The sequence below is a fragment of the Haliotis rubra genome, unplaced genomic scaffold (genome assembly GCF_003918875.1).
Source record: "Haliotis rubra isolate DU_JTF1 unplaced genomic scaffold, ASM391887v1 Scf797, whole genome shotgun sequence".
In the NCBI taxonomy this organism is placed as follows: domain Eukaryota; kingdom Metazoa; phylum Mollusca; class Gastropoda; order Lepetellida; family Haliotidae; genus Haliotis; species Haliotis rubra.
Genome location: NW_025767520.1, coordinates 249,897 through 317,243, shown reverse-complemented (window position 1 = coordinate 317,243; position 67,347 = coordinate 249,897). Strand labels below are relative to the sequence as shown.

Sequence of the window (67,347 nt, the reverse complement as noted above, 5' to 3'; positions counted from 1 at the left end):
GAGAATGTATCTGAGGGGTGATGGTGAGAATGTATCTGAGGGTGATGGTGAGAATGTATCTGAGGGTGATGGTGAGAATGTATCTGAGGGTGATGATGAGAATGTATCTGAGAGTGATGGTGAGAATGTATCTGAGGGTGATGATGAGAATGTATCTGAGGGTGATGGTGAGAATGTATCTGAGGGTGATGATGAGAATGTATCTGAGGGTGATGATGAGAATGTATCTGAGGGTGATGGTGAGAATGTATCTGAGGGTGATGGTGAGAATGTATCTGAGGGTGATGATGAGAATGTATCTGAGGGTGATGGTGAGAATGTATCTGAGGGTGATGATGAGAATGTATCTGAGGGTGATGGTGAGAATGTATCTGAGGGTGATGCTGAGAATGTATCTGAGGGTGATGGTGAGAATGTATCTGAGGGTGATGATGAGAATGTATCTGAGGGTGATGGTGAGAATGTATCTGAGGGTGATGGTGAGAATGTATCTGAGGGTGATGGTGAGAATGTATCTGAGGATGATGATGAGAATGTATCTGAGGGTGATGGTGAGAATGTATCTGAGGGTGATGATGAGAATGTATCTGAGGGTGATGATGAGAATGTATCTGAGGGTGATGGTGAGAATGTATCTGAGGGTGATGGTGAGAATGTATCTGAGGATGATGATGAGAATGTATCTGAGGGTGATGGTGAGAATGTATCTGAGGGTGATGATGAGAATGTATCTGAGGGTGATGGTGAGAATGTATCTGAGGGTGATGATGAGAATGTATCTCAGGGTGATGGAAGCCTTCTCTCCAAGGAAGATGAGAAAGCTTCGTTTAGGTCCATTGTAAAAACAAAACCCGTTGTTAACTTTTGATCATGTGCTAACTGTATCTCTATCTGAGGTTGGGGGTGGAGATGAGTGTAAGGGCTGAGCTAAGGGTGAATTCGGAGCTATGTGTGAGGGCGGAGCTGAGGTTGAGGTTGGAGATGAGTGTAAGGGCGGAGCTAAGGGTGAAAGTGGAAGTGAGTGTAAGGATGGAGCTGTGTATGAGGATGGAGCTATGTGTGAACGTGGAGATGAGTGTAAGGGCGGAGCTAAGAGGAAAAGTGGAAGTGAGTGTAAGGATGGCGCTCTGGATGAGGGTGGAGCTATGTGTGAACGTGGAGATGAGTGTAAGGGCGGAGCTAAGGGTGACGGTGGAGCTATATGTAAATGTACGGAGCTGCAGTTAAGGACGGAGGTGAGTCTAAGGGTGGAACCGAGGGTGAGTATGGAACTGAGTGTGAGGGGGGAGCTAAGTTTGACGGTAGAGGTGAAGTTAAGGGTAGAGGTGAGTGTGAGGGGGGAGCTTAGTGTGAGGGTAGAGGAGAAGTTAAGGGTGGAGCTGAGTGTAAGGGTGGAGCTAAGTGTGAGGGTAGAGGTGAAGTTAAGGGTAGAGGTGAGTGTGAGGGGGGAGCTGAGGATGAGGGTGGAGCTGAGTGTAAGGGTGGAGCTAACTTAAGGATGAGGGTAGAGTTGAAGTTAAGGGTAGAGGTGACGTTAAGGGTAGAGGTGATGAGTGTGAGGGGGTAACTAAGTGTGAGGGAAAAGGAGAAGTTAAGGGTAGAGGTGAGTGTGAGGGGGGAGCTGAGGATGAGGGTGGAGCCTAGTGTAAGGGTGGAGCTAAGGGTGAGGGTAGAGGTGAAGTTTAGGGTAGAGGTGAGTGTGAGGGGGGAGCTGAGGATGAGGGTGGAGCTGAGTGTAAGGGTGGAGCTAAGTTTAAGGGAAGAGTTGAAGTTAAGGGTAGAGGTGAGTGTGAGGGGGAGCTGAGGATGAGGGTGGAGCTGAGTGTAAGGGTGGAGCTAAGTGTGAGGGTAGAGTTGAAGTTAAGGGTAGAGGTGAGTGTGAGGGGGGAGCTGAGGATGAGGGTGGAGCTGAGTGTAAGGGTGGAGCTAAGTTTGAGGGTAGAGTTGAAGTTAAGGGTAGAGGTGAGTGTGAGGGTGAGTGAGGGCATTCCACCTAGCAATTTAACCTTTTATCTGACAACATTTAACTGTGTCCTTTATTGTCACCGCAATTTCAACATTCTGAACATTGCACAGGTCTCACCGCCACCAGCGCCCTCGAATCCAGATGCATAAAGGACTCTGACTGTCCAGTACCTAGGATGTTTGTGTGCTTCACCAAGACCTGTAAGTGTGCACCAGGCTACAGCTACAATCCTGCCACTGACAGCTGTGTAAGACGTAAGGCTCTTTAGTAAGACTCTTTTAATATGACTTTTGTTGGTGTGGTTCTAACACAATTACGTACACTTTGTTCTGATGATCTTGTTGGTAGTGGTCATGAACTTGCTGTTAGTACAAGTATATAATACTCATGAAGTTGTTGGCAGTACTCATGACCGTGGTGACAGTGCTCATGACCATGGTGACAGTGCTCGTGACCATGGTGTCAGTGCTCATGAACATGGTGTCAGTGCTCATGACCATGAAGGCATTGCTCAATACCATGGTGACAGTGCTCATGACCATGGTGTCAGTGCTCATGACCGTGTAGGCAGTGCTCATGACCATGGTGACAGTGATCATGACCATGGTGACAGTGCTCATGACCGTGTAGGCAGTGCTCATGACCATGGTGACAGTGATCATGACCATGGTGGCAGTGCTCATGACCAGGGTGACAGTGCGCATGACCATGTTGGCAGTGATCATGACCATGGTGGCAGTGCTCATGACCATGGTGACAGTGCGCATGACCATGTTGGCAGTGCTCATGACCATGGTGACAGAGCTCATGACCATGGTGGCATTGCTCATGACCATGTAGGCAGTGCTCATGACCATGGTGACAGAGCTCATGACCATGGTGGCAGTGCTCATGACCATGGTGACAGTGCTCATGACCATGGTGGCATTGCTCATGACCATAGTGACAGTGCGCATGACCATGTTGGCAGTGCTCATGACCATGTTGGCAGTGCTCATGACCATGTTGGCAGTGCTCATGAACATGGTGACAGTGCGCATGATCATGGTGGCATTGCTCATGACCATGGTGACAGTGCGCATGACCATGTTGGCAGTGCTCATGACCATGTTGGCAGTGCTCATGACCATGGTGACAGTGCTCATGACCATGTTGGCAGTGCTCATGAACATGGTGGCAGTGCTCATGAACCTTTGTATAGTACACAGACAGTATGATATAACACGTGTTAAACATTCCAGCAAAATCCATTTCACACAAAGGAAGTATAGATGTTCCTGGAAATTGTACAGCTGCTTTTCATAGTTTGTAATGATCTTTAATATTGATGCTGAGACCATGTACTTCGTAGGATGCAAAGTGTATGGCAACGGACTGACGACATACCAAGGACTGGGTATCATGGAACACAATGATAGAATAACGTATGGTAGAACTGAAAAGTACTGCTCTGACATGTGCACCAGAGAGGGAAGCTTTACATGTGTGTCCTATGAATACTCACACAGAGTCGGCCGGTGCCAGATTTCAAAATCCGGATACCTAGACGTGGAAGACACCAAGAGAGAGACGGGGCTACAAGACTGGATCTTTGTGGTGAGAAACTGTGCATAACACTATAGCCGTGAAAGCTGGAACGACGTTCCTATACAAAACATAGGAACACACTCATTTCCACCACCTGCTAATACCTGCACCATGTTAAAAAAGCAGCACAATGGAGTTGCTGTAACCATTCATCTGAGATCAACGCCGCGCCATCTAAATCCCACACGGGCACCCACACACACCCTCAGCCGCACCCGCACCCTCACCCGCATCCCTCATTTGCAACCGCATCCGCACCTCAACCTTACCCTCACCCCTACCCTCACCCTCACCCGTACCCTCACCCTCACCCGCACCCTCATGCGCACCCTTACCCTTACCCGCACACTCACCCGCATCCGACAATGCAACAGCCTGAAAACCGTAATTTTAAAACGCTTGGATTCATTTCCAATGGTGCTTCAACATCTGTTATGGCTACATTTTAATATCTCGATATTTACTCGTTGCAAATCTTCACAAACATAAAACAGGATACATGCCTGATGTTGAAATGCAGAATGAAGAACTTTCCATTCAGTCTGATTATTGTTTTCTGTGGAGGGTCTTGATTCAAGTTAACGGAAGGCGAGGCAATATATCATGTCCTGAACGCACGACTTTCTTGTTGGAGATGGTGAAAGTAACACATGTGTGCCAAGGGTACTGTCTGTAGCCCCCGTGAATTGTAATCAACATCATCAAATATTGTGGAAATGCTCGACTGCTGGACATAAAGTATCTTTGTGGTGTGGTCCCAAAATAAAAAATTAAAATTAAAATTAAATATGGTAGTCCTCATGTCAGGACTCGAAGAGTTGTAAATATGTACCAGTTGTCACTGTATTAAAAATGACAATCGTGTTATCAATCCGCACATATTGTACACTACTAAAACCTTCCTTATCATAAGAGGCTTGTAAAATATCAAAGTTGCTGCTATTAAATTTATTTCCTCACACCTGTGTTTCTGAAAGACAAAAGTCTGTGACGTGGTTTCGTTTAGCTTTAGTTTAGTTGTACACAAGTGTTAAAAAGAGGAATGCACAAACTCAGGTCTGGAAATATAATCCACGTCAGGTGTACACGACGGACAGAATACATTAATAACGTTACATATACTGCTCACACTTTGCTAAGGATCACTAAAATTCACAACTTTACTTAAACGTTTATTTATAATTTGAAATTGTATCCATTTTAAACTGGATACATAATAATATGATCACCCCTCTGTAGGCAAACAGTCACTTTAAACTAACCTTATGCACTTGATACATGTGTAACCATATAAATGTGAATTGTAAAACTTAATAGTTTATAAATCTGAACACATGAATAAGATTATATACTTGTTTGTTATTGCGAATTGTAAATCTTAATAGTTTATACATCAGGACACATAAATAAGATTATATACTTGTTTGTTATTGCGAATTGTAAATCTTAATAGTTTATATATCAGGACACATAAATAAGATTACATACATGTTTGTTATTGCGAATTGTAAATCTTAATAGTTTATACATCAGGACACATAAATAAGATTACATACATGTTTGTTATTGCGAATTGTAAATCTTAATAGTTTATACATCAGAACACATAAATAAGATTATATACTTGTTTGTTATTGCCAATTATAAAACTTTATAGTTTCTAAATCAGAACACATGAACACGATTATATACCTGTTTGTTATTGTGAATTGTACATCTTAAGAAGATTATAAATCAATACACGCGAATAAGATTACATACATGTTTGTTATGTGAATTGTAACTCTTAATGATTTACATATAAGAACACACGAACAAGATCGCATACATGTTTGATTTTGTGAATTGTATCTCGTAATATTTTATAAATCAGAACACATGTATTTATATTTGTTATATAATAAATGTTTGTTATTGTGAATCATCTGTTCCGCCTGTTGTTTTCTCTCTGCTGACGTTTGTTACAATCTCCATTCCTCACATGTGTTTACATGTCAGGTGTATTTGACCATTTGTAGTACTGATAATTTTCCGTACAGATTTGATGCCGTTCTCCCTGCCATGCCAATAAAAAGAGGAACAGCCAGGTGTACGTGAAGCACGTGCACAAGTGCCGACAAAGTTATTGATTCATTTACCTGTGCTCTGCCGGCTCCATCCTTTCTCGCACACCTGGCTGTTCCTCTCTTTGCACTCCTCCCTCGTAACAAATAGTGAACTGTGTCAAAATTTTAATGACAGTTTGTAAAACAACTTTTTTATTTTTAGGACATAAATTCTGCGAAAACCTCACAGAGTTGGTCTGATGTTTTGATTATGATCAGTGTTTCATTTAGTACTATATGTATATTAGTTTTCGAGTTGGATTGCAATTCATCGCTCCAATTTTGAGCCAAACGGACTGTAGATATTACCGATGTATGACTGAGGACTGCAGACAATCATGGACTGCCGAGATACACCAGTGATTGATATCATGAGCACATTAAAGCAACATGTTAATAATTCGAGAGTCTATGTGTGAGATTCGTATACATACACATACATACATACATACATACATACATACTAACATTTGTATAGCGCCGATATCCAGCTCACCTCAGCTGCTCAAAGGCGCTTTGTTTTCCCCTCGTTCACTGGATGTCAATCTCAACGGCACATCGCATTGTCAATCTCAACTCCCTTGGGAGCATACAACTCTTGCAGCCACTAGGCGCACCGAGTTAACGGGGCATTCCCATCCTTACGAGGTACCCATTCACAGCTGGGTGGACTGGGACACATAGTCACAGTACTTTGTCCAAGTTTACTGCACGTTGCTGTACCCGCAACTGGGTGTTTGCACGTATTCATGTGGCCACCATCTGGTCATATACCAACGGATTCGTGGGTTCTTTTAAGTGCACAGGGTTGTGTACTGTACACTAGGGGTTGTGACAACACTGAAAGAGTCTGCACACAAAGTTGACTCCAAGGTTTGTCACAGGTGGGCTCGATCCCGTCACTTCACGCTCGCTGGATCACTAGCCTGGCGCTTTAGCCAGTTCGCCCACCGCGCCCCCGTATGAAAAGCAAGTAATTATAGGAACTGTGAACAGGCTAAACATACGTTAACATGACGTGGTAAACAGTGTTCATATTTCCTACATAAAACAGGAAGATTGTAGGAGGTCACAAACTTTATTCAGAAATCAGCATTGTTTATTGGTTAAAACGCCAGTGCGAGCAGTGGGACCTCAACAATATCAGACAACAAGGATGTCTTCTCAGTAAGTCAGTACAATGTTCTTTCCCTTTGTAGTGTCATAGTCCATGGTCTTTAATCTTCATGTAAATCATCATATTTAGGGCATATGAAGGATCGCCATCTTATAGACGGACGCCGAATAGAATCCCCCGCATATCTTGCTTAGGTCTCCATTACATGGTTCGTTGCAGTGACTTTCGTTCTTGCTCACACTCGTGATGGCATCAGCACACCTGCACAGCCTTCTTGGTATAAGCTGAAAGAAAACAGATTTATTATATTCTGTTTCTTTATGGAAAACGTTTTCAATAATTGGATGTATTTGTCTGCACCTATACCTTTGGAGAATGCAAGAAACAAACTAGAAACGTAATTTTGTTCACATTTAGATACAAATCTTTTTACACTTCAACACAGCAACAGGCATTTGAGTCTTTTCTTTGTTACTGTCCGATATGTTCTGGTCTTGCATATAGGCCTGATGCACTAAAGGCACTAAAGATACCTATTCGGACTAGGGCTGCGCAATATAACCGGTTTACCGGTATTTACCGGTTCAGACATGAACACGATACGTATTGCGATACGCTGATCGAAAACCGGTATATTGACATGCATTCGGAAAACTTCGTAACACTCGGAAATCCTCGGATATTTCCGTTTTTTAAATTGTTCCTTTCCTTATTTCATTTGTGCCAATCATTATTTACATTTTTATTTTGTCATGATTAAAAGTTTTTATTAACGCCTAATCAAGCATTGTGATTGTGTTGCGTTTTTGCTTTATAAATCAAGCATTAACTCGATTATACGTATTTTTTGTTAAAGAAAACTTCTTGCAATATATTGCAATACATATCGCAATACATGCTTTCGCATCGCAATTTATCGCAATATGAAAATTCCTTGCAATAACCACCCCTAATTCGGACCCAGTGTTTTCAGGGACAGTGTGGTGAGGATCATGTCAAATAAGTTCCTGCGATGACACCATGTGCAATATGACAGCCATTCACCCATTAATACAAGGTGTGTCTGTAATTTCATCCATCTTTCTTCCCACTCTAATTTGTGACATCTGTATCTTCCCACTGATATTCAATAACTTAGCTCGCCAATTTCCGTTCGGTTAGGTTTTTCTCGTAAATGTAGGACAACGACATAAGGTTACATTTGTGGCAGGACTGTCAACATTGCCAAGGATCATGGGGCTTTGGAAAAATACTTGATGACATAAATAACAAGACGTGTTACAACAGTGGTTGCATACAGGTGGTGACATTACAGGTTGCATACATGTGGTGAGTCAAAGTTAAAACTATGGGTACAGTAGCATGTGTGCATACTTATGTTGCCAATAGAAGTGCTGCTCCAAGTTCATGTTAGGTGCTTGGTTTAACCAAGCGATTTGGAACCATACAGGTTCTATACCTATTCTATGGGAATTATATCAGGGACACGTGCTGGCCACTCCATACGATCAATTGTTTGTGTTTGCAAATACTGTTCCGGAACCATGTGGACCAGCCTTGTCATCCATAAGGATGAAGTCATTCCCGATAGCTCCTGCGTAAGGTTTGAGACGGACGTCCAGGATCTCATCTCTGTAACGAATCCCGGTCATGGTGTCATTTGCAAGACCATAGGGATCGATCTTACCGTCCCAGCTGATTCCAACCATGTACCCATTTCCATATCTGTCATGGTCAGCAATGTTAACATGAGCTAAATAAAATCTCCTCCACACCCTTAGACGTCTATCAGTAAAGTCCAGACAACTTCGGATAATCCCCGTCCCTTAACAAATGTTGAACAGTATAGCTTGGTGAATATACATTGTTAACTGTATTTGGGAATAATCGCTGTTGCTGCTTTGAAATTCCAACAATACTCTTTCTTACTGTTGCAGTTTGTGATAGCTGTGGTTAATGGTACGTATGTGGTTGAGTATCATGACAATAGGCGTGTTAAACTCGCACCTTCTTGACGATGTGCATAGTTCCAGAGGTGTAACCGAGTCTGTAGCATTCTTGCTGGCAAACTTCAGGTGTCAGTCCAGTCAAGTATCTTTTGCGCGTCTCTTTCAGCGCCTTGCCCTTGTAACAGCCAACGAATACGAAGTGAACTGTGAGAACAGAATGATAATGATGGTCACTAGAAGGCATACATATATTCTATGAAACGATAAGCTTACAAAATCAATGCACGTTTAATGTTATAATAACAAAATCTGAAAGGCGTGTGTTCACAACTTAACATGATGGAAACGTGACAAGACAAAATGAGTTAACAGCAACGGTGGAATATTTCGGTGTTATTTCGCCACATACAAAACAAGCCTGTCACATGATGTTGAAAAATAGTCTCATGTTGTTAAACCAGCTATGTTTGAATCGTAGATCTCATGGACACCAGCTATGTTTGAATTGTAGATAGGACAATTGTTAATGTTGCATCAAAGCCGGAGCTCAACACATTTTGATGACACTTCTTGTACCTTAAAGCGAGCTATATTAGACATCCACGCCACACGATCTGGCATGGGCTGCGCAGTATACGCTTGGGCATTTATTATTCAAGGTGAGGGGACTTCATGTGCATCATCAATGATCATGCCAGTCCTCTTATGGCGTCTAGCAACAAGCAGATGTACCAGAAGTCCGCCTTACCTTGTTTGGATGTCAGTCTTGTTGTGGTGCCTAGCAACAAGCAGATATACCGGAAGTCAGCATTACCTTGTGTGGATGACAGTCTTGTTGTGGTGCCTTGCTACAGACAGATGTACCGGAAGTCCGCCTTACCTTGTTTGGATGTCAGTCTTGTTGTGGTGCATTGCCACAGACAGATGTACCGGAAGTCCACCTTACCTTGTTTGGATGTCAGTCTTGTTGTGGTGCATTGCCACAGGCAGATGTACCGGAAGTCCGCCTTACCTTGTTTGGATGTCAGTCTTGTTGTGGTGCCTTGCCACAGGCAGATGTACCGGAAGTCCGCCTTACCTTGTTTGGATGTCAGTCTTGTTGTGGTGCCCTTCCTACAAGCAGATGTACCGGAAGTCCGCCTTACCTTGTTTGGATGTCAGTCTTGTTGTGGTGCATTGCCACAGGCAGATGTATCGGAAGTCCGCCTTACCTTGTTTAGATGTCAGTCTTGTTGTGGTGCCTTCCTACAAGCAGATGTACCGGATGTCCGCCTTATGAAACATTTTTACGACCTCATGAAACAGGGGCAGTCTGAGATTTCTTAGTTAACGTCATGCTGCCTACACCTAGTCATAAAATATAGAAATACGATGTTATTAAAGTTCATTTGTAAATACCAATTTCTTATGAAACAAGGAATTGGAATTTAGTGTAACCATAGTTGTCTGTAGTGTCTCTTTTCACTTTCACACGAGAAAATTCATGTCGGCTGAAAAGTAAGTCATTGTCTGAATTGGTTCATGAGACTCATGTTTCGGTTTGACCACTGCCACATATGCTGCAAGTTCTACAAGTCTTCATTTGGCCTCAGACTGCATGTTAAAGGGATCCTTCACAACAACAACCGTTTCTATTGCCAAGTCTGTGGAAAAGGGTATCAAAAACTGTGGGATTTCAACAGTTAATGCTCTAAAATCCTTGCAACTACATGGACAATTACTTCAACGTAAACATTCAAAGCAATGGACAGTTTCAAAACAACTCCATGTACAATGTACAGTTTGATTTTTCGACGATAACTAAAAAATTACCAATGCATTAAAGCCTAAACTGTGAATGAAACCTAAAATCACTATATCTAAGAACTGACAGAAAAAAACAGGTGTGTCTGTTAATGAGGATGTCATATTTCGTATTGAAACGATCATTTTCTTTCGACTCTCAAACGGGTGCCCTCGCCTAACGCGCAATTGTAACAAATATAGAGGCATTCGTGACAAACCTCGGTTTTTCCGGGACAAACCGAATAGCGACTCGTGCCCCTCTGGAAGGATTTCATATTGGCGTATGAACATCAGAACTACTTTAAACAAGAACGATAACTCTATCCCTGTTTGATTCCAATGTTTCTAAAAATAACCGAAGCACATGTACATTGTATTGCTAGGTTGTTTGTTGTTGGGTTTTTTTTTTGTTTTTTGTTTTCTTTGTTTTGTTTAGTTTTTTTTGTTTTTTTGGGGGGTCCACTTATTTATTTTAAAGAATTAAACCTCTTTGATACAACTAAAACAAGGAGAAAAACATATTTGTTAAAGACATATTCTAATGTAATTATTACCAGCTGTTCACCTTGTATTTCCAATTATGTTAATTAATAGGGTTCTTAATAGGGTTTAATCATCACAAATGGCAATTGTTTTATTGAATATACAAATAAAATAAACAAAATTCAGCTACATTAAATCCCAAAGCAGATACTCAAAAATGACTTTAATATATTTCTCAAACTGAACATTCGTGTAACCTTGCTGTCACACCTCTGGTGGAATTTTAAATAAATTCGATGAAAAAAATATGAATGACCAAAAAACAGTCAGACTAAAATATCCCCAGAGATATGAAATATAAGCCCAATGTTAAAGATTAAGGTTGATTGGTTACATACAAAAACGATATTATTGTTTTGAAACTGGTAGCGATTATAATTACATTTCCTAAAAATGGTCGAAGCACACTAACAATCTCCATCACATGCCCGCAAGATCGTCAGAAATACACTCAGTTGGACCTATGAGAGCCGTTATGTCAACAAACGCACGTGCGTGTATTTTAATCTTTCACCGTCACTGGCATGCTTCTTATTAAAAGCTTCATAATAGGCAGCAAAATCCTTTTAGCTACGTTCTTTGTACTTTCAATATGTCAATATATATTTTTCATGATTTTTTAAACAAGGACATAATGCCATAAACGATTTAAGTACTCGGGATTATTTTTATCAAAGCACCGCGCTCATTTACGCGCGTTCTGATTGGTTTGTCGTATTTTCGCACATAACAAGTATCGAGTGGGGGACGAGTCTTCTTGGAGGTTACGGAAAGGGGCGAGTGGTGACGAATGATATAGAGGGTGTCAAACAATTTTATAGATCCTTCTGCCAAATGGCAAAACCGGATATACTTGCAAAATAATGAAAATGCGAGGAAAAGCCCACTTTTACTCTTGCGTCACGTGTCCTACTTTCACTCTCCAGCGAGGAAATGGAGTTGCTTTTGGGGCAACTCCATATTTCGTGTGGACAGCGCTTCCACCCTGTCAATCTGAACAAATGCAACCAAAGCTAAGACTGTTCTCTAACCTCGCTTATTGAAACCTCTGGCGCCGGGAAGAGAAACATTGGAGGGAGATAGGGGTGTCCTGTAGATGTAGCACTGACCGCCATGGTGCATCACAGCAAGACAGGCTTCATCCCTCCCACAGAAGCTGGCACATACCAGCTTACTCCTCGACTGGTAGATGACAGCTGGGGTCCCGTCAGGTCTAACGTTGTCCAGATGGGTCAGTCTTGTAAACAGACGTCCGGAAACAACAGCATCATGTGTGAAAACCTCTTGCAAGAAGAGGGGCAGAAGTACCAGAAGATTCATTCCTTCTCCTCAGCTTAAGACAAACAATTGTAACTGACTACACTGTACTTCCCAGCGCTGCAACATATAGTTGTATAGTACACCACCTTCACAGATGAAGTATTATGTAATGATAATCGGCCAGGATCATGCAATACGTAGGCAGTGCAGAATCCAATTGTACGACAGAGGCTCCATGTTGACACGAACAAGACGGTTGCTAAGGATGTAAACACTATCCATCAGTCAAAAACATGAGCAGTGTTCACCAAAGGGACTATCAAGTGATGTCCCCCATTAGCACAAACACGTTTAGCTTATTCGTGGTTCGAAGCCCATGAGGGCATCATTTTTATGTGTTTCACGTAGCCACCTCATTCTGAACATGGGTCGATCTGTAGTGGAAAAATATAAAATAAATATTTAAAAAAGCTTAATAAAGACACAATATCTGAATAGTGCTCTTGATTCTCATTTGTTGTACTTGTTATTACAATTTCTCGCGTTCTCGTGACTTCAAACTTATGGCAGCGACTGAGAGGAAGGTAAACATTTTTTTTAAAGATAAACTCACCCTATATCTTAGATAGCACCTATTAATCTATGAATAAAATATTAAATAGTGAAACCTTTGCAGATCAATCGATATCAAGAGAGAGAGAGATTATTACACTAAGGTGGCCACCGGCCGATTACACAAGTAGTACAGCATATATGCACCATGTATAGAGGGTGCCATGCATATTATTCTTTACAATTGCAACCGATTATTTCTTTTTTCATGGCAAGAAATGCATACTTTGCTTAACAATTAATAACATCTGGTTTTTTTTATGATAATAACTGATAAAATGTATGTTGGGTTTACAATATAATATTCAGGTAACAATTTTCTCAAATCTGACAAATGCAACGATAACAAATTCGTTCATCTTAGCAATATGAAGTTTTCTATCTACCTCTATCATTAATCTGTGATTTGAACACCTAAATTTATATTCAGGGCTATTCCATATGAAGTAACAAATATTCTTCCCAACATTATTCTTTCTTCAGAGATTGATAACAACGTATTCATGCGAGTAACATTCTCATTGTGCCACACATAACTAAAACCATATTTATCTAACAATTGTTCTGCATTATGGGCTCAACATTGTCTACCAACTTCTGCTAATTTATATTGATAACGGTATGTGTGGTATCATTCTGTTTGGTGTACAAAAAGACTAACGTGACGGGTATTCTCCTTCTACCACCACCACAAACGTGATAAAAGAACAAACATCAGTGTAAGTCCCCTGTGACACTTGCCGAGGCGTTTATTAAAACTGTACGCGGTACATCACATCACAGTGATGATTTACGCCTCACCGTCTTGTTCCACGCAAACAACCCTTCAAGCAGTTTGACTTTCATGCAAGGCAGTTTCTATGTTTGCACCCTAGAAGAAAATAGTATGCATATTATCACTGTAGACATCAGATGCTACTGTAACATCTTCTCCACCTACAAGGTAGGTATGACCACAATGCAGCAGTGTTTCTCATTATCATCTCTTCTTGCAGACCTTGATTAAGTGTCACAAATCAATATGTTAAGTACTGGTGTCGCAGCCGAGAATGAACTTACCGCGCTATGACGTCACATTTATAGACATATCTGACAACGCCCTCTAGACCACGCATTACCTCCCCTTTTATCTGGTTTGTCCCTAAAGAGAAATCAATTTCTATCTAATTCACCCAGCTCAAACGATATAAATTTCATTTATCAGAGTATGTGTTTACAATATTGCGGGTAATCGAAAACGCAAAATAAGCGACTTATAGCGGAGAAACTCCACCATCGATCAACACGAGATAATGTTACTCCGACACTCAATGGAATTATTTGAGACTGGGCAGATTGTAAGAACAAAACTGTTATCAATCACATTAATGTATCAACGTATTTTGAGTAGTTGTATAGTTTAGGGTTAGTGAGTGAGTGAGTGAGTTGGCTTTTATAACGCTTTTAGCGATTTTCCAGCAATATCACGGCTGGGGACACGACAAAAATGGGCTTCAGACATTGTACCCATGCTGGGAATCGAACCTGGGCCTTGAGCGTGACGGGCGATGGTTGTAACCACTGGGCTACCCCATCGCCCCAATTTCGGTACAGGTGTATGTTCGTATAGAGTGACCATCTGGGCAGGAGAGTGACTATGAGCCCAGGAGAGTGACTATGTGTGCAGGAGTGTGACTATGTGTGCAGGAGAGTAACTGTGTGTACAGGAGGTTGACTATGTGTGCAGGAGCGTGACTATGTGTGCAGGAGTGTGACTATGTGTGTAGGAGTGTGACTATGTGTGAAGGAAAGTAACTGTGTGTACAGGAGTGTGACTATGTGTGAAGGAAAGTAACTGCGTGTGCAGGAGTGTGACTATGTGTGCAGGAAAGTAACTGTGTGTACAGGAGGGTGACTATGTGTGCAGGAGTGTGACAATGTGTACAGGAGGGTGACTATGTGTACAGGAGTGTGACTTTGTGTGTAGGAGGGTTACTATGTGTGCAGGAGTGTGACAATGTGTACAGGTGTGTGACTATGTGTACAGGAGGGTGACAACGTGCAGCGTGACTTTCTGCGGTTATATACAAAACAAAATGTTGGTTATAAGACAAACAGTCCAATTTAGAAAGTGATAAAATTAAGCATATGTTATATACTGAGTCAAAGAAGAAACTTCACAAAATGTAATTTGAAAAAAAATGAACAATTTTTCTCTGATGATACATCTATGTATCCGACATGTGATCCCTATCTGTCTACTCTAGAAAAACGCTAGCAAAACCCACTCAAACCCATCCATTCGTCGTGCAAATGACGTTAGTGCCAAATCAGGGTTTGCACGTGTAGTCGATCACGTGATCTTCGCATCGAAGTTTTCTTCATATGCACGTGCTTGCATTGGCCTCAAGAACTGAAAAAAACACTTTTAAACCACAGTTCTAACGGTACTTGAAATGCCACGATTGTCAAATGTGCAACGCGAACGTGCCGTTGGCATGTTGCAAGCGGGAAGATCAGTTATTGACGTGGCAAGAGCAATGGGATGCAGCCGTCGAACTGTGTATGACTTGCGAGGTAGTCTACAACAAACTGGCACCACTTCTGATCTCCCAAGGTCGGGCCTGTACAACCCCAATATGTAAAATCAAGACAATATGTAAAAACTAACGCAATATGTAATAGCTTAACGCAAAACGTAAAAACTAACGCAATAGGTAAAAAATTAACGCCAATTGTAAAAAATGTCTTTAACGCAATACGTAAACACCTAACGCAAAATGTTAAACCATTTTTTAACGCAATTTGTAAAAGATTAACGGAATATGTAAAACCAAGCTTTTTTTGTTGTTTTTATGTCTTGGCGACTGAAACTTTTTAGAAACTTCACTTTATTGTCTTTCAAAATAAGATATTGCAATATTTCTGTCAAAATTAACCTCATTTCTAATTTAACTGAAATCTGATCTATATGGTCATTAAACATCAAGGTAAAGCCGATAATTGTATGATATAGAGATACTTTATATCATATTCTATATTCGACAGTATCAAAAGAAATCATTGTATTCTTCATAGATATTTTTTATATCAATGGTCAGATGGCCTTTTGTTATCCCACAACTCGCATTTAGCGTTAAGTTGGGGATTAAAAAATGCCTTCCATCCGTCAGTCTGTCCGTTCAAAGAACTGGTTTGGGCGATATCTCAAGAAGTGGTTAATCAATGTTTAATGATATTTTGCACTGTAACAAAAGTTCCACTTGAAATTCTGCATACATCAGTTTTTTGTATTCTTTTTCTTTTTCTTTTAATTCTTTTTGTTGAGAGACCAGTTTGTTCAGGCTTGTCTTTTTTAGTGGGGAATTAATAGCAAATTATTTTCCTATTTTGGAGACCGCCTCCGTGGTGTAGTGGTTAGAGCGTCTGCCCGGAGAGCGGAAGGTCGCGGGTTCGATCACCGACCGCGTCATACCAAAAGACGTTTAAATATGGTACTTGTTGGTGCCTGCCTGGCGCTCGGCATTAATGGGTACAACAAAGACTGGTCGGCTCGGAGTCAGTATACTGTGTCTGAGTGGGGTATCCATGCTTCACTGCTGCATGGTATCTCAGTGGGCTAGCACTATAAAACAAGCTTAAGTCTGGGCTAGTACAAGCAGCCGCACATACACATACACACGCATGCACGTCGTCATATGAGCGAAATATTCTCAAGCACGACGTTAAACCCAATTTCACCTCACCTCACCTTTTTTGGAATTTATGTATCAGTTATTTTTGCACCACAACTGAAGCGTACGCTTACTAAATTTAGATGTAACGCTCTAACGCTCTAAATTCTGTATGCTACTTCGAACAGAAAATATTGACTTGTTGTTTAAGGTAGCCCTTGTGTTGTACCACATACCTATGTTGAGAGAAAAAATGTAAATTGTGAATGGGTGTTTATGGATTTATTGATGTTCCTATAACTCCCGTATTTACATGTTGCGCATAAATGCCCTGTTATTATTTTACACTTATTATTTTACACAATCGAGTTATACCAGAGACATTTGAGATTGGATCCCGATGTTGATCGCTCAAATTTAATGAAATAAAGTTATTGTATTTGATGCAATTTAAGTAATATGTAATATTGAAGTAAACGGGTAACATGACTTGTTCAATCCATCAAACATGCCAATGCCAAGATCAATGATACCTGAATAGAATAGCAAAATCACATACCACGCCTAAGAAATTATAATCGTAATTCACCATTTAATCACGTAGGTTGCCATTCGCTGTGTATTCTGTGACATTCATGTGATTATTTGACGTAGTACCAAACATTAGTATAAATGGAACCAGTTATTCTATTGCTTACTAAATGGAGAAATCTCTGTGTAATTAACGTCTTCAATATCTGAAAAATTGCTGAAGGGGTGTTTAACAATATTAACCCCCTCATTCACGGGACATATGGTGATCACCTGGTTCTCACAGTTGTATGAGGAATCTCATGACAGAGGTCAGAATCTTTGATGTAAACGGAACAGTGACACAAGTTTACCAAAAGAGATTCTACCCGGAGAGAGTCCAGTTATATATCTTGGCTACTTTCATGAAAATGAAGGGAAACACTACATGACCCTAAATCCACCTGATCAAATTAAGAGTGTAACAGGTAGAATGGGCAAAGAGAGAGAGTGTGATTTAATAAATGTACACATTGGTTTACACCCGCAAATGAAGCAATGACATCTAGGTACTATTCTAGTATTCCCTTTAACCGCCACTCGTTGTTTCATGTACATAGTCAAATCATAACTTTTGGCACTCTCTCCTAGATCAGCTGCTAGGTCCGAAGTCCAGTGGTTAGAGCTACCATCTCGAAGCCCAGTACCAGTTGCAATTAATTCCAACCCCCATACACAATGAATTAAAATTGGAAACATTACTACAACAGGCATGTTATTTCAAACCAAATTAAGAAGGATCAATAAGTGGTTTTCTTTAAAACCCAAATTCGGTAATCACAGATTATCAACAACGGAATGGACAGTTTCAAGGAAAGGTCCATCCTTCTTGAATAAGACATAATGAATATAATCAAAAATACAATTTATGAAAACAAGTTTGAAGAATATAATAATCCCTTTAAAACTTTCGAAAATAGACTATAAGATCGATTAAAATATCTCTATATACAAGGAAATTATATGTTTATCGACTCTGCTTACATGTATACTGAACGAGGTAAAATTTTGCATAAAAATGTAATATGAAGTTTATTTTGTAAGAAACATTGCGATATCTTAGTTTTTGTAAATAAAGTCAGTTTTTGCCAAATTTGTGACTAAAATGGATTTCGACTGCTAGCCCTAATATTCAAACCTAAAACTCTATTTTACATATTGCGTTATTTTTTTACATATTAAGTTAAACATTGTTTTTACATTTTGCGTTAGGTGTTTTACTTTTTGCGTTAAAGACATCTTTTACATATTGCGTTAATATTTTACATATAGCGTTATTTTTTACATATTGTCTTGATTTTACATGATTTTACACATTGGGGTTGTACAGGGCCGTCCACGTGTGACGTCACGAGCAGAAGATCGTCAAATCGTCCTACGTCACCTACGTGACAGATTTCTGCCGGCTACACGAACCAGGGCTGAGATGTTTAGAGGTCGACTGTCCTCACAGACCATTAGAAATCGGTTGCGGGCTGCCAATCTCAATTCTCGACGTCCATATCGTGGGCCAATATTGACGCCGTTTCATCAACGTCAACGTCTTCTGTGGGCCCAACGTCACCTCCGAAGGACACAGGGAGACTGGAATTGAGTCGTCTTTAGCGATGAATCCAGGTTTACCCTCAGATTCGCGGACGGCAGGCATAGAGTCTCGAACGGTATGCCCAATGATGTGTGCAGGAAGTCGACAGATTCGGTGGCAGAAGTTGCATGGTGTGGGGTGCTTTCTGTGGGAACAACCGTTCCCGACTTCTGGTCATCCGTGGAAACCTCACAGCTGCTGCCTACCGCGACCAGGTGCTCACCCCTGAGCTCGTTTCTGTCATGGTGGCTCATGGCCCAGGTCTACAGTTCCAGCATGATAATGCCTGGCCGCATACCGCAATGTTGACACGAAATTTCCTTCAAAACGCTGGAATCAACGCCATGGACTGGCCATCGAGGTCCCCTGACATTAATCCAATAGAGCACGTTTGGGATGCACTTGGTAGAAGGCTTCGTGGTCTTAGGAACCAACCTCAGAATTTGCAGGAACTTGGCGCTGCCTTGCAAGAGCAATGGCGCAGAATCCCCAACACGTGTTCACAAGCATCAGGCAGTCGATGAGGAGACGGTGTTTGGCAGTGGTGAATGCGCGGGGCGGCCATACACGATATTGAACTGAGAAATTTCGCATTTTTATTCTTGTGACTTGACATTCTGTATACCCATGATTTGGAACGGCGTTGTAGCCTAATGGAACTGATTATGGCACTGTCAGTGTATTGAGTACATCACACAGATCTCAGCAATGAAATACTAACAATTTAACCATCTTACCACCTCTTGTTCTTTTATAGTACCATGAAGAAATAATGTGAAGTTTCTTTTGGGATTACACCTTCTAAGTACACACACTCGTACTATTTTCATGTATGTTCAAATCTAAGATTCTACTCCACACCCCAAAGTATAATCCAAAATATAACATATGTTAAAACTGTTTGTTGTTGTTGATTACCAGGCAATCATCTTTGGATTTGCTCAAGCCTGAGTAAAGACTTTATATCTAATATTTAAGAAATTAATCATGCTGATCAAAGACATAACTACGTGTCTTTGTAATACGTCTTCACAATACAGTAACATAAACCCTATTACGTGTCTGCACTTCCTTCCTTTTATATTGCCACAGTCCAGGGTCCTTAATTCTTGTGTAAATCATTGTATCTACTGTTGAATGTCTACATACTGCATATCAAATAACAACAGACAAGCTAAAATAGCTGCTGTATTTACACCATCTTATTGATAGAAATATTTATCGTCAGGTTGTGCTCCTGTCACCAGATCATGGTCTGTGGTACTTATGTAACTTATCATGTGTAGTGTTGAATGTCTACATACTGCATATCAAATAACAACAGACAAGCTGAAATAGCTGCTGTATTTTACACCATCTTATTGATAGAAATATTTATCCTCAGGTTGTGCTCCTGTCACCAGATCATGGTCTGTGGTACTTATGTAACTTATCATGTGTAGTGTTGAATGTCTACATACTGTATATCAAATAACAACAGACAAGCTGAAATAGCTGCTGTATTTTAGACCATCTTATTGCTAGAGATATTTATCGTCAGGTCGTACATACCCAACGTTATACTCTCATCGTTACAACGTTATTCTGTGGACTCCCGTTGTGAAATAACGTTTTAAAATGACGTAATGCTAACGTCATGATCACGTTGTGTCATGACGTTACCAATCTACAACATTCCCACGCCGTTGCGAAACACCTCTCAATTATCTGTTTTGTGTGCTTGGATAATAATGATATAATAATCTTTATTTGCACTGAGAAGGCTACAGGCCTATAGTACATAAAGTTATGTTACATTTGAGAGGAATTTAGATCGGGTAATCATAGCATAGTAAATGAACATTGAAATATTTTGTAGAAGAACTGGATTTTTACTATTTAACAATGAGGAGAATTTTATCACATTTGGATGGACATAGTAATATCTTTTAATATATTTTGTTCGCAACCGGTCATAAAATGGACATATTAGGAGAAAATGTAATTCATCTTCTATTTCGTTAAAATTACAAAGTGTACATATTCTATTTTCTCTTTTTACATTCATATATCTGCCTCTTTCAATCAACAAATCATGAGAAGAGCATCTGAATCGTGCCAGTGCTATTCTAAACTTTTTAACATTAACACAGGATAGATATGACTCAAGAACTATGGCATTTTTAAACAATGGATAATACATGCATTTATTTGATAAGGATATCCTTTCACTCCATGTTTGAATATACATATCTTTTAATCTTGTCGTTAAGGATTGTATGAATAACGTAGGTGATTCGACATATTGTGTATTCCATGTAATTCCAAAACCAATAGAATATAAAAAGTTTTTTTACATTAGTTGCCCAGTTTTTTTGTCCACCTTTATCATATAACAACATCATATTATAACACTTCTTGGGTAAGCGATTTGAAGGTATAATCAGCAGTTTTAGCCAGTACTTAATAACTTTAATGCTTGTAAGAATGTGCATTGGGTACCTACCGTATTCACCATAAATCACTGCGTTAATAGTGTTAATTTAACTCCGAGGAACTTTTTTGCATGCGTATAAATGGATTTTTTCAATTTCGTCAAATTCTGTTATTCCCCAAATTTCGGCCCCATATGATAAAATTGGACTGACTTTGGCATAAAATATTTTAAAGAATGAAGAGCAGTTAATATTACCAAGTACACTCAACTGTTTCATAATTCCAATTAATGCTTTTTGTCCCTGTAACGCTGCATATTTTACATGCCTCGTCCATGACAGGCCACTGGTGAAATATAGTCCCAAATATTTATAAAAGCCAATACACTCCAGCTGTATACCTTTCTATAACCAGTTTTCCTTTTTTGACAATTTGCCTCCATTTTTGAATACAACAGTTTTCGTTTTTTCTCTATTTACAGTTAATTTCCATTTATCACAGTAATTCACAGTTCATTAATTTGATTCTGTAAGCCATTAATCGTGCTTGAGTACAAAACAATGTCACCTGCAAATAGCAGTAGGAAAATATGAACTATATCAAGGTGGAGTTGAATCCCGTGTACACAATTAGTTTCAATTTGTCGTGCTAACTCATTTATAAAAAAGGAAAATAGAAATGGGCTTAGTATATAGCCTTGTCTCACACCAAGTTGCAAGTCGAATGTTTCTGAATTATTATGATTACTTTTAATGCAAAACTTGACATTTTCATACATATTGCATAAAAGTTTACTCATTTTACCACTGAGACCGTGGGTATTAAATAGAAGCCAAAGTTTTTTTCGTTGTATTGAATCGAAAGCTTTTGAAAAATCTACAAATAATGCGTAGAATTTCCCCCCTTTAGAGTTTAAATACCTTTGAATAATACTTTGCAGTATAAACATATGATCTACTGTCGTATATCCCTGTCTGAAGCCAGCTTGCGCTTCGCTGATCTTATCCATTGAGTCTCCCCAGTTTACAAGTCTTATTTATTATAAAGGTGAAAGTTTTACTAAATATGCTCAGTAGTGTTATGCCTCTGTAATTATTTGGATTATTTATATTACCTTGTTTATGGATAGGAACTATTATGCCAATTGCCCAACATCTGGGGAACGTACCAGTTTCCAATATCTAATAATATAATAGGCAATGAACAAGCTGGAAATGTGAATTAATCACATTTAGATATACATCGTTTTACAATTCTGCAGGTCGCCATCAACATACATCTAAGTATTTTTGGGGTTATTATCCGGTCTTGCATACAGGTCTGACGTACTTGTCTGGAGTATTTGAGGGATCTGCTTGTGTGATGTACTTGTTTTATTAACTAGACTCACGTACTGCTCTGACGTATTGGTCTGATGTACTCGTCTTTTGCTGGTTTAAACTACCAGTCTGACCTAAAGGTCTGATGTACTAATCTTGTACTGGTCTGATTTATTAATCTGACGTGTACGTCTGATGTTCTAGTCTTGTGCTGGTCTGATCTACTAGTGTCACGTATAGGTCTGGTGTACTAGTCTTGCACTGGTCTGATCTACTAGTGTCACGTATAGGTCTGGTGTACTAGTCTTGCACTGGTCTGATCTACTAGTCTAAAGTATGGTCTGTTGTACTAGTCTTGTACTGGTCTGATGAACTAGTCTGACATATTGGTCTGATGTACTAACCTTGTACTGGTCTGATCTATTTATCTGACGTATTCGTCTGATGTTCTTGTCTTGTGCTGGTCTGATCTACCAGTCTGACGTATTGGTCTGATGTACTGGTCTGATCTACTAGTCTGACATATTGGTCTGATGTTATAGTCTTGTGCTGGTCTGATCTACTAGTCTGACGTATTGGTCTGATGTTCTAGTCTTGTGCTGGTCTGATTCATAGTGTTAGTCTTCTACATACTGACGTATTGGTCTGATGTTCTAGTCTTGTGCTGGTCCGATTCATAGTGTTAGTCTTCTACATACTGACGTATTCGTCTGATGTTCTAGTCTTGTGCTGGTCGGATCTACTAGTCTGACATATTGGTATGATGTTCTAGTCTTGTGCTGGTCTGATTCATAGTGTTAGTCTTCTACATACTGACGTATTCATCTGATGTTCTAGTCTTGTGCTGGTCTGATCTACTAGTCTGACATATTGGTCTGATGTTCTAGTCTTGTGCTGGTCTGATCTATCGTTGCAGACACAACATAGTCTGATGTCATACTGTATCTGTACATGGGAAGAATGCTTAAAGTTCAGTTAGGATTATTTGACACTTGCCATTTCTGTTGCAGGCAGTAGGTCCACCTGGACGAGTTTAGTGTGAAACGGGTGACAAAGTCTTTAAACAATTAATACAGACTGTTACACAGCTCATTTCCTGAACGAATAAGTTCGTCCTTGGCCATGTATTGCATTGAGCTCGGGCAGAAACCTAGCTATATTTGGATATAATCGCTGTTGCTACTTTGAAAACGATGACATCACTGTCAGGAATCGAATCCTATTGGGCGTAGTTATCCTCTTTCTGCCTGTGTGACTTTCTTTTGGCCCGTTCGTGTTGATCCCCCATTTCGGCGAACCAAGCGACACGTGTTGCTTTTTTAACTTTTTCAACATGTAATACTTTCTGCGTGACTGTAAGTCCCCATGGTCACTGGCATGGTGATCTACCTTCAGTTGCTGGCAATATATAGCCTGTTTCTATATTCGTAATGGTGAACTTGATCTCCAGATTCTAAACTGACACATCCTGATGTGCCTGGATTACTGTAAGTTGGGCGTGAAACCCAACTCACACACTTGATTTGGTACCGTGAGATACCGAACCCTTGGTCTAAGATAAATACAGAAAAAAGTTACCAGGGACTATGTACAAGCATTTGAACATAAATTGTTTAACTTCAATTATTTAGTAGCACAACATCCTCATGTGTCAACCCTCTGTGTATCAGGGGCAAGATTTACAGAACTGACAGACATTGACATTAATTGTTATGGTAGTGACACAATAACGGTAGTGACATTTTTAATAATAGCCAGTTTTATATGTTTACTTTAAAAGATAATGTAATGAAATTTGTCAGTCAGATATTTCAGAATGGTTAAGGAATATGTAATAGGCAAAAGAATTACTTATGGAAGTCCCTGTCATGTTAAACAAACAGGTACAGACTGCATGTTACGGCTGTGACAAGGTATATAATGCTCCAACAACAGTACACCGTGACAGGGTCAAATGTGCGGGTGAAATCCTGGACACTATAGGACATAAATTCTATATAAATGTTCTACATAGACTATTATATGTAACTAGAAAAGATATATTTTTGTTAATAACCCTGGATTAATATACAAAGAGCGGTGAGGTGAGGTTACATTGGGTTTCACGTCGTGCTTGAGAATATTTTGCTCATATGACGACGTGCATGCGTGTGTATGTGTATGTGCGGCTGCTTGTACTAGCCCAGACTTAAGCTTGTTTTATAGTGCTAGCCCACTGAGATACCATGCAGCAGTGAAGCATGGATACCCCACTCAGACACATTATACTGACTCCGAGCCGACCAATCCTTGTTGTACCCATTAATGCCGAGCGCCAGGCAGGGACCAACAAGTACCATATTTTAACGTCTTTCGGTATGACGCGGTCGGGGATCGAACCCGCGACCTTCCGCTCTCCGGGCAGACGCTCTAACCATACACAGAGAGACGTGTGTCGACAATAGGAGATATATCTCCTGGAGAACCACCACTTTGGTCAGTTGTTCTGGTCACACAGACAGACGTGTGTCGTCAATAGAGTAAGTGAGTGAGTGAATTGAGTTTAACGCCGCACTTAGCAATATTCGAGCTCTATGGCCGCGGTCTGTAAATAATCACGGTGAAAGGTCACGGAGGAAATTGGTTTTATAACATATTGCGGATATTTTATAAATATTGTCAAATAACATGTGTATTTCATCGAGTGGACCACGAGATGAAATATACATGTTATTTGACAACATTAACAAATATTCTATTTATTATATTTTTAATCATTGTTTATAAATGATCGAGACATCGAGTAAGTCTGGATTTTATTACGCAACCCAACTACAGTCTAGCCCTTGAGCAGAAAGCAGTTCCAGGCAAAAGTGATATTCTACTCAGTGAAGAAACATGTTATTCTACTCAGTGAAAATACCATTTTCATTTTCACCAATATTTACAGTATTTCACCCTTACTAATATAATTCATCCCATTGAAAGACATGGCATTGTGCTTCTGTAAGACGTATTCCCAATACAGTATCATGAGAAAAACTACAATTCTCACCAAAAAACCCTTTACTGGAACGACTGTTGTCATCACTGATTTCAAAGGATCCACTCCTAAAATGGTCATCACTGTTTTGCATTGTTCAGCACTTGGGTCTGTTTCGGCAGGTAACACCAACGGATTATTCTCTCGCGTTGTCCTTTTGAATGTGATAAACAGACGATTCTATCGTTGTCATTGACATAGCATGATAATATGCTCGTATATTACTACTGACAATTATCGTCATTAATCTTAATCGATACATGGTTGACGTATTGATTTTGAAAGATGGGTCTTTTTGTTATTAAGAACATTTAAACGTTTTCATTATTTACCTTCCAGACAGAGAAAGATTCCAAAAGTATCCCCCCTTTAATTTCATTCTAGTCAAATCATATCACCTGTATATATTCCCCACCTGATGAGGGTGACTTTTAACGTGTTTCTTTAATCTATCTGAACATTTTTGAAAGATATATTCAACTTCTTTTTTCCTCATCGTTAAAATTTAGGGGAGGGGTTGGGGAGGGAGATACGGGCGGAAGTCTTACCCCAGAAAGAAGGTAAACACAAGGGAGATAGTTGTATATACAACTTCTTTATTACAATACGTCTGACGTGTCGGTGTATATGCTGACACTGTTATCAAACATGTGATGAAATGCCTCTCAAATTAGTTAAGTACGTCGAAAACCTTTACTTTTGTGGGAATATTCGCCACAGAATGAACGATACGAAAAGCATAGACGGTAAGGTCTATACAAATATTCATATTCGTTCAAAAAGAATTAATCACACTGCCTACCTCTCCATGACTATGGAGCAATATTTCGCCTGTGAATAATGTCCTATTAAGTGACGATTAATTCATATGTAGTTGCTCTGTGATACAAAATGCCTGCCTTGTCAGAATTGTGAATTTCAAGCAGAAACGAGATATATCAATGCTAAAGAATTTAGGTATTCAATTATTGACTCAAAATACAGAGCGTTCTTGCCCCAGACAGAAATATTGGTTCTTGTGGGAATATTCACTGAGGATAGAAACATAATGTGATATTTTGCATGAGTCCAAATGCATCCAACTGACAGACCTTGTCCTATTCATTGTTGCTCCCTTCATACAATGACCATGTTTCCTGCCTCTCCCTGAGACTGTATAATAGCTCCGGAACCGCACATTGTGTATTGTCAAAAGCGCCATTCATAAATGAATATATAATTTCCTCAATGACTTAAAGCAATTATTACCTTGCAGGGGCGGATACAGCTTTTTAAGAGAGGGGTTGGGGGTGTACTGTTCAACAAAGCGACATGTTAATTAGAAGATAAACATCATGTGTTGGCCAATTTCCGGGTGTTATTGAGTATTTGAAGCACGGGAATTCATTTGGAACCGACGGCGTCAGGATGCCAGAAAAAATCTCCATGTAAAGTTACGAGTTATCAAAAGCAACCAAACAACCAAAATTGTCTACCAACGTTTTCACCATAGCAGCGCTGCACAGTATCAATCACTGATCAAGGGGAACATAGTGTGGTTGTATCTTTCGCCATAATTGTCCATGCATTACTGGAAGTAACTGCATACGACTCTCAACAGGCGAAGGCCTCATATTCTTCTTATACTCAAGAGATGGGGTGCAATATATCATTCATGTATTTGATAACCGGAACAGTGAAGGGCAGAGATAATATAGACTGACATGTTGAACATGGACGTCACTAGACATCTTCAGAGTGTAATACAAGGTAAAAGGTCACGGTTGAAATTGGAAATACAGTTCGGGATATGATACGAGGGACAGTCAAAAAGTAGTCGGACCGTGAAGAATTTTGTCAAGTTACACGTCCAGTGTGAATTCTAGATCTGTTGCAAGAAAATATGCGGTCGTGGTCTACCTCGTGGGTTCAAGCAGATTTCGACCCTTCCTTGTACTCATAGCATTAAGTGTTAGCTACAGATGGAAATATGTCCTGCAGTATCGTGACCGTCATAATTCTCTCTCCTGCAAGGAACACAACTGGAATGAATAAATCTGACCACTCAAAATTCGTAACGAACACGGGTAACAAAACTTGTAATACATTTCAGTGAAGACCCCTTTACTGCTGTCAATCAAGACAATGGTATAACAATCTAAACTGAAATTGAGCATCATAACAGAACAGGAAAGAAAATATAACAGAATCTGTATTAAGTTTCACTATGGACCTTTTGATGATTTATGATACAATAAGCCAAACCCGTATGGGTTTTCAATTCTTTGAAGACAAAGCGATAACGTCCTGTGACAGTTGTAACAATGCTTTATTACAATATTGTACAAATTAAATAACTTGTGTTTTATCTGTTATACGCTCTGCTATACGAATAAGACTTCAACTCTTCGGGAGAAGACTAACCCTTAGCATTGTAAGCCGAACAGACAACGAGAAACTGTCTGCTTGCTAGCAGGTTAACACTTCCCCGCTACGGTAACAGCAGAACAACTGGGTACCAGAATTTGCACCAAAGGTTTTGAGTAGGATGTAGGCTGCATCATTAAGGAAGAACCCATCATGGGGGTAAGGGTGCGAACATTCTGCGACTGTTCCAACAGGGCCTTAGAGTCCTTGAAGGAAGTTGCCGTCTCCATAGCCTCCCAATTAACCTTCTGAGCCCCTGGAAAAAAGGTAGCTCCCAACCGAGACGAGAGGGCCAACAAGGTTTGCGGTGTAGCTGTCGAGCAGGGAGACATCGACAGCCACAGTGGGTGCTTGCCCATAACTGCGCCCAAGTCTCGTGTCAGGTGAACCTGAACCTCGGTTGGCTGACGGAGGAGAACCAGATGTGGTGACACATCACCGGGGTTCCCCTCCTCTTCCAAGACAGACCTCTGTAACAAGGGAGGTATGCGCCATGGACCACCACCCGCACCTGCTAACTAGCGGTCTGATATTGCTCCTCAAAGTATCGGTACGGCGCACGCAGAGGGGCTCCCGATTTGGGAAAACGGCAGAATCAGCCTGTACTGTTTAGGCGCCAGGGCTCGAAAGAGAGGCCGAACCCCCAAGGAATACACCTGGCTACCCGCGCATGCATGGTAAGGGAGGTAATCCCACGTGAAGGTGGGGGTCCGTATAATTGAAAAAAAGACAATTATTTGTATATACAAAATCAAAACATTGTTACGAGGGTGACAGGACAGTTTCAGTCGCAGAAAATGCTCATATTTACTGCTAGGAAGACCTCTCCTGAAAAAGAGTAAAGTTGCCATCCATAAAATATCTTGCGTTTACTCTTCAGCTCAATTCTTACAATAAGGAAGTGAAATCTCCAATCAAACTTGGTTTGCTTGACAACGAAAAAGTGTCAGGTATTTTCATACATTTTATGCATGAAGATAAGTGTCAAGGAGCAGAGGAGTGTCACCTGTATTTTTCTGCACATTAACATCTGCTCCAGCCTGCAGTAAAACATCAACACACTTTGTTGATCCCCGTCATGTAGCTTTATGAAGTGGTGTGTCACCTGTATTCTGTTCATTAACATCTGCTCCAGCCATCAAAAACACTTCAACACTTTCTACAGATTTCCTCTCTGCTGCTGTATGAAGTGGTGTGTCACCTGTATTGTTCTGTATATTAACATCAGCCCCAGCCTTCAGTAACACATCAACACACTCTGTAGATCCCTGTCCTACTGCTTTATGAAGTGGTGTGTCACCTGTATTATTCTGTATATTAACATCAGCCCCAGGCTTCAGTAACACATCAACACACTCTGTAGATCCCTGTTCTGCCGCTGTATGAAGTGGTGTGTCACCTGTATTATTCTGTACATTCACATCTGCTCCAGCCTTCATTAACACATCAACACACTCTGTAGGATCCCATACTTCTGCTCCTACTACTATATGAAGAGGAGTGTCACCTGTATCATTCTGTCCATTAACATCTGCTCCAGCCTTCAGTAAAACATCAACACACTTTGTAGATCCCCGTCCTGTAGCTTTATGAAGTGGTGTGTCACCTGCATTATTCTTTGCATTAGCATGTGCTCCAGCCTTCAATAACACATTAACAGATTTTGTAGATCCCCATTCTGCTGCTGTGTGAAGTGGTGTGTCACCCGTAATATTCCGTACTTTAACATCTGCTCCAGCCTTTAGTAGCAAATCAACACGCTGTGCAAATCCCAACATTGCTCCCTTATGAAGAGGAGTGTCACCTGTATTATTCTGTACATTAACATCTGCTCCTGCCTTCAGTAACACATCAACACATTTTGTAGATCCGCGTCCTGCTGCTATATGAAGTGGTGTGTCACCTGTATTATTCTGTACTTTAACATCAGCGCCAGCCTTCAGTAACACATCAACAACACTCTGTATAGATCCCAACACCACTGCTGTATGAAGTGGTGTGTCACCTGTATTATTCTGTACATTAGCATCAGCGCCAGCCTTCAGTAACACATCAACACACTCTGTAGATCCCCACACTGCTGGTACTAGTGCTTCATGAAGTGGTGAGACACCTGTTTTGTTCTGCACATTAACATCTGCTCCAGCCACCAGTAACACATCAACATACTCTCTAGATCCCCCTCTTGCTGCTCTATGAAGTGTTGTGTCTCCTCTATTATTCTGTACATTAACATGTGCTCCAGCCTTCACTAACACAGCAACACTGTCAGTACTTTCCCACACACTGCTGTTCTATGAAGTGGTTATGTCACCTGTATTGTTCTGTACATTAACATGTGCTCCAGCCTTCAGTAACACATCAACACACTCTGTCGATCCCCGTCCTGCTGCTGTATGAAGTGGAGTGTCACCTGTATTATCCTGTAAGTTAACATGCGCTCCAGCCTTCAGTAACACATCAACACACTCTGTAGATGCCCGTCCTGCTGCTTCATGAAGTGGTGTGTCACCTGTATTATTCTTTATATTAACATTAGCTTCAGCTTTCAGTAACATATCAACACTCTCTACAAATCCTCGTCTTGCTGATCCATGAAGTGGTGTTTCACCTGTTTTGTTCTGCAAATTAACATCCGCTCCAGCCTTCAATAAAACATCAACACAATCTGTAGATCTCCAATGTATAGATCCATACGCTGATGCTGCTGTATGAAGTGGTGTGTCGCCTGCATTATTCTGTATATTTACATCAGCCCCAGCCTTCAGAAACACGACAACATTCTCTGTAGATCCCTGTCCTGCTGCTGTATGAAGTGGTGTGTCACCTGTATTATTCTGTACATGAACATCAGCTCCGGCCTTCAGTAACACAGCAACACACTCTGTAGATCCCTGTCCTGCTGCTGTATGAAGTGGTGTGTCACCTGTATTATTCTGTATATTCACATCTGCTCCAGCCTTCAGTAACACAGCAACACACGCTGCATATCTCCACTGAGCTGCGCTATGAAGTGGTGTGTCGCCTGTATTATTCTGTATATTCACATCTGCTCCTGCCTTCAGTAACACATCAACACATTTTGTAGATCCGCGTCCTGCTGCTATATGAAGTGATGAGTCACCTGTATTATTCTGTACTTTAACATCAGCTCCTGCCTTCAGTAACACATCAACAACACTATGTGTAGATCCCAACACCACTGCTGTATGAAGTGGTGTGTCACCTGTATTATTCTGTACATGAACATCAGCTCCGGCCACCAGTAACACATCAACACACCCTGCAGATCTCCAATCTGTAGATCCATACACGGATGCTGCTGTATGAAGTGGTGTGTCACCTCTATTATTCTGTATATTAACATCAGCCCCAGCCTTCAGTAACACATCAACACTTTCTACAGATTTCCTCTCTGCTGCTGTATGAAGTGGTGTGTCACCTGTAATATTCTGTATATTAACATCAGCCCCAGCCTTCAGTAACACATCAACACTTTCTACAGATTTCCTCTCTGCTGCTGTATGAAGTGGTGTGTCACCTGTATTATTCTGTATATTAACATCAGCCCCAGCCTTCAGTAACACATCAACACTTTCTACAGATTTCCTCTCTGCTGCTGTATGAAGTGGTGTGTCACCTGTATTATTCTGTACATTCACATCTGCTCTAGCCTTCAGTAACACATCAACACACTCTGTAGATCCCCGTCCTGCTGCTCTGTGAAGTGGTGTGTCACCTGTAGTATTCTGTACATTCACATCTGCTCCAGCCTTCACTAACACATCAACGCACTCTGCAGATCCCTGTCCTGCTGCTGTATGAAGTGGTGTGTCACCTGTATTATTCTGTACATTCACATCTGCTCCAGCCTTCACTAACACATCGACACACTCTGTAGATCCCTGTCCTACTGCTGTATGAAGTGGTGTGTTACCTGTATTATTCTGTACATTCACATCTACCCCAGCCATCAGTACCACATCAACACACTCTGTAGATCCCCGTCCTGCTGCTCTATGAAGTGGTGTGTCACCTGTAGTATTCTGTACATTCACATCCGCTCCAGCCTTCACTAACACATCAACACACTCTGCAGATCCCGTTCCTGCTGCTCTGTGAAGTGGTGTGTCACCTGTAGCATGTGAAGCTTGGCTCACACTTGCTCCTTTCTTCAGTAAATACAACACAACGGTAGGGTTTCCTCTGCATGAGCCGAGTAAAGAGTATCTCCATCAGGCAACATCATGTTGACATTAGCACCCTTCTCAAACAACATCTCCACTATATTCAAGTCCCTAACTCACATGCTGTGCACACAGCAGTACTGTCGACCTCTGCTCCTCTGTTTAACCAAAAACCAACCATGTTTTCATTCTGGCTTATAACAGCACATCTAAGACCTTGCTGGTTATCTATATGAACTCTTCTTTCAACCAACAATTTCACCACCTCTAAGTGACCGTACCTATGGCAAGATATATGGAGCACGATGGTCGTCGACCTTTACACCAGTGTTAATCACATATTCCACAGCAGAGGTAAGGCCATATCGGCAGAGGTAACGAAAGACAGTTTGATCGTAATTGTCTCTTGCTTTCAGGTCAGGACCAAGGGACAAAATCTGACTGACAAACACACTGTCTCTGGTTTCTGCTGCTAACATAAGAGGTGTCTTCTCCTCCCTTCCATATCTAGCAGTCATCTCAAGTTTCATGTGTCCACTGATGTAGGTCAATACATTGCAAGCTGCATTCATGCACACACCCAATAAAATATCCCTTCCTTCACTCTGGCTGAATGATATATTTTCTTTCTCCATAAGATATTTGATGATATGCTGTGACTTGTTGCTGGAAAGTAATTCACAAAATGACTGTTTTGACGAATTATCACTTAGTTTCAGAATATCAGGAACAGACATGCCACTGTATGTCTTCAAGTTGTCCATGAGCAAGTCAACAAAGTCTGAATTACAACATGCCTGGTGTGATAAAACATGCAACAAATTGCTCCTTTTAATCTCAGTTGCAAATCTTCTAGCTAAATATTTAGCATAAGTCCATGGGATATTTGCAACAAGATCTGTCTCATCAGCAACGTTTCTCCCTGTTTCTCCGGAGGGTGCAAGACAAAGTCGCTGACGGATAAATGACAAACTACAATTTTCTATGACAAATTGTGATTGCTTTGAACTGAGAATTAAGGCCACATTGTCATATATAGATGGATGATCAAACATGTACGTGTCATCTTCCTTCCTGAGATAAGATCCAACCAAATCATCAGCAGCTGCTATGCATTCATACCCAAGGCTATCGTCCTCCTCCATTTCTTGACCAGTAACCATCCCATCTCTCCGTATCATAGCCATGAACAGTGAACGTGTTAACTTGTCTTTAGAAAGCTTATACAAAGTCTTGTCGAGGAAAGCAATGGGCTCTTGGAAAAAAGTCTCTGGAAGCTGAGTCTGATCCTTTTCATATGTTGCCACAAACATTCTACAGACATGGGGAAACCCGTGTGGACAGTCAGCCTCACATATCCGAGACACAGTTGACTCTTCAAATTGTATGTTCTTTCCTTTAGCATGAACTCGCCATATCTTCCTTCGTTCATAAGAGCCTCCCTGTGAGGAAACTTCCACCACATATTTGGGGCTAGATATGTAATCTGCAATCCCTCCCAAATATGCCAATGAGGATTTCAGCGCATAGTCACGGCCTACGAGGATAATGATTATTTTGCTTTGTCCTTTATGTTCAGTATTCGTGTTAGGGTGTTTCCTACCGACAATAGGTCTTAAACGTGGTCTCCACTTCACCCACTCAGCTGCGTCAAATTTCAAATCACCGAATATGTCATCTAACATAATTACAGCGTTCTTGCTGGCCAATACGACGTCACTGAATTCTTCTGGTGACTCCACCTGGTATACTTGTCTCCCCTGACTGTGCTGGTGTTTGAGAGCCATGTAGGCTGTTGTAGACTTCCCCTCTCCTGGTCTTCCTTTAATTGTCACCCATGTTGCTCCTCTGTCTATCTTCCCCTTCACTTTCTTCAGGGCGTCTGTCTCCACCATGTCTTTAGTCCATGACTGTATCCTAGATGATGTTCTTTCTGTGGAAAGGGGCACATTTCATTTGTCAAAAAATATATATAACATGTGTAATAGTAAACAACCTTCAAATTTTAGCACCTTTCTCCAAGAATCTATAGTTTAATATTCGTCAAATAAGAGAGGTTTTTTAAGTAGGTTGACAAAATTTCAGGCCTATTGTGAACACAACCTTTTTACCAAACTTTATATCAAATCATTTCAAGACAACCTGTGATATATAAAATAATAATTTAAAATTGGTTAAAAATACAAAATAAAACGTCCTGTGAAAGTCTTGTTGAAATATTAACAATATATGTCACAAATCAGAGAATTCTAAATTTGAAATTTTAACTATAAATTGTATATTTATTATACTTATCCTATCTCATGTAGTGTACTCTCTCTTCTTCATTCGACAGTTGAGTCGAAACAAACTGCAAACAAAGTTTTTCGCCGTTCTTGTACCATTTGCCCAAACACTCCCCTCTGCTCCCTCACAATAACCCCTCAGCCTCTGTGAAGCATGCAGCATGCCCTGTGAGGCATGCAGTAAGCCTCCTGATTAATCAGACAAGGGAGTTACATTATAATTCTCTTCATTGTCGCACTGTGGTGCAGACGTGCTATAAACGAAGTGAAGAAATCTGAATTTGAATAAGCCCACCATGGGTAAACAAGATTCTGCATCAATGAAAAGAAAGTATTGCTCCCAATGCAAAAGGATTTTCTCTTCATTGGACCCCACCCATCATGCATAGTTTTCATTGGTTCATGCAGTTTGGATAAGAGAAGCAATTATTGCAAGAAATTAAATGATGATGTATTTGCGTCCAATCGTAAAGTTGGGATTCGGAAGTTATCTGACAGGGATTTAAGAAATAAATCAGATAAACATGGTCCTTCAGCGGCCAAGAAAACAAGGACACAAACAGAGGAACGTCCAGATATAGTGACCACACGTTCAGTCTCGCCTACCACTGACTGTGAAGAGATTCGAGAAGCTTCATCTACCTACCTCAGCCTAAATTTGCGTTCTTTCTTCCGGCCATCGGAAACTGTCACGCCTAGAGTTATGATCCCATCTAGGGTAGTAGTGGTAGAATGATCATCTCAACTACCCCACTCATCGCCTAGCTAATCCAGTAGACCCGTTGGGAACAAAGGCCTACATAATCAGCTCTCAGGATGTCGCACTTCTCTACAAACTACGACCCCCGAAATCAACCGCGGACGGGGGAGCTAAAGATCAAAGAGATAACCCTACGCAGTATGACTTAGATTCGGCAAATCCTTCAGTACCCTTCGAATTGCCGATTGGACGTAAGCGGAATGGCGATTCACCAATTGGGCATTCGCCGACTGAACAGTTGCCAATTGGACGTTAGCGGAATGGCGATTCACCAATTGGACGTTCGCCGAATGAAGAGGATTCAGAGGGAGCAGAGGGAGTGTTTGGGCGAATGGTACAAGAGAGGCCAAAAACTTTGTTTGCAGTTCGTTTCAACTCAGCTGTCGAATCAAGAAGAAAGATTACACTACGTGAGATAGGATCAGTTTAAAAAACTGAAATTGTCAAATTGAACTATTGTCTTTCATTATCTGTCTGTAAGTTATTGTAAGCAGACAGTTTACATAACGATTAAATTTTGACTGATTTAATTGTGATCCATAACAGGATCTACATGTGAAAGAAGAATGTCCTACCCAGTACAGGGAACGGCCCAAGTACCAGAAATACAGAATAACACTAATAAAATTGTTTCCATCATTATAAGACATATATGCTTAAAGCTGAGTTGTATGATTTTAATCATGTCGTGAGCGAGTGTTCGTAAATCACTACCCAACTGTGATAAGGACGATCTGCGACAGGTAGGTGTTATCACATGTGGGAATGTTCTCCAGGTATACAACCCAGTTCCAAGCATTCCTATGTATCGAATTCCTCAGTCGTCAGATGACATCTTTGACGATGAGTGAGCATTAGTGCATTCAGCTGAGGTCCTTTTAGGGTTGCTCAGTCATTGTGTTCCACATCACATCCATGTCTGCATGACGGTCTGTTTACCATGTAGCTGAGGTCCTTTTAGGGTTGCTCAGTCATTGTGTTCCACATCACATCGATGTCTGCATGACGGTCTGTTCTTCATGCAGCTGAGGTCCTTTTAGGGTTGCTCAGTCATTGTGTTCCACATCACATCCATGTCTGCATGACGGTCTGTTCATCATGCAGCTGAGGTCCTTTTAGGGTTGCTCAGTCATTGTGTTCCACATCACATCCATGTCTGCATGACGGTCTGTTTATCATGCAGCTGGGGTCCTTTTAGGGTTGCTCAGTCATTGTGTTCCACATCACATCCATGTCTGCATGACGGTCTGTTTACCATGTAGCTGAGGTCCTTTTAGGGTTGCTCAGTCATTGTGTTCCACATCACATCCATGTCTGCATGACGGTCTGTTTATCATGCAGCTGGGGTCCTTTTAGGGTTGCTCAGTCATTGTGTGCCACATCACATCCATGTCTGTATGACGGTCTGTTCATCAGGCAGCTGAGGTCCTTTTAGGGTTGCTCAGTCATTGTGTTCCACCATATTTCTTTTCTTATTTGTCACATGATATTTATGTCATGAAGACTTAGCAATCTTTCTGTGATATACATTTATAACAGGCCATAAAACTGTGAAGTGATGAGGATGTACAAACTTACTCAGTTTGTCCTGAAAACATCTGCTCGAAGATTATTATTATACAAGAGGTTCTCCTTAACATCTTAACTATGACGTCCTCAATGTTCCTAGAGATGATGGTTGATGCTTGTCATCATCGGCGCTAAGTTGGTGAACATGAACACCTAATCTTAATAGCCAACTCTTAAGACAAGCATGATTTGCTGACGAATTCTTAGTGGGACCTTAAGGGGAAAATGGATTTGAGATTACTTCCTTTACGCCTTGATATTGCTGGAATATTGCTAAAAGTGGCGTAACACTAAACTCACTCACTCACTACTTCCTTTACAGGTGGCCAACCGGGATTTAGACTACAAGAGCCATGATTAATTGTAAATTTCCCTCAGATGACCAATCATTGTATGGAAATGTTGACAAATAACTCACTCCTGATCTTCTGTGCTGCAGTCAGTGGCTTCTCCTCTTCCTCCTGGTTGGTGGGAGGTCTACCGACATTCTGAGTTCCGCCAATGTTCAAATTCTTAGCGCCCTTGACTGTCACATCTCCAAAGTTGTGTTGTACTTGGTAACTCTTACACTGTGTGACTGGAACAGAAAGCATGTGACAGAGGCTTCGGTAGGTGTAATTCTTGAACATAGACATCTCTAGTGATTCTGAAAACAGACAAAAACATGAACGGACACAATACACTGTGTATGACTATAGTGACATTACCTCATAGTAATTACTTGTCTCATCTCATTTCCAAATGGTAGTGGCAACTCGAGTGCCAGTGTTCCCCAAGACAATTTGTGAAGCCCATTTCTGGTGTCCCCCGCCGTGATGTTGCTGGAATATTGCTAAAAGCGGCGTAAAACCAAACTCAGTCAGTCAGTCAGTCAGTGTTCCCCAAGAACAGAAAATATACACCTCACCTGAAGACAGGCCTTCGGAGGGTGGAGCTGAAGCTAATGAATATTTGGTGATATTATCTTTTGAGAAATCCTTCTTTGCTTCATTGGCCGCCCCAGACAATGTGCGAAGAAGATTATGAAGAAAAGGAGCAACTCTTCAATATCTTCAACATCACGGCAGTGTCTAAAGACAGCTGTATGAAGGCATTCACCTTCATGTTAAAATAGTGAGTGATATTGGGAATTTGGTAAATGCTAGTGCTAATGATGCATCGAACTATCGATGGATTGCAATTGTTCAATCACAGATAGCAATAATCGATGGTAGAAACAAAAAACTGTCGATGCATCGATAGTATGTGTGACTATCGATATTTTAGTAATTGGCTTCCGTTGATAAATGCGCAGCACAAAATACAGGAAGTACCAGATTAATATTCACTTTGATTTAGAGTTATCCGTCCCTGGTACCTCTTAAACAAACATGGCGGCAAACACGGCTTGCAACTCGGAGGTTGAAATTGTGAATAACAATAAGGTAATGTTTTAATTGTTTATTTGATCTGGGTTCAAGTTTCTTGACAGATATTCAATCTACTTCAGCTTCTTTTTATTTAGTTTAAACAATATACATTCATTTGGGAAATGACTTCAAATAACACAATTCAAGGAGAAAAAACTTTGGCAATATTATTGCAATAGTTGGTCGCAATAGACTATCACTATCCCAATAGTATGTACGTTGCAATAGACTATCGCTATCCCAATAGTATGTATGTCGTAATAGACTATCGCTATCCCAATAGTATGTACGTTGCAATAGACTATCGCTATCCCAATAGTATGTACGTTGCAATAGACTATCGCTATCCCAATAGTATGTACGTTGCAATAGACTATCGCTATCCCAATAGTATGTACGTTGCAATAGACTATCGCTATCGCAATAGTTGTTCCTCCATCAATAGTCACCTCTAGTGAGATGATTATACCAACTGAGAAGCGTGCGATCAGATCTAATTGGTTCTAATAGTTGTTGTGATTAGACTGTGGATCACGATATCGTCTAAGGGGCTAGGACTGTGAACTTCACATTTAGCACAGTGGAGTCAACATCAATAATATAAGGTAAAACCACCTCTGTTGGCTCAACATGCAAGAATTTATTGGCATGCTTCTGAAAGGTTGACCAATGTTATCTTAACTAATATTGTTCCACTTATCAGTAACATCAGCACTGAGTTCATTGAGAGATGTGGGGGGATGACGTGTAGATGGCTGTCAATGACGACCCAGGCGTGTTCAGTGGGGAAAAGGTCAGGGGGACACGCACGCACGCACGCACACACACACACACACACACACACACACACACAGACAGACAGACAGACACAGACAGACAGACGCACGCACACACACACACACACACGAGTGATTCCTGATAGAACAGGACATCAGCTGATACTGACAGTCCCTACATCACTGACATCTCGGATTCAAATGACGTGCAGTCAGTTGTGGGACAAAGTGTGGCCGTAACGCATGGAAATGCCATCTGTATGGCCGAGTTCCTACCATGTGGACAAGTACTGCTGCATCAGTTGCCTGTTGCAAGTGACCCCTTATCTGAGTGGCAGTTTGCAGCCGATTTCTCAATGCCATCGTCCTGACTAATGCCTCTGCTCGGCTGGAGTTGTTGCCCTTGGATGTCCAGAGTGGCATTGATTATCGATGTTATGTGTTGCTTAGTATTGGCCCTACATACTGCTAACGACAAGTTGAGAGACATGCAACATGCGTTTGGGACTCAACATTCTGATCTGTGTTGGCCTGCTAAATGCCTAAGGGGTAAAGGCCCAAAACACCAAGTAAGTCGCAAAATTCGCATGATCAATACTGTTATTTTCATAATGATTAAATGTGTTAAACAGAGTGTTTGATTCCAAGGTAACAATATGCATCTGCTCACAGCAGAGATCTGAATGGCAATAGTAAATCTGGCATACCACCCCTTGCAGAGGTGTCCGAGGTGATGACTGCCTAAGCATTATGTTTGGGAGCTTGATTTCTTCAGAAATACCACATAAAAAGTTTGTTTTCATAACCAGACATCGGTGTATGTTTCCCTAGATTCACCGTAAAATATTATTATCATCTACCTTTTCTGCATAGTATATTTCATTGTAGGTATTCGATACCTGAACCAAGTTTATCATGACACTCACCTGCAACAGTGTCCCCAGTCCCTGGTACCTCAGACTGTATCTCTGACACAACAGATCCTGGTATTCTGGGAGACATTGTGGACGCTGGTGTCAGGGCTGGTGTTCTTGGGACCTGTAGACTTGTTTCAGGAACTACACAAGATGTAGATGTGGACGCTGGTGTCAGGGCTGGTGTTCCTGGGACCTGTAGACTTGTTTCAGGAACTACACAAGATGTAGATGTGGCCGCTGGTGTTAGGGCTGGTGTTCCTGGAACCTGTAGACTTGTTTCAGGAACTACACAAGATGTAGATGTGGACGCTGGTGTTAGGGCTGGTGATCCTGGAACCTGTAGACTTGTTTCAGGAACTACACAAGATGTAGATGTGGCCGCTGGTGTCAGGGCTGGTGTTCCTGGATCCGGTAGACTTGTTTCAGGAACTACACAAGATGTAGATGTGGACGCTGGTGTCAGGGCTGGTGTTCCTGGGACCTGTAGACCTGTTTCAGGAACTACACAAGATGTAGATGTGGACGCTGGTGTCAGGGTCGGTGTTCCTGGGACCTGTAGACTTGTTTCAGGAACTACACAAGATGTAGATGTGGACGCTGGTGTCAGGGCTGGTGTTCCTGGAACCGGTAGACTTGTTGTTTCAGGAGTTACACAAGATGTAGATGTGGCCGCTGGTGTCAGGGATGGTGTTCCTGGAACCGGTAGACTTGGTGTTTCAGGAACTACACAAGATGTAGATGTGGCCGCTGGTGTCTGGGCTGGTGTTCCTGGAACCGGTAGACTTGGTGTTTCAGGAACTACACAAGATGTAGATGTGGCCGCTGGTGTCAGGGATGGTGTTCCTGGAACAGGTAGACTTGGTGTTTCAGGAACTACACAAGATGTAGATGTGGACAGCTGTGCTTGACTTGTAGTTGGATCAGCATCACCAGCTGAAACTGGTTGGAGTTGCTGTTGCTGCTGCGGTGCTGATGCTATGTCTCCCTGTGGTGGCTGACAACATCCTACAATGTGTTGTGCTAGTGCCGTGGTATCTACGACGGAAACAAACGGGTCACAGTTGTATCTCCAACGACACAAACAAATATCGTATAAATACTAGCATTGTTAAAATGACATGTAATACATACAAAAGATAGTTTCCATTTGTAGATTAAACAGCACAGAAGAAAGTCAGGATTGTAAAGTTCAGTTACTTAATCTGGTTTTCACCATCACAGACCTCAGTAAAGTCCATAACTTCATCATACAGCCTCAACAGTAGTCACAAATCCTCACAACATAACGGTAACTACAGGTAACCCGTTTTTGTACAAAAGCATCAAATATTCTTTGTTTTACTTTGCTTGGCTAAGCCTAAAGGGAGTCCAAACCAAGAAGCTACTGTACATTTTGAAGCCTGTTTCTCACACGGCTTTTCTAATTCTGATACACACAAGCATGTATGCATCACCTTCTATCTTTATTTTATTAAAAAACACATACCTTTACCTACAAGTTGGTAATACTGTTGGTGAACAGTCTTGAGTTTGACAGCACCAGCTTCAAGTTGTGGCACGTCCTGTTTCCCATCATCTTCATCCTCGCCTGTGCCATCACTAAGTCCGTCACTCTCTTCGTCAACATCTTTATTTTCTGCATCCTCCATGCCAGCTCCTTCAGTCGATCCATGTGGTTTGCCCGTGGTAATACCTGCAAGTTCCATGTGTTCCTCATCTAATGGATTGTCCTCGTCAGTGTCTGTTCTGCACCTTGCTGGTGAGCATCCGCTATTCTCTGTGTCACCTTCATCTGTCTGTCTTTGGCCTTCCTCCATCACATCTATATACAGCTTCCAACGATATTGTTCTGACTTCACTTCTTGTCGTTCATCGGTGTCTTCAATCTGAACAACTGTCAACCAGCATCGTCCTACCAAAGAAACGTCAACATGGGTACAATATACAACGTGATAGGAGAAATTTCTCTCTCCACTCTCTCCCCCTGGCTTTCTCTCACACTTGACACTTAGCATGCAAGCATATGAGATACAAATATTCCCTCTCTCTCTCTTTCTCCCTCTCTCTGTCGTTTCCTACCATCTCACCCCACCCACCCCAACCTCTCACACTTAGTATCTCTCCCACAGACTCTCCCACTCTCTTATCATTTGGTATCAGAGGATGAAATACATGAACTTTCCTTCTCTCCCTCAACATCCTTCTCTCTTGCTTAATCTCCTTCACCATTCTCCTCTCTCTCACCATCCGTCTTCCTTCTCTCCTTCACCATCCTCTTCTCAATCACATCCTTCTTGTTCTCATTTCCCTCCCTATCCTTCTCACCCTCCCTATTCTTCTCTATCTCACATCCTGTTCTCAATCACAATCCTTCTCACGGCAACAATCATTCTCTCCTTCCCGATCTTTCTCTCCTTCCCATCCTTCACCATCCACTTCTCAATCACCATCCTTCTCTTTCTCCTCTCCCTCCCAATCCTTCTCTCCCTCAACAGTGATCTTTCCCTCCCAATCCTTTTCTCCATCCTCCTCTCCCTCCCCAACCATCTCTCCCTCAACAGTGATCTCTCCCTCCCAATCCTTTTCTCCCTCCCCAACCATCTCTCCCTCAACAGTGATCTCTCCCTCCCAATCCTTTTCTCCATCCACCTCTCCCTCCCCATCCTTCTCTCTCTACCCAGTATTCTCTCCCTCTCCATTTTGTCATTTGATATCAACATACGAGGTATGAGAACTTTCCCTCCATATAATCTCCTCCACCCTCTCTCAAGCACTTGACACTTAGTATCAGAGGTGACAGGCCGGGAAAGCCACATTTCAAAAATGACTATTGCCAGGAAGGCCACATTTCAATTACATGGCTGTAGCCGGTAAAGCCACATTTCCAATAGATTAATTAATGGATTACCGTAACCGGTAAAGAGTGTCCCCATGTATTATATTGTTACAACCAGATACGAATAATCTTTCCTACTCACAAGCGTGGTGTTTAGAAGAAGAAGAAAAGAATTTATTTTTGGACTTGAACAAATGTGTTCCTCGTCTCCAAAACACATGGTGTACAGGCCTGTACAGGACATAGGATATATTTACAGACAATTTATGGAGGCTGGACAATGTATTGTGTTTGAGTTCTTACTTCAGTAGAAAGTTTAATGCATTTAGCTAAGTTTCGCAAGGCAGATTTATTGGAATATCTAAACAGTGACATAAACTTGGTCTAACCCAATAGAAGCTTTTAATATATAACTTTCTAAACTGGGAATATTTAGGACAAATCAAAATAAAATGAAACTCATCTTCAACAAAGATTTTACCCTGGCTATTGCAATAATCATAAATACAATCTTCCCCTGGAATATTACTGTATCTTACCAATTTCTATCATAAGGCGATGAATAGATGTTCGCATTTGCGTGATTGTTTTCATATCACTAGGATTTCTAACTAGATCCAAATACAATTCAAAACAAAAAAGTTCTTTTAAATTTTGTAAAGATCTCCATTTCTGAATATAGATATCAATGAGACGTTGCTTAACAACTTTACAAAATTTATCAACATTTACAATTGGAAATTCCCAAACATGCCCATAACCAATTCTATACAAAAACATTTTAACACTACGTAACCATGATTTATAACCATTAATTAGACCATTTAAAAAAACCTATAAACAACCCGCTATATGCAGTTTTCACTGTATAATAACTTAAACCCATAACGTAACACACGGATATACCTATTAAATATAAAGGGTACCTCTCAAGTTCGCCGTACACAGAAACTGTAGATGATTTGGCATTGATCTGCAAATACGCCTGCGAATTTAACTGAATTCTTTCAAATTCAGAACATTTTACGATACCCCACACTTTACAGCCATGTTTTGTGATCTTACACCATGTTATCTGTTTGTAAACATGACAACAAACTAAACCATTATCATTATTATTATGTTTTACAGATTAAGACTTATTATTATTATGTGATATTATTATTATTATATGTAATATACCTATTAATGATTATATTGTGCTAGTTATAGAAATATAGCCTGTCGTGATCTGGATACAATTTTGAGGAAACATGTCTTTTGAAATATAAGATGAACAGCTGATAACATTTACATTAGAATATGTGTTTTTTTCTCCTCCTTTTTGTTGTATCTAAGAGCTTTAATTCTTTAAAATAAAAAACTAAAAACAAAAACAGCAATACAATATAAGTGTAATTCCAACGATAAATACCCACATAGAATCGTGAATGTTTATATTTTGCCATTCCCGAAACCCAAGACTCAGCTTGTGATGGATTCGAGTGTGTGGCAGACCCCATGAACAACTGAATCATTCAGTGAGTGAGTGAGTGAGTTTAGTTTTACGCCGCTCTCAGCAATATCTGATTATTGCCGTAAATCCTACAGATGAAAACAAAGAGGGGAGGTAGCCGAAAGCGCAGGGTTGGCCCTTATCATAAGTAGTGCAGGATAAGTATACAAATATAAAACATATTTAGATTTTACTAAATTTTTAACTAATCCTGCACTACTTAATTCCTGCACATTTATCGGACAGGCAGGATGGAGGGCGTGTCATCTGTGGGGATCGCCTCGCAAGGTAAACAAAGACAGCTCGGTCAATGTTATCAAGTGCGCCTCGGTGGTGGAAAACCGTCGTCGCACCTAGATAGGACAGCGAGTGACGATCAGGCAGTGGTAATACGCATATAAGACACGTAGTCTTAAATGGAATATACCAGACGATTTTTAAAGCGTTATTGGCTTTAGGGAATGCAGTAAGAAGCATGGACCTGAGTCTATCCAAGTGTTACTCCTTAACTGACATACCCAGTTGTTTTGTTCAAAACAAGTCATTCCCCACACGACATCCCCACACGACATCGTCGTGCTTCATTGCGAACAACAATGTAGGATGTGACATCCTTCAGGGATTGGTGAGGTGCTGGTCTGGCACCAATGGTCCGAAGCGTTGGACACATGTGGTGTGGATACTGATTGGCGAAGACTGTGTCCGACTTCTATCAATGCCACTGTACAGTTACAGTGAAGCGCCATAGTAGAGGCGACTTTGCGAAGTACTAGAGGCTGGCATAGATGTAGGGGAAACTAGACCAGCCACATTATACGCATGAATAAAGGAAGTCCGTATCCACAAAACAATCAGGGTTTTGCTTACATGCCTCTGACGGCTTGAGGTCGCTTAATGTACAAACTGAGTACACCAGCTGAACACAGGAACGTCTTCACGCCGACAACACAAGATAAGGGCGAAATAGAGAACCGTCGATCATTTCGCCCTAGCTGGCAACGAGTGTGTAGTGATGAAATCCCCATAAAATACCCAGAGGTACAGAACCATGACTGCGATCCAATTAACACCAAGCGCACCAAACGCATGACGCTTGTCACTATCGCTGTGCAAGTCTGCAAGGGAAGTGTTCGTGAGTGACTTGTAAAACTCAACGCGTAGGCGGTCCAGGACCATGTTGAGAGTCCTGGTGGGTGGTCAAAACTGCAGCTTGGGTACACAAGTGCTAAAGAAACGAAGCACGGACGGTAACTGCTGTCAATGGGGACTGCTAAAACGAATTGCCACTAACATAAGTGGCAGCCATGTCCCTCCTGAAACGCCTTCCGTCTAAAAATACAGCAGGGAAACTTCTAAAAAACATGTGTGTGTGTGTGTGTGTGTGTGTATTCCGCGGATCCTGCTTCGTGGCAACACAACTGCTCGAACGACTGCCCCTTGTTATACATGTGCCTGATGGGAGTCTTATGTTCATCAGCAATGCAGTAACAATGTTTATTAATGCAAACTTGTTCTCGTCACTATATGGCTGGAATACTGCCGATGTGACGCAAAACCCAACTCAACTCAACTCAACTCTGGCTAAAAAGTAATTGGCGCAAAATGCCGCCTGCAGATGCAGTGTGTTAATTGAACCGTTCTGGCGTGGGATGAGGATACACTATAGGATGTTTCCCCATCTGGCTAGTTGAAGAGGGGCACTGGACACTAGACTGCTTCAAATCAGAACAACAATACGATATATTGCGGTACACTTTTCGTGAACCTGTTCACCCGATACGATCGGTAATTTCCGTGACCATGATCGGTAATTTTCGTGATGATGTATATCCTCTATATTATTATACGTTAATAGTTTTGAGAGTGTTTATTTGCCATATAATTGCATTTGCGTGACTTTTAAATCATATAGATTGGTACCGCCACTCGTTGATAAACAAGCCAAACAAAATGGGGGACGCCGCTGCAGACGCTCGTTCTCGAGTTGCAAACTTTAAAGTGAAGTCTTCAATTTGGAAACATTTTCAATTGATCTCTTGTACAATCACATCTGAGTCCTGACAGTGGCCAGTGGCACTGTTTCAAAAGAAAAGAAACAATAATTTCATTACCTTAACCATGTGTTACACTTTCACAATATATTGCTATACATATTGGAATACGCCAACACATACCGCAATATATCGCAATACGGAAATTTTTGCAATACCCAACCTTAACCTGCACCCAGGCATATGTTAAGTTCTGAGACAGACATGGGTGTCGGCTATAACTGGAAAACAGACGGAACTTCTGGAAACAGTAACCCGGTCAAACTCTTGTTAAACCACACAACAGTCGAGTTGCCCGGAAGACAGTGCGCCCGGTGACGGATAGCGAGGAACACTGCCTGGAGCTCCAAACTGCTGATAGATCTCATGACCGAAACCCTGAGATTATCAGATATAGTAAGGGGACGCCTCAATTCTGCATGGAAGCGCCGACCTAAACGTAGGTAGTTCGGAACTCGCTCAGTCAAGGGGACTGCAGCTATAACATCTATGGGCGAGTCCACTACGAGAAAAAAATACTGAGGTAAGGGAGGCAGGAGACCGACACGTTGACGAGTGTCCGCCTGTCATTCCCGGGTGGACATCGGTCCGAACAGCACACATGGGATGAGGGTCTATACCTGCCGGATTCCGAATGAGGATCTTGTCTGCTTGAAAGAGGCTTCAAATGTACGTCAGTGTGAGATGGTACAAGGTCCGAAACGTCCCGGTTGACAAGTTACCCCAGCTAATTAACCCAGCTAGTATAAAGACGTATGATGAAAACCGGCTGCTGTACGTATCCACATTACGGCGTATGGTGGAGAGCACACGTGAAATCACCAAATTATCAATGTTGCTGCATTATGATGTGAGTTAATAACCATGGAGCTGTTGAAGTAAAAGCGCAGGTACTCCTGGTCGAAAGTAAACCTCAGAACCAGGCACACCGTTGAGGCAGAGCTATGAGGAGCCGGAACACATGTTTCTAGATGTCGTGACGTATGGACCCCCAAGAAATAACCAATTACGTCAGAAACGCAGTAGTCACGGGTGTTTGGATAAGACAAGGACCTCTGAAAGAGGGAGTGTCCAGTCGTGTGGATCTTGAGCTTCATTTGCCCCTGCTTCCGTCACCCTTGAAGGGGACGCAGCTACGTTCATATCCTCCCTTTTCGATACGATCGGAGACTAATCTCAAGCCCGCCTAACAGTGTGGGGCCGAGGCAAGAGTAGGTACTGGATTCATGTGATAAGGGATGTTGGACTTGCTGGAAGGCCGTCAACGCTATCTCCCTCTGAGGAAAGTCGTACGCTGTTCGATAGACGTCCTTGAACTCGTTATTAAATATGGTAGTCAAGGACTAGGGTTGGCCAGACAGATTCCACTGAAACTTTTAATCCCAACCGGAAAAGGGGAGAGAAAGCCTTGACCTGAAATAACACATGCATTGGCGAGGTCTGCCCGTAAGTGTTCGCCAAGGACAGTGAGGACCATCCTCTACCAAGCCATCATAGAAGTGAGGTGACGATCCTGTACGGATTCATCTCAGGTCAGGTCTGGAGAGACAGTGTTAAAAGCTGAAGCTAAGTTTGAGAACTGTCACGCGCTTAAATTCTTGACAAGGGATTGAGTGAACGCCACGCAAACCGAACCATGAGTCTCATGAACCTATTCAGACAATGATCTACTCTTCAGCCGATCCGAATTTTCTGGTGTGAAACTGAAAATAGACATCACAAACAACTATGGTTACACTGAATTCCAATTCTTTGTTTCATATGGCGAGGTGTAGGCAGATGACCTTAACTGAGACGTCACAGACTGTCCCTGTTTGTTGAGGCCACATAAAATGATTCACAAGTCATCTGGTTACATCTGTTTTGAATTTTTTGCGCCTATTCAGTGTAGTTCTGTAACGTTATGATATCAAGTCCGTACCAGACAGCCAAACATTTCAATCGGCAGAGCCTCGTTTTGAGATTCCCACGATGTCCAGGCTTCCGTTTCGTCAGAGCTCGCTGTACGACAGAGCACGCTGCACGACGTGTTTGCAAGTGTTAGAAGGAGCGTAGTGTTGCAATATTCAAGTGATTAGAAGTATCAAATAATACTGATTAATATTTATGTATCCAACTAAATGAATTGGTCTAAAAGTTCTGGGCTGGTTATTGTAATAAGTTGCGCAATAGGACGGAACCCAGTCAATAGGAAACGAGACTCTTGTGTAATCAATGTTTTGACTTGGCCCGGCCTTAGGCGCCATAATAGTTGAAGTCTCCGAGGGCAAGATGTGTTCGTCTCCCGACGTAGAGGCCATCGGAGACAGTGGTGCAACCAACAGCTGCATGCCGAACCCTTGAAGATGTTGGAGGTGGTGACGCAGTATGTTAAACACCGGAGGCACTGAATATAGTGGAGGCGTCATATAGGTGCTGAATCTGGCAAAACCGCACCTGGAACACAGTATTCAGAGTCCAACACTGTTCCATCGCAGTGTCTGCCTGCTGCAGTAAGTATGGGTTTATAGGCGCTAGACCTAGTAGAGGCGCCATACAGCTGGTAGCATCGTACAGGCGCTAGATCTAGTAGAGGCGCCATACAGCTGGTAGCATCGTACAGGCGCTAGATCTAGTAGAGGCGCCATAAAGCTGGTAGCACCGTAAAGGCGCTAGATCTAGTAGAAGCGCCATACAGCTGATAGCACCGTACAGGCGATAGATCTAGTAGAGGCGCCAAACGGCTGGTAGCTCCGTACAGGCGCTAGATCTAGTAGAGGCGCCATGCAGCTGGGAGCACCGTACAGGCGCTAGATCTAGTAGAGGCGCCAAACGGCTGGTAGCTCCGTACAGGCGCTAGATCTATAGTAGAGACGCCATACAGCTGGTAGCACAGTACAGGCGCTAGATCTAGTAGAGGCGCCACACAGCTGGTAGCTCCGTACAGGTGCTAGATCTATAGTAGAGGCGCCATACAGCTGGTAGCACCGTACAGGCGCTAGATCTAGTAGAGACGCCATACAGCTGGTAACACCGTACAGGCGCTAGATCTAGTAGAGACGCCATACGGCTGGTAGCTCCGTACAGGTGCTAGATCTAGTTGAGGCGCCATACAGCTGGTAGCACCGTACAGGCGCTAGATCTGGTAGAGGCGTCATACAGCTGGTAGCGCCGTACAGGCGCTAGATCTAGTAGAGACGCCATACAGCTGGTAGCACCGTACAGGCGCTAGATCTAGTAGAGGCGCCATACAGTTGGTAGCGCCGTACAGGCGCTAGATCTAGTAGAAGCGCCATACAGATGGTAGCACCGTACAGGCGCTAGATCTAGTAGAGACGCCATACAGCTGGTAGCACCGTACAGGCGCTAGATCTAGTAGAGGCGCCATACAGCTGGTAGCACCGTACAGGCGCTAGATCTAGTAGCGACGCCATACAGTTGGTAGCACCGTACAGGCGCTAGATCTAGTAGAGGCGCCATACAGCTGGTAGCTCCGTACAGGCGCTAGATCTAGTAGAGGCGCCATACAGCTGGTAGCACCGTACAGGCGATAGATCTAGTAGAGACGCCATACAGCTGGTAGCGCCGTACAGGCGCTAGATCTAGTAGAGGCGCCATACAGCTGGTAGCGCCGTACAGGCGCTAGATCTAGTAGAGGCGCCATACAAATGGTAGCGCCGTACAGGCGCTGCATCTGGTAGAAAAGACCGGACAAGACGCTGGAGTGAGTGAGTATGATGGTATAGGAGTTGGATCTCGAAGAGGCGCCGTATACAGGCGCTAGATCTAGTTGAGGCGCCATACGGCTGGTAGCTCCGTACAGGCGCTAGATCTAGTAGAGGCGCCATACAGCTGGTAGCACCGTACAGGCGCTAGATCTAGTAGAGGCGCCATACGGCTGGTAGCTCCGTACAGGCGCTAGATCTATAGTAGAGACGGCATACAGCTGGTAGCACCGTACAGGCGCTAGATCTAGTAGAGGCGCCACACAGATGGTAGCTCCGTACAGGTGCTAGATCTATAGCAGAGGCGCCATACAGCTGGTAGTTCCGTACAGGCGCTAGATCTAGTAGAGGCGCCATACGGCTGGTAGCACCGTACAGGCGCTAGATCTAGTAGCGACGCCATACAGCTGGTAGCACCGTACAGGCGCTAGATCTAGTAGAGGCGCCATATAAATGGTAGCGCCGTACAGGCGCTAGATCTAGTAGAGGCGCCATACAGCTGTAGCTCCGTACAGGCGCTAGATCTATAGTAGAGGCGCCATACAGCTGGTAGCGCCGTACAGGCGCTAGATCTAGTAGAGGCGCCATACAAATGGTAGCGCCGTACAGGCGCTGCATCTGGTAGAAAAGACCGGACAAGACGCTGGAGTGAGTGAGTATGATGGTATAGGAGTTGGATCTCGAAGAGGCGCCGTATACAGGCGCTAGATCTAGTTGAGGCGCCATACGGCTGGTAGCTCCGTACAGGCGCTAGATCTAGTAGAGGCGCCATACAGCTGGTAGCACCGTACAGGCGCTAGATCTAGTAGAGGCGCCATACGGCTGGTAGCTCCGTACAGGCGCTAGATCTATAGTAGAGACGGCATACAGCTGGTAGCTCCGTACAGGTGCTAGATCTATAGCAGAGGCGCCATACAGCTGGTAGTTCCGTACAGGCGATAGATCTAGTAGCGACGCCATACAGCTGGTAGCTCCGTACAGGCGCTAGATCTAGTAGAGGCGCCATACAGCTGGTAGCTCCGTACAGGCGCTAGATCTAGTAGAGACGCCATACGGCTGGTAGCACCGTACAGGTGCTAGATCTAGTAGAGGCGCCCTACAGCTGGTAGCACCGTACAGGCGCTAGATCTGGTAGAGGCGTCATACAGCTGGTAGCACCGTACAGGCGCTAGATCTAGTAGAGACGCCATACAGCTGGTAGCGCCGTACAGGCGCTAGATCTAGTAGAGGCGCCATACAGATGGTAGCGCCGTACAGGCGCTGCATCTGGTAGAAAAGACCGGACAAGACGCTGGAGTGAGTGAGTATGATGGTATAGGAGTTGGATCTCGAAGAGGCGCCGTATACAGGCGCTAGATCTAGTTGAGGCGCCATACGGCTGGTAGCTCCGTACAGGCGCTAGATCTGTAGTAGAGGCGCCATACAGCTGGTAGCACCGTACAGGCGCTAGATCTAGTAGAGGCGCCATACGGCTGGTAGCTCCGTACAGGCGCTAGATCTATAGTAGAGACGGCATACAGCTGGTAGCACCGTACAGGCGCTAGATCTAGTAGAGGCGCCACACAGATGGTAGCTCCGTACAGGTGCTAGATCTATAGCAGAGGCGCCATACAGCTGGTAGTTCCGTACAGGAGCTAGATCTAGTAGAGGCGCCATACGGCTGGTAGCACCGTACAGGCGCTAGATCTAGTAGCGACGCCATACAGCTGGTAGCACCGTACAGGCGCTAGATCTAGTAGAGGCGCCATATAAAATGGTAGCGCCGTACAGGCGCTAGATCTAGTAGAGGCGCCATACAGCTGTAGCTCCGTACAGGCGCTAGATCTATAGTAGAGGCGCCATACAGCTGGTAGCGCCGTACAGGCGCTAGATCTAGTAGAGGCGCCATACAAATGGTAGCGCCGTACAGGCGCTGCATCTGGTAGAAAAGACCGGACAAGACGCTGGAGTGAGTGAGTATGATGGTATAGGAGTTGGATCTCGAAGAGGCGCCGTATACAGGCGCTAGATCTAGTTGAGGCGCCATACGGCTGGTAGCTCCGTACAGGCGCTAGATCTAGTAGAGGCGCCATACAGCTGGTAGCACCGTACAGGCGCTAGATCTAGTAGAGGCGCCATACGGCTGGTAGCTCCGTACAGGCGCTAGATCTATAGTAGAGACGGCATACAGCTGGTAGCACCGTACAGGCGCTAGATCTAGTAGAGGCGCCACACAGATGGTAGCTCCGTACAGGTGCTAGATCTATAGCAGAGGCGCCATACAGCTGGTAGTTCCGTACAGGCGATAGATCTAGTAGCGACGCCATACAGCTGGTAGCTCCGTACAGGCGCTAGATCTAGTAGAGGCGCCATACAGCTGGTAGCTCCGTACAGGCGCTAGATCTAGTAGAGACGCCATACGGCTGGTAGCACCGTACAGGTGCTAGATCTAGTAGAGGCGCCATACAGCTGGTAGCACCGTACAGGCGCTAGATCTAGTAGAGGCGTCATACAGCTGGTAGCACCGTACAGGCGCTAGATCTAGTAGAAACGCCATACAGCTGGTAGCGCCGTACAGGCGCTAGATCTAGTAGAGGCGCCATACAGATGGTAGCGCCGTACAGGCGCTGCATCTGGTAGAAAAGACCGGACAAGACGCTGGAGTGAGTGAGTATGATGGTATAGGAGTTGGATCTCGAAGAGGCGCCGTATACAGGCGCTAGATCTAGTTGAGGCGCCATACGGCTGGTAGCTCCGTACAGGCGCTAGATCTAGTAGAGGCGCCATACAGCTGGTAGCACCGTACAGGCGCTAGATCTAGTAGAGGCGCCATACGGCTGGTAGCTCCGTACAGGCGCTAGATCTATAGTAGAGACGGCATACAGCTGGTAGCACCGTACAGGCGCTAGATCTAGTAGAGGCGCCACACAGATGGTAGCTCCGTACAGGTGCTAGATCTATAGCAGAGGCGCCATACAGCTGGTAGTTCCGTACAGGCGATAGATCTAGTAGAGGCGCCATACAGCTGGTAGCACCGTACAGGCGCTAGATCTAGTAGCGACGCCATACAGCTGGTAGCTCCGTACAGGCGCTAGATCTAGTAGAGGCGCCATACAGCTGGTAGCTCCGTACAGGCGCTAGATCTAGTAGAGACGCCATACGGATGGTAGCACCGTACAGGTGCTAGATCTAGTAGAGGCGCCATACAGCTGGTAGCACCGTACAGGCGCTAGATCTGGTAGAGGCGTCATACAGCTGGTAGCACCGTACAGGCGCTAGATCTAGTAGAGACGCCATACAGCTGGCAGCGCCGTACAGGTGCTAGATCTAGTAGAGGCGCGATACAAATGGTAGCACCGTACAGGCGCTAGATCTAGTAGAGGCGCCATACAGCTGGTAGCACCGTACAGGCGCTAGATCTAGTAGAGGCGCCATACAGCTGTAGCTCCGTACAGGCGCTAGATCTATAGTAGAGGCGCCATACAGCTGGTAGCACCGTACAGGCGCTAGATCTAGTAGAGGCGCCATACAGATGGTAGCGCCGTACAGGCGCTGCATCTGGTAGAAAAGACCGGACAAGACGCTGGAGTGAGTGAGTATGATGGTATAGGAGTTGGATCTCGAAGAGGCGCCGTATACAGGCGCTATATCTGGTAGAAAAACCGGACAGGCGCTGGAGTGAGTAGGCGCCGTTCTATAGGCGCCGTACAGGCACTATATCCCTTATAATTAAAACCGCAGGACAGGCGCTGGAGTGAGCAAGTGAGTATGGTGTTATACAAGCGCTGGATCTGGTGGAAACACCATACAGGCTCTGGAGTTAGTAAGTATGGTTTACAGGCACCGAACAGGCGTTGGATCAGGTAGACCATACATTTGCCGTAGTCAGGAACGAAGCTGGAACAGGTAGGTATGGCGACGGAGAAACTGACACCAACTGCTGAACGCCAAAGGTCGTAGCCGATGTGGTAGATGCGCCGTACAGGCGCTGCAGTCCCTGCTAACTAGGTCAAGTGTGGAATGGATGTCGAAACATCCAGTGACTGCTGAGCGTGCGGCGCATGGGTCTTAGGCGTCAGGAGTATGACGCCTGCCATGGAAACTCTGAAAACAGCAACCTGGAGAATGGAGACGGAGCGCCAGACGCCCTAGAGTTAATGGACAACAGTGGTGTGGCAAGCATCTGGGTGCTTGCCATAGGCGACGTCGGTGTTGGACCTGACGCTTCATAGACGGAGAAAAGGTGTTAAGATGATATATTAAGAAAGCGCAACAAGCACATTCATTCATGTGAAAAACGGGGAAAAACACGGAAAAGTGCAATTCAAAAAGTATGAATGAAGGCACTTATGAGATACCTCGCCTTACAAACTATACTGCGTGTGCCGTATAGAAACTGCAGCAGAGCAGAACCCCCAGCAAACACACGGTGATAAACATTACAATAGTAATGAGGAACACACGGGGAAACAGTATAATTAAGAACAAACGTCTCACAAATACTGACAAAAACTGGAGACCAGAATTAAGGCTTAATATATATACGATAATAGTATAACAAATAAGCATGAGCCAAGAACAAGCCACTACGAATACATCGAAGCGGGGGACACCAGAAATGGGCTTCACACATTGTACCCATGTGGGGATTTGAACCCGGGTCTTCGGCGTGACGAGCCAACGCTTCAACCATTAGGCTAGCCCACCGCCCCCTCTTTAAACACAATTCATAGGATACAATTCAGTCGAGCTGGCAAACCACACGTCTTGCGAGGCATACGAAAAGCAATAATCTGAGCTGGCTGACGTCACCTTCCGGTGATGCGTGCGCAGACGGATGTTTACCCGAGACCAGAAAGTGATCACAGTCTACACTTTCAACATCAATTGTCTGGCACAGCCACGTTTCGAGTCATAAGCAATAAGTGCAGGAAGTAAGTAGTGCAGGATTAGTTAAAAAATATATAGCTACAATAAATCCCAAAGCATATAATCAAAAATGACTTCAAAATATTTCTCATGTGGTAGTTTAGGATATTTGGGGTAAGGTTTGAGGTCTATTTGGGGTTGGGTTAAAATGACATGGGTTATTAGTATGTTCTCGGCTATGCAGATATGCATAGCCACAACACACCCGGCAGGTTGGTGTGGTCTGTTTGGCACGTGCAGCACATGCACTGCCTGCCTCTAGCCCCATAAAGGGAGTAGCTTCACAGCACTCCTTGTCTTTAGTCCACTGGTTTGCCAGAGGTGAGGACATTTATTTCAGTTGCTTGAGTCCTGGTAATCCAGACCAAGTATATAGGTATTTTTTTGTTACATAGGAAATTAAGATATTTATTTGTTTTAGACATAGGCTCTGAAATCAGAGCCATGTCTCATTAGGGTTTGGGGTTAGGTCAGGATAGGTTTAGGTTTTGTAAATACATTATTGAGTTTCTCTTTTCTATTTGTTATGTTTTTACCAGCAATGAGGCCTGATTCATAGAGCCTATTTGAAGTTGGCTACTTTCCCATCACCACATAAAAAAAGTACACAACGCAAGGCCCTAAACCCTATTATAGCCAACTTCAACTGTCACTGGGCAGAGAAGCCTATTACTCAAACTAAACATTCGTGTAACCCTTCTGCCATATCCGTAGTAGAATTTTAAACTGAATACATTTGAAACAAGTTTGAATGACCCCCAAAAAGTCAGACTAAATTATCCTGGGGCAGATACTTGAGCCCAATGTTAAAGAGTAGGTTGATAAGTTATATATAGATGCAATATTACTGTTTCAAAACTCGTAGCGATTTATATTTATATTTCCTGAAAATATCGGAAAGCGCGCGTACAATCACCAAAACAAGCCCACAAGTTCGTCAGAAATAGACTCCATTGTGAGACCCGTTATGTAAACAAACGCATGTACGTGTATTTGAATCTCACCGTTCATGGCCCCACCTATATTAAAAACTTCCTATCAGGCAACTCAATTTTGTCAGCTGAGTTGTTTGTACTTTCAATATGATGATACATATTTCTCATGATTTTTTAACAATGCCATAATGCCATACACGATTTAAGTACTCAGGATTATTTTTTATCACAGCACCGCAATCATTACGCGCGTTCTGACTGGTTTGTCGTATTTCGCACATATAAACACTCGTCGAGAGGGGGGAAGAGTCTTCTTGGAGGTTACGGAAAGGGGCGAATGGTATCGAATGTTCGGCATGTTCAGGCACGAATTGGTTAGGAATCATTCGTAACTACTCGCCTCTTTCCGTGACCTACAGGCGAACGCCATCCGGCTTGCCGGAATGAAACGAGTTGTTACGAATGGGTCACGAATGAGTCGAGCTCGACATTTTCACTGTCGAAAAAGTTAAAAGTAGTATTTCCACCAGTGGTGTTAGCCGAGTAAAGCAACTGCAAACCAAGACACAGGGTGCTACGGAGTAAGTTGTTCTGTGGGAGACTGTACTAGGCAATGACACATTAAGCTGGTTCCCGGCTCCCTTTTCGCGCGCCAACTTGCACCAACTTGTATATTAAGATATGCGAGACGGCGCCCAGCGTAATGACAACGGACATGCATCGGTAACCAAGGAAACGTTTGATTACAAGGGTCCAGTCTAGATCGATATCCACCCGACATTTAATAGTGATAGCGTGACAATTACCAATTAGCATAAATCCGTCGAAAACCTACTTACTGATTTGCTTGTTTGGGAAATGCGCGGACGACTCCACAGTTGAGACAAGCTGCAGCTGGAAAAACCTGTTCTAAATATAGCGATGCGCTCAACAAGCTCATTACAACGATGTGTTTCACAGCGTTCTCCCTTATAGGAAGAAGAACTCCTCTACAGCGCTAGCTTAGACTGGTTATCCGAATCCTCCGCTTGGTGTCGCTGGTATCCTTCGCTAGACTGGTTCCCGTTCGTTCCAGATACAATGTCTATCTTGGCTTGTCCCGGAGGCCACCCGGGCCAATCCGAAAAGTGACTCGCGTCCCTTCGGAAGGGTTTCATATTGGCGTATGATTATCAGAACTACACCAAACAAGAACTCAATTTCTGTTGAATTAAGATAGTAAGGGATGATGATGAGTTATATGGAGGAGAAGCATATACAATGTGAATGAACCCCACCCCACCCCCACCCCCAACTTTATGTACGAAGTAAGTGACTCCCCCCTCCGATCATTTTAAAATATTTTATATACAAAACTGCTGACACCCCATTTCACTTAAATATGCCCAGTGGATTTAAAGACGCTGTGATTAACAATGATTAGTCATATTGTATTCTACCTGTGAAGATCTGGGTTAGAATTGATATTCAATATCCCATGCTCGTCGTTAGAGGCGATGAACGGGATTGGGTGGTCTGGCTTGCCGACTTGGTTGACACATGTCTCGTTTGTTTGTGTGTATCGATCCATGGATAAGATTTCATCATTATCGTAAATATCTCAACCTTAGATTTTTAAATTGCAATAACAGATGAAAAGCCATATTGTTTGTCTCGTGAATGTGGAATATTATGTTGTGAACATATTAGGCATCCATTGAACACGTGAACTTGTAACAATGAGTCTTTTACAGGCGTCTTGATGGATATTGTCGGGGCTGACATGAATTCTTTATAAGGCAACAAGTTCAGTCAAATAAAACCAATTATCAAACTGTCTTAATTAAGAAAACGATAAAACATTGTTGCTGTTCCTTTTCTTCTCGACCCGTGAAGATCAGGGTTAGAAATGATCTTCACCAACCCATGCTTGTCACAAGAGGCGATTACCGGGATCGCGTGGTTAGAGGGCTCGCTGACTTGGTTGACACGTCATCCTTTCCCAATTGTGTAGACCGATGCGCATGCTGTTGATCACTGGATTGTCTGGTCCAGACTCGATTATTTACAGACCGCTGCCATATAGCGGGAATATTGCTGAATGCGGCGTAAAACTAAATTCACTCACTCACTATATTGTTTTTAAATGTGAAGGTATTTATAGTCACAATACCTGAAAATGTCGGACAGCGCACGTAAAATCTGAAAAGCAAGCCTGTAAGATCGTCAGGGAAAACACTCTACAGGAAACACGAGAGCCGTTATATAAACAAACGCAGTATGCCATCGTTCGTGGTCCTATCCTTTTAAAACCTTTAAGTTAGGCAGCACACTTCTCCTAGCTATGTTGTTTGCAATCTTAAAATATCGACGATAATCGAGTCTTCTTGGAGCGTTCGTCGCCACCTTAAAAAGGTTGAACGTGAACGTGCAACTGGCATACTCGAAGGTAGTCAGTCTACTGTGGGTGTAGCACCTTATGAGATGCAGTAGACAGACAATTCACAACCCGAGGACACGTTTGCATGAAACGAATACGGCACCTCAGGGGCGGATACAGCTCTTTGAGAAAAGGGGGTGTATGGGGGATGGGGATGTGTGCACACTCTTGAGAAAGGGGGTGGGGATGGGGTGCACACTTTATTCTATTTCAATGGTCATTTGATGAACTTTGAGGACGAAAGGGGTGGTGCGCACCTCTGTGCTTGACCTTAATCCAATAGAACACTTATGAGGGGCTCTTGGAAGAAGTATTCAACTTGAGGCGTAAACACCAGAATGTCGGTACAGCAATGTCGCAGGTTTCTTATGCTGTGTTCGCGGGTGTTAGACAGTCGATGAGACAACGTTTCCTTGCTGTTGTGAGTGCGAGAGGGGGCACTGATACATGATACTGAACAAGCTCCAATTGAGATGGCCTGTCCCCGTGAAATAAAAAATGTGACCCATTGTGCTACTGTTGACTGTGCAGGGTGTACGACGGGCACCTTAATGCCTAATCCTATTTTAGTGCACGACGGGCACCTTAATGCCTAATCCTGTTTTAGTGCACGACGGGCACCTTTATGCCTAATCCTGATTTATCAACTACTATCCACCAGCAACACAATTTGTTCTGTATGGGTGTTTGGGATATAAAGTAACTAATGTGAAGTTTCTTTTTATGTTTAGTATACGACAAACTAATCAGAATGCGTGTAAGTATTGAGGTACTTTGATAAAAAATAATCCCGAGTATTTAAATCGATTATAGCTAGCGTTATGTGAAAAACTTGCATCGTTATTTGAACATTACAGAGAACATGGCTAATAGTATCGTGTTGCAAAATTTAATGTTTAATACAACTGTAAAATAAAATTTAATAAAACACATTTTTTCAACTTATCATTCTCATCATCATCATCATAGTTTAAAACAAGTGTAACAACAAACAGCAACTAATGTTTTTTTACTGTTAGAAATGGTAGTAATTACGTAAGAACATGTTCTCAACAAATTATCATTAATATGATTAAAATAAGGTTGACCTTTTCAAAGCAGCACATTTCGAGTGCTTAAGTAATGTATTACTATGTCAATTTAACAGAAATAGAGTTGTCGTCCCACTAGGGGCGGTGGGGTAGCCTGGTGGTTAAAGCGTCCGCTCGTCATGCCGAAGACCCGGGTTCGAATCCCCACATGGTCACAATGTGTGAAGGCCATTTCTGGTGTCCCCCACTTGCTATTGCTGGAATATTGCTAAAAGCGACGTAAAACCATACTCATTTACTCATACGCCAAAATGAAATCTTTCCAGTCGTTCTTCAACTTGTCCCGGAATAACACGAATGGATCACGAATGTCTCCAAACGGCCAGTTGTGCTGTGTTTCCGCCGAATCCGCGCGGCTGCAGTTCTCTCCTTACAAATCCCTACTGTAGCACGTGGTTACAATGTGGTGGCAAAAGAGAGTGAGTGAGTGCGTGAGTGAGTTTAGTTTTACGACGCAGTCAGCAATATTCCAGCTATATGGCGGCGGTCTGTAAATAATCGAGTATGGACCAGACAATCCAGTGATCAACAGCATGAGCATCGATCTACGCAATTGGGATCCCGTTAGTCCCGACAAGCATGGGTTACTGAAGATCAATTCTAACCCGGTCCTGCACGGGTCTAGCAAAAGAGAAGCCACAAAATGAGCGATCTAGCCCACTGAGCCACAACGGTTTCCACAAAAATGTCCCTCGGCAAGATGACTTTCGGAACGTGTATTTATAAGTCACAAAATGTGATTGACAAAGAATTAAAAGCGTACAGAAGAAATATCTCACACTCCAGATGTCCGATTAACTAAAATGGCACCACCCAGTAGTGAAACACCAACTAAACCAATAAGAAGAAGAACAAACGATAACCACTTCCATGTACTCATATATTCAAATTAAGGCAACCGACACCATATAACTATATTTCACTGAGCAATGTTGTTGATGTTGCTGATGTTGATGTTATTGTAGATGTTGCTGATGTTGATGTTGTTGACGTTGATGTTGTTGGAGTTGATGTTATTGTAGATGTTGATGATGTTCACCCTATCATCTGAAACAAAGATAAAAAACAGGAATGTATATTCCGTTGCCAGTATGTGTAAGTTACAGGTGGGTAACATGTGAATTCATCACTACAGTGCTGCCAAGTGGAGATGACTCAAAGAACATTGGAAATCTATTTAGTCTGCTTGTCTATGGGTATATAACGATGTATTTAGTCCGACTATCCATGGGCCTATAGCTGTATTTAGTCTGATTATCCATGGGCCTATAACGGTGTATTTAGTTCGATTATCCATGGGTCTATAACGATGTATTTAGTCCGACTATCCATGGGCCTATAGCTGTATTTAGTCTGATTATCCATGGGCCTATAACGGTGTATTTAGTTCGATTATCCATGGGTCTATAACGGTGTGTTTAGTCTGATTATCCATGGGCCTATAACGGTGTATTTAGTTCGATTATCCATGGGTATATAACGATGTATTTAGTCCGACTATCCATGGGCCTATAGCTGTATTTAGTCTGATTATCCATGGGCCTATAACGGTGTGTTTAGTCTGATTATCCATGGGCCTATAACGGTGTATTTAGTTCGATTATCCATGGGTCTATAACGGTGTGTTTAGTCTGATTATCCATGGGCCTATAACGGTGTATTTAGTTCGATTATCCATGGGTCTATAACGGTGTGTTTAGTCTGATTATCCATGGGCCTATAGCTGTATTTAGTCTGATTATCCATGGGCCTATAACGGTGTATTTAGTTCGATTATCCATGGACCTATAGCTGTATTTAGTCTGATTATTCATGGGCCTATAGCTGTATTTAGTCTGATGATCCATGGGCCTATAGCTGTATTTAGTCTGATGATCTATGGGCCTATAACGGTGTATTTAGTCTGATTATCCATGGGCCTATAACGGTGTATTTAGTTCGATTATCCATGGGCCTATAACGGTGTATTTAGTTCGATTATCCATGGGCCTCTAGCTGCATTTAGTCTGATTATCCATGGGCCTATAACGGTGTATTTAGTCCGACTATCCATGGGCCTATAGCTGTAGTTAGTCTGATTATCCATGGGCCTATAACGGTGTATTTAGTTCGATTATCCATGGGCCTATAGCTGTATTTAGTCTGATTATTCATGGGCCTATAACGGTGTATTTAGTCCGACTATCCATGGGCCTATAGCTGTATTTAGTCTGATTATCCATGGGCCTATAACGGTGTATTTAGTCTGATTATCCATGGGCCTATAGCTGTATTTAGTCTGATTATCCATGGGCCTATAGCTGTATTTAGTCTGATTATCCATGGGCCTATAGCTGTATTTAGTCTGATGATCTATGGGATTTTTTAACATTTATTACCTTTGGCAACAGAGGAAAACCTCCATTCTGCCATGACGTTGAGTTCGACAGGTGAAAGGTGTCAAATCACAACATACCTCTGCGGGTACAGCCGAGTGAGTGAGTGAGTGAGTGAGTGAGTGAGTGAGTGAGTGAGTGAGCGAGTGTAGTTTTAACGTCGCATTTGACATCTCGGCAGGATAACGCCCTATCTTCCTCGAGATCATTTCATAGTCGGTACTTTACTAAATTTTATTTTAGTAATAGTCTCCATGTTTTGAGAAAATATATTATGCGTTTCTAGAATACGACTGTCATAATATTAAAATAAAGATTCAAGGAAACAGATATGCAGTTTTCCCCTCTGTTTCCTAATACTTACATCACCAAAGGGAATGGATGTCTGATTGCATTTTCCGGGTTGGCCGTAGTTGAGAAACTTGATCAGGTAGTCAAGCTTGATGCCAGACGGCTGTCGATGGAAATAACATTTCGGGTGTCAGTGTAAACAAGGGTATTTTACTGAAAACCTTACAGACTTCAATCAGTCACAGCCTGCTTTATAGGAAACGATTAGCTAATGGGAAAACGTTACTAATCTGTTGTTTCCCGAGTGGAATCAGCGATTTCCTCCTGCTCGTCGACTTCTGGATGTTGAAGACAGATGAATCGCAAAGTGGCGAGTTGATCATTATCATTAACACCCGGAACCAAAACAGTCCAGTGATGTTTCCATTTTTAAACCCACATCTGGAGGTGTATAATTTCTGTGTTTTTCATAATGACCTGACGTTGGTCATTTTCACTCAATACATGTTCATGGATAAGAATCAACCGCGACAACAACAGCGTGACTTCATCACACTGGTTTGATGTAAGTTTCACAACCCAGTGGTCGAAGACCTTGAAATTCTTTCACGGTTGTGCCCCTTGGTCACGCCAGGATTCGCTGATGGTAGTTTTGAACGAATCGCCACAATTTTATGTTAGAATGTATATTAGCAACAGTGCCGCTTACTCAGAGGGTTCAACAAAAATGTAAATATTTACGACCTGATGACGAACAAGCCAACATATATTGATATATTTGAATACACAATTCACTCACTAAAACTATGATTTCAAAGTCTTACTTTGTCTTGGCAATGAGAGACGCCAATATACCACATTCGGTCTTGACTGGTTACTAAAGATCGGTGACCATAGCAACTGTACCAGGCCTCGCCATTTTTCATAACGGTCTGACAGCGAGTAAACAGGAAGTCAGGTGTCAGCTTCACAAACTCGTCGTTCTCTGCTTTCAGTATATTGTATCTGGAGCTACAGTTCTGAAATCAACAACATGTAACAGTTACTTTATTTTCCACCTCAGACCACTTCCTTGGTTTTCCTTGTCGACCCGTGAAAATCCGGGTTAGAACTGATCTGCCAATTGCGTAGATCGATGCTCATGCAGCTTGACTCCTGAGAGTATCTAGGACTTCAGTCCTGCCCCACAACGAAGGATATGTGATACATATGGTCTCACCTTAGGAAAGTGAGTTTGTTCAAACTTGCCTCTGTTCACCCAGCAGTAAAATTGGGTACCTGGTATGGTACGATGGTAGTCCGAATTTGAACCTTGAGCGCCTGACAGGCGACCGGTTGTATTCTCCAAAGGGAGTGTTCTGTTTTCGTTGACCAGGGGCAATATGTCAGCGCTTTGAGCATGCAATGTGCATGGATAAATGCGCAATATAAAAGGACTATTATTATTATTATTATTATTATGCTGTTGAGCTATATTGCGGCCGTCTGAAATATTCGAGTCTGGACCAAACATTCCAGTGATCAACAGTATAAGCATCGATCTACGCTATTGGGATACGATGACATGTGTCAACCAAATCAGCGTGCCTGCCCACCCGATCCCGTTAGTCGCCTTTTACGATAGGTATGGGTTACTGAAACCAATTCTAACCCGGATCTTCACGGGCCTATAACGAAATAATATCAGTAGTTTTAACATTGGTTTATTGTATAGCCTAAAACTCCTTGTTCTATCTGCTCATCGATCGAAAAACGACTGTTCCTAACTCGTTTGCAATGTTTTTCACACTTGTAAATCATTTGAGAGAATTAGGTAAGAGGCCTATATAATCGGGGAACGAGGCTGTATTTCCGTATGAATCGTTAAAATCGGTTCCTTATAGTTGAAAAACGTCCACTTACCGGAGCGCTCTTGATGAGAGTTGCCTGGTCGTCATAAAACAACACCAGCGTTTCAGGCGCGTAAGTCTGCAAGACAGGAATAGAGATGATAAAGTGTGTATTTGAGGCATGTGATGAAGAGCTGTTTGATTGGCGAGAATTGTTAATGTGGCCATTTCTTATAACTGTCTTTTCGGGGAGTGATACTACCTTTGCTTGAGACCAATAACACGTCTTTCGAACGTTTTGGTGAACGTTATCATTATAGTCAAGAAAGTCAATCGTTCATCTCTGTCACACCTCACCACCGTTATCTGTTGTTTGTTTGTTTGAACATATTTTATTCAGTGTTGAAATGGATTGGTCACCAGTTATGTAACTTATTACCGCCCGCTCCCATCTGAAACATGAACAATAATGAACAATAATGATTGGACGTAATGGATGGACATAATAATATTGAGACATATTATTGATTAATTGAAGCGCTTACTTCGTACAATGTATTTATGCACATGTCTAAAGATATTTTCATTGATAGTATTTGGCAGAGCAGGGTTGCCGTAAAGAATGGTATCAATGTCTAACTGAACTTTTGACAGTTCAAAGTCTTTCTTCAGATCAAAACGGCAACTGACAAATTTTGGACATTTTAAGAAATGGTTAGCATCTTCCACCGGAGCACCACAATTGCAAGCTCTACTCTCTGATAGATTAACACGAAACAGATCTGCTTGTAATGAACTACACGAACGTCTTAACTTTGTGTGTAGTATATTTGTCTTTCTTTCACCAAATAGAAAATATTTTGGAACCTTGTCATTATTTCCAGATAACTTTGATTTAAACGATGATAATGAATTTGTACATTTTGTTGTAGAGGAGAGAGCATTCCATAAACTTGCAGGAATCATAAATAAATGACTTTTTGGAGAATTGAGGTGCGAAATTTAGGAACAGCCAAATCTGATTTGTTACGCAAGTTGTATCCGGAAATGGTTTCAGTAAAAGGTGGAAGTAAATCTATCAGGTAATCAGGAGCTTGCATGTTAACAATTTTGTAGAATGTACAGTGTTTCCTTTGTGTTCGTCTAACTTTCAATGGCAACCAACCAGTTTCACTGTATAAACTATATCTTGAAGCGAATTTAGGCAATCCGGTTACAATTCTTGCTGCTTCAAGTTGTAACATTTCAAGTTTATCACAAATATAGCTAGGGCAATTATCCCAGACCTCAGACCGTCATCTGTCGTCCACAACCTTGAGATTATACTGGAACTGACTCCAACTCAAGTCTACAATATTTCCGCAAGTCTAGATTGACTCAGCTCTAGCGGATTGAGCATTGCTCATGGCTCCGTTTGGATTGTCCTTATTTTGTGAATACCTATTTACATAAAGATAGCTTTAATGTAAGGTGTGTGTCTACTGCCGTCCAAACAGCTCCGAGACCTAAAGGCCATGAAGAGGATCCTCTACGGTATATTCACCCGGATGATAATTTTGATGTTCCATTATTGTTTGTGAGGAAAAATCGAAATTAACATTGAAAGATACCATTTACACCATACTTGTTACCTTCGGGTATCGGATGTTGAAGTATACACTTCCTTCCTTGGGGGGTAAGCAGTAACTGCCGAGGACAGTCCAACCCTGAAACACGACATCCGGGTTACTGCATTACATAGATCAGCTAGCTAGGTTATTAAGCTGGATCAGAGTTGTCATGTAGGCCTTGATTCTGTTTCCAGGAAGAAAATTGTGATTTGACTACAATGGCGCGGCCCTTTTTCCAATGATTTGTCAAAACGCCTAAAAACAGCTCCTGGCAAAACAAACATCGTCTTGATAAACGGAAATTATTAAAAAATTAAAACAAAAACAAAACCGAAATATATCAACGTGATATTGTACTTAGAAACCAAGGGCGTATAAAGTTCAACAATAACCACAGTCACTCATTCGGGTATCCTCCCGTCTCTCTTCAGCCTATCTAGTCGTTCTCTAAAGTCACTCAAATACGTATTTGTGAACTCCTTAAAGAGGTGCATTTCGACAATTTCTTAATGGTAAAATAAATCCGACGCCCTCGGCTGTCTTTTTTCACCATTCTGTTATGAAAACTATTCATTATAAACCGAGAAGCAAAAGAAAATAATACCATTTATTTTTTCCATAATTAAAAATTGCAAGAACTGTTTTGATATTTGAGCATTTCTGTATCAACTACGCTTTCAGTATGTCCAAGAATGGGGTTTTGCGTACATAAATCAAGGGTGCGCTTAAATGTGTATCACCTGTAATGGCGATAGCAGTGTTTATAGTGAGTGAATTTGGTTTTACCCCGCTTTTAGCAATATTCCAGCAGTATCACGGCGGGGACACCAGAAATGGGCTTCACACATTGTACCCATGTGGGGAATCGAACCTGGGTCTTCGGCATGACGAATGAACGCTTTATAATTAGCCACTAGGCTAGCCCACAGTTTTCACAGGACAACACATAGAACCCGCAATCTAATCACGTATCTTCATCGTTGTTCAGATCGTGTTATATTAAATACAAGGTTACAGGTAGAAATAAACCATTTCATATTTAACAGTTTTGGGCATTATCTCGTATTGCGCATTTCAAAACATACATTGGATCAAGTGATAATAACAAACATTTGTTAAACTTCAGCCAACAATACCAACCTTGGTGGAGTCAATTGTTCCGCGAAGCATGTGAGCCTCGGCGACGGTGACGGCGAAACACAACCCTGTGAGAACAGCCAACATTCTGGGCCACGCAGTGATGGGGGGATTGGCGAACCGGACACTTGCTCGCATTTAAGTAGCACTGGTCAAGGTGCCGTTCATATAGATAAGACAGTGCTTGTTTGGCAATGACCAAGAGTGGCCGTGTGTTGACCGGTCAGAAACAAGACGCAGCTCGGCACTTGGGGATTAGAAAGAACGCCGCAGCTCAGATGTTGGGTAATGGGTTCGAATTCAGTTCAGACATTTTATCGCCAGGTAAGTAGTGGGTGAGTGAGTATGGTTTTACGCCACTTTTAGCAATATTCAGCAATTTCACGTAGGGGGACACCAGAAAAAAGATTCACACCGTGTACACGTGTGGGGAATCGAATCCGGGACTTCGGCGTGACGAGCGAACATTTTAACAACTAATTATAATAGCTCTAATGTTTTTATCTAAAACCTTGACAGACAATGACCTACTTTCAGCCGATCCGAATTTTCTGGTGTGAAAGTGAAAATAGACATCACAAACAACTATGGTTACACTGAAATCCAATTCATTGTTTCGTAAGAAAATGGTATTTACAATGAATTTAAATGTTAAACTTTTAATAACATCGTACTTCTATATTTTATGGCGGGGTGTAGGCAGCATGACCTTAACTAAGACGTCACAGACTGCCCCAGTTTGATGAGGTCGTAAAATGGTTCACAATGCATCTGGCTCACTGGTTACACCTGTTGTGGGGGTTTTTTGCGCTTATTCAGTGTAGTTCTGTAACGCACAATGTGATTGATATAATATCAAGTCCGTACCA

The 67,347-nt window shown here is 42.3% G+C and overlaps 2 protein-coding genes and 1 long non-coding RNA gene across 3 annotated transcripts; all 3 read right to left on the bottom strand.

Annotated features, from left to right (window-relative positions):
* Window positions 1-6,734: 6,734 nt before the first annotated feature.
* On the bottom strand, window positions 6,735-12,548 carry LOC124261340. Its single transcript, XM_046695649.1, has 3 exons — window positions 12,084-12,548; window positions 8,783-8,928; window positions 6,735-7,059 (listed from the first exon to the last, which is right to left on the bottom strand). The coding sequence occupies exons 1-3, from the start codon at window positions 12,370-12,372 to the stop codon at window positions 6,901-6,903; spliced, it is 594 nt and encodes a 197-aa protein (XP_046551605.1). The 5' UTR covers window positions 12,373-12,548; the 3' UTR covers window positions 6,735-6,900.
* A 14,426-nt stretch (window positions 12,549-26,974) lies between these two features.
* On the bottom strand, window positions 26,975-41,709 carry LOC124261335. Its single transcript, XM_046695645.1, has 9 exons — window positions 41,284-41,709; window positions 39,807-40,832; window positions 37,114-37,272; window positions 32,368-34,014; window positions 31,569-31,888; window positions 31,337-31,370; window positions 30,209-30,820; window positions 29,294-30,031; window positions 26,975-29,194 (listed from the first exon to the last, which is right to left on the bottom strand). Exons 1-9 carry the CDS (start codon window positions 41,612-41,614, stop codon window positions 28,971-28,973), a joined length of 5,091 nt encoding a protein of 1,696 aa, XP_046551601.1. The 5' UTR covers window positions 41,615-41,709; the 3' UTR covers window positions 26,975-28,970.
* Window positions 41,710-60,119: 18,410 nt separating this feature from the next.
* LOC124261343 lies at window positions 60,120-65,779 on the bottom strand. The gene is made up of 5 exons (XR_006894296.1): window positions 65,363-65,779; window positions 63,805-63,870; window positions 62,727-62,921; window positions 61,976-62,065; window positions 60,120-60,283 (listed from the first exon to the last, which is right to left on the bottom strand). It is a non-coding gene; the product is annotated as an uncharacterized LOC124261343 (long non-coding RNA).
* Between the last annotated feature and the right edge of the window lie 1,568 nt (window positions 65,780-67,347).

Bases quoted from the DNA above. Each gene is read 5' to 3' on its own strand.
- LOC124261340 (XM_046695649.1), bottom strand. From the start codon at position 12,372: ATGAATCTTCTGGTACTTCTGCCCCTCTTCTTGCAAGAGGTTTTCACA. The intron at 8,929-12,083 runs GTTAGAGAACAG...CTGTTCTCACAG, and splicing joins CAGAGGTTTCAATAAGCGAG to TTCACTTCGTATTCGTTGGC. The intron at 7,060-8,782 runs GTGCGAGTTTAA...GTTTTCTTTCAG, and splicing joins CTATGCACATCGTCAAGAAG to CTTATACCAAGAAGGCTGTG.
- LOC124261335 (XM_046695645.1), bottom strand. From the start codon at position 41,614: ATGGAGGAAGGCCAAAGACAGACAGATGAAGGTGACACAGAGAATAGC. The intron at 40,833-41,283 runs GTATGTGTTTTT...TTTCCGTCGTAG, and splicing joins TTACCAACTTGTAGGTAAAG to ATACCACGGCACTAGCACAA. The intron at 34,015-37,113 runs GTGAGTTATTTG...CCCTTTCCACAG, and splicing joins TGCAGCACAGAAGATCAGGA to AAAGAACATCATCTAGGATA.